Below are 72089 nucleotides of genomic sequence, written 5' to 3' on the forward strand. Positions count from 1 at the left end.
TCTTAAAATAACAACACTGAATATCATCAGCAAACGGTGTGGGGAATTATATGCCCAATACATGGCAGGGTCACAGACCAAGCCTTTGTTCTTTTAGAGCAGGAGAAGGGAAGGATTAACAGTAATGACAGGGTAAAGGCAAACAATTTGCAGGTTTGGTTCAATCCAGATAAGCCTAAAATAGATTTTAAATAGGAATTAAGTAGTACACAGATTTAGTGAAATTCCGCCCATGCCGTGGACTCACAAAAGATACGTACAATAAGTAAGTCCCACTTGATATGGAGCCAAAAAGGGCTATCAAAATGTTTTCTTCATTGTTGTTGAACAATAGGGCTTCATTAAATAATGAAATATTTTGTGTGGGAGAAGATCACCCACATTTTCAATTCTCCTGAATTTATCTAAAAATTCCAAAAAAAAAATTTACCTCCAAAAAAATCAACTTTCTGGTCATTTCTTTCTCTTTTTCCTCTTTCTCTCTGCTATCCTCATCCTTCCTCTTTTTCTTTCAAATTTCCACGTTCTCAGGATTTTACGCCTTCATCTCCTTTTGTTATTTGCTAGGAAAAAAAGAGAAAAATTAAAAACAAAAACAAATATATATTTCTGTTAAAAATCAAAGCAAGTAGGGAGCAAATCATTTCCTGATTTATTTACATTTTTCCCCAGTGAAGAAAGTGAGGAAAATAAAAATGATAAAAGATTATAAAAAGCGAGGAGAAAATCCTTTCTCTGTTCAGGTTTTTTTTTTTTTAATTCCTTCCACCTAAAGAGTATGAAAAGTAAGAACATGAGAAAAAGTATTAATTTATTTCATTTTTCTTCCCTATCTTTGCTCTTTGCCTCTATTTTCCCGGGGGGGGAACAAAGAGAAAATACAAGAGAATTTGGGAGCAGTGGTACATCTTTTCTCACTTTATACTTTTCTCCCTCTCAGCTGAGCACAGACACAAAACAGGAGAGAAGGATAGAAAGTGGATGAAAATCCTTTTTTGGACAGACTCTTTTCTCCCTTTTTTATGCCTTTCCTGACATCTTTTTTTACACAAAAGAGGATAAAGGAAGGGGAAAAGACAAGCTTTTTATCCTCTCACCTTCCTTCCCTCTCACCTAGGCATTTATATCCCATATCCCTGTAGTACCAAAATTATTCTCAACACTCATGTGAGATAGAGAAGTATTTTTATCCCTGTTTTACCTGCCTAGCTGCTGCCTAAGCTGGGGGGGGTCTAAAATCTACAGCAGGGTGGGCGAAATATGGCCTGTAGGCCAGATCCAGCCCATCAAGGGATTTTACCCAGCCCTGCCCAGCCCAAATGTGGGGGGCAGCCCAGGCCGGTCCCGCCAGTAGGACTGGGGCAATGCAGCGGCTGAACTCCAGTTCCCGGCAGCCCCGGTAGGGGCTCCTTCCAGCTGTCACCACTAGTGTCTCTGCCGCTGCCAGACCCAGCCCAGCTGCCTGGGTGACCCCAGCCTATCCACCGCACACCCACCGCTGGGGTACCAGATGCAGCAGGTGGGTGGGGTCATCATGGAGACTGGCTGGGACCCCTGCGGGCAGGGTGCGCTCGGTTGGGAGAATGGGATGGGGCTGGGGGCAGGTCCAGAAGCAGGATGGGCAGGCAGTGCCTGGGCTGGGGTTCAGGCCCCGTCCAGCATGGTAGAGCAGTGACAGTGCAGGGCCAGGGCCCAGGACAGGGACGCACGGGGAGTGGATCATGGCTTTGCCCCACGCCCCAGCTCCATGCTGTCACCGACCTGAGATCCTGGCCCTGGTCCTTGCCCGCCTGTCCTGCTCCCAGACGCTGCTCCCAACCCACCTTCAGCCCCAGCCCACCCACCCAGCCAAGTGCACTCTGCCCCTTAGTTTTTGACTTCAGTTTCCCAGTTGCCTAGAAGTACACCTGCACTCATATCCAGAACTGCCCAGTCTCGGCAGCTCAATGCCAAACTCCTACCTAAGCCCAATTAAGATCCAGAAACTAGGCTTTCCTCTGCCTAAGCCCCCCAAAGGGCTCAGCCTGGAGTGCATACTTACTTACTGCACTGAGCTCTGCACCAAACACAGCAGCAGGCACCAGCAAGTGGTGGTGGTGGGTAAGCCAGCACCCTATTTTTATAGAACAGCCTAGGAGTTAGACACGGGATGGCCCAGAGTCAAGTCTCTCCTCAGCCTAACAGGATTCAAGCATTGCTTCTATATTTTACCAGAGCCCAGGGCACCGTTCACCCAGCTGAGTGCACTGCCCTATTGACACTATATTGTCATTCCCTCTCTCTGGCCCAACCAATCTTGCAATCTTTTCTGCACAATGGCAGACTTTTCAACAGGTGGGCTGAAGGGGAGCATCCCCCAGCATACAGACACTACCAAAGTCTGTAGCCTCCTGCTAAGGCACTCTCTTGGGAAGCTGCATCTGGTGCAATTTGGCATAGGTCCACTGGTTTTCAGGGAGGTTACACCAATTTACACCAAGTGAAGACTGCCTCCCCGCCTGCTTGCTTTAAATTGTTAACTTAATAGAACCAGTCTCAAGGCAGGATTTTCAAAAGCTCCTATTAAATAAGAATTCATAAGGTTGCAACTAGAATTCATTTAACATCTTTATCCCAGTCAATGGTATAATACATACAAGTTTACTCAGAGACGTTCATTCATGAGAATATCTCCCCAAATAAAAACGTCACACACAAATTTCTATCAGCTTGGACACAAGAGACCACACTGGCACCATTTATTGCTAGGGAACTGCCTAAATTGGTCTTTTTTGGCAAGGTACTTCAAGCTCCAAGGCAAACATCTGTGCAATTTTTATTAGAATGAATTAGGCCAACAGAAAACTAGGCAACTAAAATCTGTAGGTTTCTATTGGGCCCAGTGACAAGAGATCCCAGAATATCCTGTAAGGGAAAGAAATTTGAATTTTGTGGGTCAGATTCTCAGCTGGGTACAAATGGCATAGTCCCATTGATAGAAGCAGAACTAGACTGATTTACAATAACGGGGGGATCTGGCTTCTGGCTTGTTCAGTATGTTATTGGTTTAAATGGGCTGAGAGTCACATTTTGTCTCCAGAATATGAGGCATTTGCACTACTTAGAAGAGACACATTTTTTTGATATTTCATAACGTCCTTGGCATGAAAACCTCCTCATGTATTGGTCCAATATTCTCCAGATCTCAACACTTCATGCTGATGCCATTCTTCCCATTGCCTGATACAAATTCCCAATAGTTTCACAGAAGTTTACAAGCTTACAGCTGAATTTCAGAATGGCCCAAGCTTACTTCCACGGCTTTGGAAAGGCAACCCAGAGATGCCAAATTGTTCCATGCTTTGGTGCTATTCTCCATGGTCATAAAATTTGATCAAGTTTCTATCAAGCTATAGAGATACACTGGTCTCTCATCCTGGTCCTGGAGCCTGATGGAAAATGGGGGTGGGCAGAGATTTGGTAATGCTCTCATTAACTCTGGGACTGAGAAAGAAAACCAATTAAAATGGTTAGGGGGTGGAAATAGGTAACTGGATTTCAGATCTCATCTTCTGGGCCTAATGTGATGAGCAGTGGAGAAACTGGCCTCATATGGATTCCGACAGAGCTCAATGGAGTTGGTGAAAAATGAGGCACTAGATCTTATTTACTTCATTTATACTTGTACAACTCCAATGGCCTCTGGATGTACATCAGGAACCTGAAAGCAGACTCCTGCCCTGATTCCAGTGACAGGGTCCTTCCAGACTCACTTTGGACCAATTAAAAACATAGCCTTGATTCTCTTGATTGCAGTAAGTTCCAGTTTACCCCAGGACCACTGGGATCTGTACCCAGCCCTGATCTCCAGTGTCAGGATTCCCATGTCTGACTGTAGCTCTGGGGGGAAAGTGGTGTCTGGTGGACAGAACATGGGGTCTGGGAAACTGGACTTCTAGTTTGTAGCCCCAGCTCATGAGGAAGTGGAATCTAATTAACAGCACTGTAGTCTTTGTATCTGGAGATTAATCACAGCAAAGAAACACAAGCTCATCAAACTTTCCCACAGGCTCTGGGCTTGACACAGTGACCCTCCATGCAGTAGGAGACTCTTTCTTCAGACAGGGGGTCACTCTTTTTGCCTGCCTCTGCTGCTCAGGAGGCGAGAGGCAATCAGTCAGGATCCTGGTATTCTTTTCATGGATGGTTTCTGGTGGTTTATACCTTGGCATCCGTCGCAGAACCTTCTTGCTTTGCTTTTGTGCTCTGAGAAGAGCTGCAGGACAATATAGGGAGGCTCATGTAATGTGAAGGCCAGGGGACTCCAGTTCAGCTGGGTTAAAGCCTTCAACAGCTGGGAGACAGGAAATGAGCTTGTGTGTTCAGCTGGGTTTGTCCTCTTTCGCATGGAACTGACATCAACAGCTGCTGGTGCTGCAGGTCATTTCCTGTCTCTAATGTTAAATCTGGAACTTAAGTGGATTTCCCAGAGTGAATGAGAGTCAGGTCCCCATCACCAATTCATCAGCAGTTTCAGCTCTTGTGATATACTTATGACCGTCCCGTAATTGTCAAGTGGAGTACTTTCCATGTTACGCAAAACTGCTGGGGAAGTTATTTCATGGCATCCAGCTGCAGGTTGGAAACCCCAATGCTAATTGTGTGGAACATTTGCTAGGTGCTGGGTGACAAGTATCAGCAACAAAAAGATGTCACGTACACAGATCAGAAGTTACTAATATGACTCTCAGATATACTGCTTGAGCTCATTTTCCCCCCACTCTCCTGCATGTAATATTTGGGAATTTAGGCTAGGGACAGACATTACACATAAACCAGTTTAAGTGATCAGAAACTGGTTTAAACCTATAACGGAACAGATGTTCAGTGCACATAAACCAGTTTGAAAATGGCTGAAACCGGTTTGAGATAAACCTGGTTGAATGTAGTATCAGACTTAACTGATTTGGTTCAAACCGGTTTATGCAATGTCTACCCCAGACCCCCTGCTGGTTTAAGTTAAATCAGAGTCCCCCAGCATCCCAGCATGCTCTCTGGGCTGGGCAGGGCTCTCTGCTCCACAGCAGGGCTCCGTGCCCTGGCCAGAGCTCCAGCAGAGACTTGCACAGCAGGGTCTGCTGGCTTCCCTGTGCCCCACTCCTACTGCCCCCTCACCACTCGCTGGTTAAGCAGAAATCCCTTCCCTCCTCTCTGCCACAGCACAGACCACAGCCAGCATGTGGTATGCTAGCTAATGCTGTGTAAGGCTAAGGCAGAGACTGCATACAGAGCAGGGTCTGCCTGGCTTCCCCCTGGCACCTCTCTCCACTTGCTGCTCAAGCAGAAAATCCCCCCCCCCCTCCCATCTCCCACAAGATGGACCCCAGCCCCATGCACCCTAGGCATGTGGTGTGTTAGCTAATGCTGAGAGGTGTCTCTGTGTGTGTCTCTCTCCAATTTCACTGGGGCAGGCAGGCAGAACAGTGACTGCTTAGGGCTGTTTGGAGTTAATCAGCTGGTAAGCTGTTTAAGATGTTTGAAGTAATGATGAGAGGCCATTGTTTTGCTAATTGGGTGATGAAGACTGTTATCACTATCAGCCCCCAGCTGGCTTGCTTGCCTGTCAGTTTGCTGCAGACAGTATGATGAAGCAGGGAGGGAGATCGAAAAGCTCTGTATCGTCAACAGGTGCATGCACTGCACACACACCCTTGCCTCAGAGTGCTAGCCCAGGGCTGGGGGCTGGCACCACTCCCGCCCCTTGAGCAGCCAGGGAGGAAAAGCCTGGGACCAGGCAGGCAGACCTCCCTAATGAGAGAGTCCTGCCAGGGCCTGGCCGTGCCCCCAGGCCTCAGCTCCCTGCAGAAGGGAAGGGAAGGCAGCTCTAGTACCCCCCTCCCCCACTCCCCGGCTTCTAACCTGAGCCACTGCAGGCATGTGCCTGCATTTTCTCAGTCCAGAGAGAATGTCCGTCCAGTTTCAAACCAGTTCAGCCTAGTCAGGTTAGACTAACCTGCAAAGATTGAATCAATTCAGGCTCAGGCTTTTTGAATGTCTGTCCCTAGCCTTAATGACAGATATTGGCATTATAGACACGGTTTTCAAACATCTGTTCTTGCCTTACTAGCTTAACTGCCCTTGGATTTCTCTTCCAGAACTGCCAGCTCCAGCACCTGTGTTCATGAATATGAAGGGCCTAATCGAATGCCCATTTCAGTCAGTGGAGTCTTACTGTTAACTTCAATGGGCACTGACTCAAGGGGACTGACTGAATACCTGCTTCTGTCAATTGGAGTAACATAATGGGAAGTGACAGATGAAGGCTTCGGTGGGAACATAGCTTTTGAGCAGGTACTTACAAACAAGCCAAGTACCAGCTACACTTGGACTGTAATTAACACAGCAAATTAAACCAAATGAAATGGTTAAAGTGACCAGCATGTATGTCTCTCAAATTCCTATGATTTACAATTGTCCAGACCAGCTTGGACAGCACTGTCATATTTAAATAGTACCTGCTGTCCTAGAACTGCAAAATGCATAATACATACTAGTTAAGTCACCATCTTTGTGAGATGACTACATAGGGTGTGAATGCTTCAGGTGCCATACTATACCACAGTTGCCCTTAATTTTTGCTCTATAGGTAAGAAGAGAACAAATAAGATCTCCCCCAGGCAAGCTGACTGTGGTAGGCGCTATAACAGTCCTTGGCTAGTAGGTAGCAGGATCCGGTTTGCTCTGAGCAAACAGCTTCCCCATGATGGAAATGACTAGGGGAGCAGAAACATGGCCAGTAAACTGGTTTCATTTAGACTAGTGGATATTTACTTCCCACTTACTGAAGGGTCGCTTTATTTGGGAGTGTGGTGGGTTACACCAGTGCTAGGCTGTACAAAGTGTGACCATTTCACCTTTACCTTGGAGTAAAGTCAAATTACTCTGGAGTAAGCAGTATGGCTGCACCCATAGTATAATGAAAGGTTATTGCATAGGTAGATTACACACTTTATGGAACAGATGCAAAATGTTTAATGCTGTATCATAGACCCTGTACTGCCTGCAATATGGTATGGGGCTCTGATATTGGAATGGGCAGATCAGAGCTTTGTTCCTACCATTACTGAAAAGTCTTTTTTCCAACCATTCACTTCCCATCATATCTTTTCTACTTCCCAGTCATTCTTCCTTCCCCGTCATCTTAGCCTCTCATGCCCTTGGTATCCTTCTACTGTTCTTGCTTCAAGCCTTTTACCTTTTTTCCATTGTGCCTTGTAAACCTTCCTGTCATGTAGGTAAGGAATCCCTGTGCCAGCGTGAACATGGTTTAAAGTGGGGGCTATGTGTTACCCAGGAGTGCTTAATAATCCTGATGGAGGTCTGGACCCCTCTGTGCTAGACATTGTCCAAACATAGAAGGTGAGAGTTTCCTGCCCCGCAGTCTAAACAGACAAGACAAACAAATGGATATTACGTAGGAGCAGAGTGACAGGAGTGATGGTTTGAAAACATCGTGTTAGTTCCATGATTTCATTAAAATTTATGGTTGGTTCCTGTACCTAATGACACTGAAGTCTAGGTAGGTTTCCTGCCTTGGGATAAATATCACCTTCAATGCAAAAAGGTAGCCATTTTGTCTTTATCGCATCCCTTCTGGAGATATAGTTGCTTCAGCCAAGAAAGGAAAACTTATCTAATGATTAATGCCTTACTGTGGGCTTTGGGAGACTTGGGTTTCATTTCCTTGTCTGTGCTTCTTATGTGAGCTCAGGCCAGTGACTCTGGGCATGTCTATACAAGAAGGTAACTGAGCAGCTGACTAATTAGCTGTACAGTAAACACCCATGTCTACATGTGCACTCCTATTAGGCTGGAGTAAATTAATGTACTTCCAACCAGATAGTACTTATAAATACAAGTACTAGCTGCTCCGGGGGGGGGGCAGCCTACCAGCCCGGGGCTGCTCCAATCTGGCTCAGTGTGCTGCGGAGGGACTGGCTGGGGCAGGCAGCCCCACACTGAAGCACCCTTGTGCTCCAGCCAGCTAAGGCAGCATCTACACATGCACTGTTGCAGTTTTTTTTACTCTGTACCTTCTGCCAGCCAGGGCTGATCCAATCCAGTTCAGTGTGCTGCACTCCTGGGTGCATGTGCAGACATGTGCCCAGGAGCAATAAACTGATGCAATAAGCTCTGGAGTTTGTACATGCATGCTAATGGCATGTGTAGACACACCCTCTGTGTCTTAGTTCCACACATGTAAAAAAGGAGAAGTAGCACTACCCTACCACATGGGGCATAATGAAGGTAAGCACATTAAAGACTGTGAGGTGCTTACATATGATGGTAATCCCTAAGGTAGATCCAAAGATAGTTTCTAAACATGCATGATTACTACTATTGCCCCTAGAGCATGCACGCTACAAAAGAAACCGAAAGACTTAGTCTGAAACTGATTGTCTCAGACTGGTTTCCCGTCTTGTCCTCACCCACTGCTTGGTGCATTGGAATTACACTATTTGCCAGTTTAGACTGTCAGCTTCTTGGGCAGCAGTCATGTTTGGTACCATATAAAGCACAGTCAGAGCTTGATAAAAAATGAATAACATTTTACAGATGGTTACAATGAAAAATAAAATGGGGAAACATGGACATTAAGTGGTTTATGCAACATCAACGACAAAAATTGAAATACAGAACCCAGGAGTCCTGCCCCAGTAATCGCACCCTGCCTGAATTACTAGAGCGAGCCGCCCTTTCATATATCTCTGCCATGTGCACGTCAAGACTCTGGATGCAAGCAGCATGATTTTCTCATTATTCCAATTTTGGAAACATGGAAAATTTGCAAGGGAAAAGTACTAGAAAAATCAATGCTGACAGCACACACCAAGAGGGAGCAGGGAGGAGGGCAAGGCTGCAAGGGAGATGTAGCAGTCTACTGATGCCTCCAGATCCTCTGCAATCAATAATTCCACTGATGGCAGTGTTCCCCATTGTTGATAGTACACTTGATCATATGCAGAGCTCCTCCGCTGCCTTACACAGCCTAGAAATCACGTCTGACCTCTGCAGATGTTTCTTTGTGAAGATAAAAGGTTATGGCTAAGTGTTTTTTCTCCTGTTCAAGTACAAATGTGGGTGTGCTGATGTAAATCAGGAGGTAGAAAGCCCAAACCAATTCTTGGAAGCAGATGTCAGAAGTGATAACTAGACTGTGGCATGTGGACTTGGACAATTGTCTTCCAGGTAAGAGAAAATTAATTCTAGGGATGGCTTTTCTCTCTGCAAAGATGCAGCTTCAGGGTATGAACAGACATGCATTTTAAGCACCCTGAATCTTGGAGCACTTCAGATTTGAAGCACTTGAGAGCTGTGCAGACATACCCCCTGTCCCCGTACACATCCCAGAGCACTTCACAATGTCTGCACCCAGGTTTTATGAAAGTGAAAGAAATGGGGGTATAGTTGTACTGGACCTTCAAACTTGGGGGATCCCACATTAGCAGATCACTGTGTCCTGTTTCCAAAATGGAAGATAGGAGTTCCCCCCTAGAAGAATATACCAGACCTCCAGATTTCTCTCACAGGCCCTGGCTGTGAAGGCACACAGAGAAATCAGGTGTTGGCATGGGGTGGGGAGCAGAGCATCAGTACACCCCCCCTACCCACCCCCATGGCCTCCTACACTGCTTTATATTTGAAATGGTCTGTGTTATTTAGGAACAGGTCTATACTGCTTCCATGGTGTTCTTAAGAGCAGCACCCAGAAGCACAAAACCCGCACCAAACTTGGAAATGAAGTGGTGAAGCCCCCATAGACGTGCCCTCAAGCTCTCAGTCTGCAGCCCTAGCCCCAGGTGCCCTCAGGGAGGCATCACTATCTCCGTTCCAGTTCTGGCATGTGTGGAGCAGAAACAGGAGGGCTGGACATGTCTGTCACCAGATGAGAACAGTATGAACATACCTTGCTATCCTTTTACATGCATGCTGCATCCTCTTAACATGCAATGAAAACATTTATACTTCCTTGGCAAGAAATATTATGCCTATACTTCCTTTGAAGTGACAGGGAGTTTTGCTGCTGACTTCAGTAGGATCAAGTGGGCATTTGAATTTAAGAAATCCCACAGAGCCTTTATGGAGAAGACCAGTCAGTAGTGAGCCATAAACTCAGGGAAGTTCTGCTATGGAAGTGTCTCCACTTTAGCTTTATTACTTCTTGGAAGGCATGTGCTCTGGAAATGCCTGTCAGAGCAGGTTACACACAACATGCAGTGACTTCCGCCATTTCCTTCAAAAACATGATGGCTGGTGGCGACCTTCCCTTTTAACCACTAGCTAGTGTTTAAACCATTCACCTAGATTAATGTGGAAAACCTAGGTTCAGCTCCCTCCCCTGTCTGTGGGGATTCTCCTTATCCCTCCCAACTCCCAGGGAAGCATCCTAACCACCAGCCTATAGGTGATTCAGAGGTAAGGCATTTCCAGACTTTCCTATTGAAGTTGTTCCACTATAAATACAAGAAGTATAGGGCACATTTATACAGCACATGGCAGTACCATGCAGAGAGACTCCAGCTAGCTCTGTGTTGGCCAGGTCCAGAACAGGAAGCAGTATAGCTTCATGACAGCAGCACAGCTCCTGGCCCAACTAGCTCTGCTCATTAGCCTAGGGAGAGGTCCATGCTACTTGAAACAATGCTTCCCATTCCAGTGTCCCACCGCTAGCACCTTCAGGCTTGGCTTGAGTATCTCTATGGTGCTGCCTTCCAGCATGTAAGTGGCATACGGCACTCAACTTAGGGCATGGCGGAGTTGAGCCTGTCATACACCACGACTCATCAGAGCAAAGAAAGGGACTCTCAGGGCTGGTGACAGGGTCACTCGCTTGGAAGTGAGGATGTTAGATTCCCATCCTTATGCCCATGACTGATTAACCTAATATTCATAAGCGGTCTTTGAAGTAGGGACCCAGTTCTTCCTCCTCTCAGATGAGTAACTACTTACTAGGCTACAGAGTTGTGTTTGCTGGTTCTGTCTATTTTTTTGATCCCGGCTGTCTTTTTATGACAAGGCAAAACAGGTGCAACATGAAGTCACATGCCTGCCCACCAGCATAGCACATCGTAACCTATGGCCTGGTGGATCACGCTGTCCTCGGCATTTCCTCCTGGCCAGCTTTGGGGGCTCTCTGCTCAGCATGGGAGTTTTTTTTTTTCTAAGGCACCTCACTCTCCCCTTGCACTATGTAAGGAGCCTCAGTGCCTAATTCAAGCCTGTAGCATCCACGATGGTGGTCAGTTGCTAAAAGGCATCTCAGTGCTAAGCAATGCATCACCCAAGCCCCTTTGTGGACTTCAGTATTGTCACTCTTCCTTTAAATAACTAGGGCCTGTTCAGTGTAATCAATGGAAATTGTGCCATTGAGTTCAATAGGAGCTGGCCCACGCTGCTTCAATGAGCTGTCAATCAAGTCACTTCCTCTGGGCTGCAAAGGAGCTCTTCACAGTCAGCAGAGTAGCTGTGTGCACTGTCCTGGGACAGCAGGTATCCAAGCTTTTTTGCTGTATTATAAATATACAGTATTGCCTATCCCAAACATTGAGTTTTGTGCAGCAGTCCCCCAAGGTCATAAGACTAACTAAAAAATAATATTAAGTAAAAAAAAATTTTAAAAAAAGACTATACTTCTTGTGCTCTTGGTTTCCTGCTTTCTGAATGCCCTTTGGAGGCATTCAGGTCATTTTCAAGCTTTTCTCTGCAATCGGGAAGTCTAGAAAGGTTTTCCCTCTCCCCACTCCTCTCTCCCCTTAATGAAAGTTGAGATTCTCACATCAGCACTTGACTCCAGGAATTTGGAAATTAAGCAGCAGACAGAGTGCCATGAGGCTTGTGATAAATTACAAGACATAGCAATGCTAAGTAAGGGCAACTGAACTCTTGCTGCTCTTTGGATAGCAATAGGCTAAGACACAGCTTTGCTGGCTGATGTGCACAGGTGTGAAGGATTTGGCATTTGGGTTCACTGCAGATCCAATCCAATTAATCCAATCCACTTCTTCCACCCCCCAGGTGCCTAAGGCAAAGGTCAGGCTTTCCAGTCAGTCCCATCTTGGGCCAGTTCCTTTAATTTACTCAGGCTGTTAACCTGAAAGGTTGCTGCTTTTCTCCATAATATTCTGCAGAGGGTACCTCTATACTGACCTCCTTTCCTTTTGCCTTAGAGTTGCTGACACGTGGCTTGTTTGGAAAGCCTGTTCTCTGGCACCCTCAGAACGTGGCCTAGGTAAGTCCACCTTCTTGCCTGTCATATTTGCATGACTTAACTGTGGGCAATTGCGTCCACTCCAAGATTTCAATCTTTTTTATTCTGGCCACTTCAGCCAAGTCCCTAAATACTGAGATGGTGTTTTGTAGACTGTTATACAGAGTCCTAGGCAAAAGTGAGAGGGATGTTTTAATTTTCTTGTACTTCCTGTTCTGGTTGGGTTAGAAATGCTGCTATGCATATAGCCAATACTAATAAGTGGGCCAATTCATGGGTAGCATGGCTTCTCCTGCAGTAAGAGTGGGCATTTATTGGAGTTGCCTTTCTTCTAGCCACCCCCATATCACCCTGTCCTTGAGCCAATAGGCTTGCTCCTACACCTCTGAGGGTCCCAGAAGACTAGTAAGAAAGTGCTGCCTTCCATGCAAAAACCCTTTACTTCTACAACCACCATGCCACGGTGGCATTTATATATTGTCTCTTCATATGACCTTCTAATTACTTATAAATGCAACCTCTGCCTCCCCTCCCTATGTCTTTTAACATAGCTTTCCGTTCCTTTGTTCATTCTTTTTTTAAGGTAAAATGTAGGTTGTAGTAGATTGTGAACTAAGTATGGGATACTTAATTATTATGACTCAATGGTCTGAGTTTAGCTTTGTGCTTCAGAAACTAGAATACAGTTCCTAGAGTACCCATCCTTCTGCGATAGCTTGGGCAAGTCACTTAATCTACCCTTTGCCTCATTTTCCTATTGGTAAAAATGGGGAAAGTGTTTCATTTTCTCTGAAGGGTTGAGAGAGTAAATTATTACTGATTGTGAGATCATCAGAAACTGGTGACAGAGGACATTTAAATAGCAATATCATGCTTTTTAATTATGATATTATCATTCACTAACTCTTCTCACACACCTGATTTCATATCATGTTGATATGTACAATTATACTTATCTCTTGCCTGCAAGTCTGTGGAAAAAAATCACCTTTTAAATAGAAAATAGTCTGTTTTGTAATAATGTATTGTCTCTCAGTTACTTCAGAGACCCAAATATGTTTCCCATTATATTAGCCAGGTGCAGTCTATAAATGGGGTGTTTATGGTGGAATCATATATACTTCAATACAGGTTTAGTAGTTTTATGTCAGAAAGAGGTAGTCCTGAAACCAAAACCATATACTTTACCTTCATAGAAATTGTTTTTTGTCTGATGTAAAGTAAAACTCACAAATTGGAACAAAACATATTGGACACTGCACAAATTTTAGAGAGAAACCTAAAGAAATATTGATCATCTAGGTAAGTTGAAGAAAAACTGGAAATACGAGTAGAAATGAAGCAAACAGGCATTCGTTTTTCTGAATGCTTTATAGTCTGCACGTAACTATAGGTGATCCTTTGCTTTTCTCTATTGAAGAGCCACACCGAAACGCGAATTGGGATTGTTCTTAGGTAAGTGGTTAGTTGAAAGTAAACAACCAGAAATGGTACTAGAAAAGTATTTATTTTCAACGCAGACAAATCTTGTGTAGAAGTTTGTCATGGTAGAATCTGTAGTTATCTGCATATCCCCAAATTATGGTATGAGATGACTGTAAAGGCATCACTGGAAAACCTCAGCTTCTAATGGCTTGAGTCTATTAATCTAATGTCTGTGTGTATACAATTCAAACCATTTTACAAATATTTATCATTAAGAGAGGTTGCCAGAACCTATCTGGATACAGTATCTGTAAAGAGTCTCAACACAGAACATTGAATTTAATACAAATGGCTTTAAGTAGGTCTGGACATACTGTTTTGTATGCAATAAGAATCATCCTGCAACCTTATCCCAAATGGAAAGGGAATCTTTACTTGGGGACCTCTAAAGAACAGTTTTAAATTTTTGTGCCTCCTACGAAGCCAATGTACAGAAATGGCCCAAGACAGGCTACTCCTGGGTTATAGGATACGATACTTTCCACCCTCCCACCCTTGTACAAACATTAACTAATGAATCTATTCTATTCAAATTCTTCCTCACCTTAGTATGCTCTTCAGGACAGCATTAAGAAGGGTGGCTAGCATCTATTGCATATAGGATTTGTTCTCCTGCCCTTTCCCCTGATGGAGAAGCATGTGAAATAGTGTCTCGTTTCACTAGGATTCAAAGAGGGATTAAACTTCATATAATGGGAGAGAACTGACAATGAAATTAGATAGCCTCCTGAATCTATTTAAAAAAATCTTTGGTTCCCTTCTAAAGAACGAGCATAAGCCAACCAGAAGCACCTATAAAGGAACTTCCTCTGTAGACAGGTTATTCCATAATTATTTACTGTGGCATTTTTTGCACTTTATTAAAGTCCAACCTCTGCTACTCGATGTGCAACAAAATTGAGTAACATGCTACAGATAACATCTTCCAGTCAATATAAAGAAATCTACCTAGCAAAATGTCTGCCTTGAGAACACTGGAAGGCCTCCTGTGCAATATTACCCATAACCTCTGGGTTGGTGACCACTGCTCTAGGGCACCTGGTACTGACTGCCCCTAATCATACAATACTGGACTAAATAGACCACTGTTCTGGTCCAGCGTGGCTGTTCCTTTGTTCCGTTAACACATCAGCTTAGTTACTTCCACCTGCTGAAATCTGTAAGCATATAGCTGACACTGAAATATTATCTCAGTGTGCTTGGAGTACCTTTTTTCTTTCTGCTTAGCTTTGACACATTGCAAAACTCATGACCGTCATCCAATGTTGATCCCCACTGATATTAAACAAAAGTGAAGGCTCTGAGCACTGCCAGTTGTTGTGTATCTGGAGGAATATTACACAATATTAGCTTTCAACAGCCTTGGGCCAGAATGGCCTTTATATTTATTGTGTGTGCTTTCAGCCTTGAACTGTGACTGTAAATAACCCAGCCATATTGATTTAATGTTCACGTCAGGTGAATCTCTTAACATTTTTTTTCCACTATCAGATGTTAAATGGTTTTCTCAAACTTTATAGTCAAACAAAATGCCTCCCACCATCACAGAAGTAAATAGTAGCATGGTGCATTCACATGGGGGGTCTGTGTGTTTCCACTTGAGCAGAAAACCACACAGAGGCAAGTTTAGCAATATATTGACAGGTACATGACTGTTGGTATGAAAATAGACCTGCTGGCTACATTTTGTTTCTGGGCACATGCACACGTCTTGGCATCCCTGTAGTCTGTCTTACAGATACATTTCTGTATTGTTTAAATCAACAGCACTGTCCCTTGAAAATGGATATGAGCCCATAGAAATAGATCTCAATGCCATCATCTGAATATCCTTGTCCAGATGATGTGCAAATCTAGGCAAAGCTAAAATGGGGCTTTTCAGTATGAAACTAAATGTACTCAAGGGATTGTGATTAGAGCTGAAGGGCAATTTTGAAATTGTTTCTTGCCCATATGTGAAAAGAGAACAAAACCTTTATCTGAAAAGGGAAGAACATACTATATATTGGCCTGTTGGGTTCTCCCTATTCCAGATCAGAGTGTTTCATCCTAGTTCACTCCAATTTAAGTTGAAGGATTTGAACCCAAGACATCACCACCAGAGCTGGTTAGCCTATCAGTATACTGGATTGCAATAGCTTTGCTTATGTTGAATAATATTGTATTTGCCAAAGATTTCTATTGACTGTGGTCAGGAACAGAGAGGGGGAGGGTCTGAATTGTGTGGGTTTCTTCTGCTCATCCTTTGACAGATAATCAGTCCCTTTACTATCAAAATCAATCCTGTTAAAAGCTTCTTGAAGGAAGTTATGAAAGATTTTCTCCCCCTCCCTTTCTTCAAGTATTTGAGGACAAAATGTAATTTTTAGTGCTACACAAACCTGCATGTGAAATTTCAAATGAGGTATTGGAAAATAATTTCTCTTCTGGGTTAAAATGTAGTTCCTGTCAACACGGGATACCTGGGCGATTGTCCTCTCTGCCATGCCAGTTGCCTGGTGCCTGCACTTTATCCTCTGATGTTCCAGAATTGGTTATTGAAATATTTTGACTTTCACTGTAGAAAGGGCCTAATGATTTCAATACCCATTTCAGAAAGCACAAGGCTTTTCTCCTGTAACAGAGTTTAGCTTGCTTTCTTTACCAGCTGTTGCAAAAACTGAGACCAAGGAAGGAGGTGCCTGGCAGGCTAGTCCCAGAACTTAAACCTGTTGTGAACTTTGGAATGACTTTCCTAATGTAGATTGAAATGATGTTGAATGAGGGGAGGGGAGTAGTATTTTTTTTTAAGTACATTTAAATTATTTCTATCTCATGTACTTGACTAAATGTTTTTCCTCTCCATGATTTGAATTATCTGAAGCTATGTATAAACCGTATTTAAAAGCATGTTCTGACACGGGTTGTTAACAAGTGCAACTAGAAGGTGATTCTGGAGCCTTTCCAAACAAGTGGCCTCCAAATTATAACTCCCACCATGCTTGAGCTTCCACAAAAAGCATTTTGACGCTTGTTATCCTGACAATTGCCTTTGTGGTGACAGCATGGCACTGAAAGAGGGAACGCAAGCTTTGAACCCACTTGTGTGGGGAAGGGGGGAACCGTAAGACAAACTCACCAGTCGATTACATACCTCCTCTGCTTGAAACTGGTCCCAAGCATCTGAGGCCCTTCGCAGCTCGTGTCATGGATGAGACCCCACTTATGGCAGCTGCCTTGTAGGCTGACACCAGATGGTGACTTGGGACAATTCAGAGCAGGAAGCTTAAGGTGTTGCAGCTTCAGGTATAGCCACAGGCTTCTGTAGTTGGGGGACTGTTAATATGCATCCTTTGTACCTATCTATACATACTTTCTCACCAGTGGCTTATGCTCTCGTGGACCCAGACTCCCATCAACCTGTGCTGCAGCCTGATGACTAGAGCCCAAAGCCCCAGATGAACTCCTGAGCCTGTCAGGTGTGGCAAGTCTATCTGGAGCAGGCAGTCTTCTTAGTACTGATTATTGCAGCAACTTTCCTATCTGCCCAATTTGTTGGGAATAGATAGTGATTCTCTCTGACCTTTACCTTTTGAGATATCATCAAAAGGAGGTGAGATGTTAGATAACCCTGGGGGTATCTGTCCTCTGTTCTGATGTTGCACACTATGTCCTTGTGGGCAGCATATCTCTTGCGGTTGTGAATGGTATCTCTGGCTAGCGGGTATTTTTTTTTCTAGTCTCAGTCGGTCTGCAAGGTCTAACACCCACAGCCATTCCAATTCTGTCATCTTTTGGATCAAGGCCCAGGTGAGAGCACAGCAAACATCTCTGGGGGGTTCTCCTCCCCCTGCTGTGCAGAGAATTTCTTGCTGTGACATCACTGTTGACACGCATCATTTCAGTGCAGTGCTTGTGTTTCAGTCTGCTAGTGAAACCCTACAATTTACTAGATAATGTAGTTCTCCTTGAGCTTAACCAGTTATCGTGGGACTTGGAGTGTCTTTTATAGCATGTTCATACAACCAATTCCAACCTGCTAACCAGTGTAAAGGATTATGGCTTAATACTGTCACCTGCCTCTAGTGCAATCTGCTTCACTGTTGGTATTCTCCTTGAGTGCTTGAACCTGACTTTTCTCTCTCAGCCATTCTTCACTGTCTTTAATGGCCTTTCTCCCAGTTGATTCCAGCATAACTGCAAAGAGAATTGGGAACCCTGGGTGCGGCTGCACAAGATGCTTTAGTGCAAAGTAGCGTAGTTTACTGCACAATAAGCATGTGCATCTGCACAAGCACATGCTGTCTGCGCTGCAAACATTGCCAATTGTGTGTAAGTTTGCTACCTGCAAATGGAAGTAGCAAAACTACTTTTGATTAGTAATGGCACAGTAGTGCTTGTGTAGATGCCTGACTGGGAGCAAATCTGCTCCCGGTCAGCTGGCCACCAGGGGGTGGGAGATTGTTCTCTGGCCCTGGGAGCTGCCCGCTGCTGGGGCAGGCTCTGCCACCAGAGCCAGGCAAGGACAACGTCCCCCTGCCCTGGCAGCAGGGAACTCCAAGCACCCCCCGCGCCGAGATCACGATTGGGGGCAGAGATCCTTATCTCCCAGTGCTGCTCCATGACATCGAGGCCAGCGCTGGGGGATCCACAGTTGTGGAGCTGAGCAGGGAACAGGCTCTCCAGCCCCCACCTTGCAACTGCAGAGCAGGGGCTGGGAATTGTCCCAGTCAGGGGAAGGTCCCAGCCCTGTGCCCTGATTGGGCAAAGAGCTGCAGGGTGGGACAGGTCCCCGCCCCCTACCCCAATCCATTAGTGGGGCCGGTAGCAGCTCAATATTAGCTGTCCCACCAGCAGTCAGGCCAGGGGGCTGGGACCTGCCCCTCCCCTGCAGCTCTTTCCAAGTGCCCTGCCCCAGGCAGGGAGCCGGGGCTGGGAGCTCCCTGCTGCCGGGGTAGGGAACATTGTCCCTGCCCCAGAAGCAGGCAGCCTTCCAGCAGTAGGGAGCAATGCCCCAGCCCTGGCCAGGAGACAGCTGCCTCCAGGCCCAGTACTCTCTGCCAGCCCCTGGGCTAGCACCCAGGGGGAGCCTAGAGCTCCTCCTGGTAGCAGCAGGGCCCCAGGAAGCAAGAGCAGCAAATCAGCTCTCGCTTCCTTACATGTGTAGACACTTGCCTTGGAGCATTTACTCATGAGTAGTTTACTCACGAGTAAACTTCTTCTGGGTCTAAAACACATGTAGACACACCGAAACTACATAGAGAGAAGTTCCATCATTAGGCCCTTATGGCCCTTTTTTTTTTCCAAGGCCAGGGTCTTTTCCATAAGATATGCAGCTCAGAGATGTTTGCAGGACATGATATATGTTTATCACAGTCATTGCATTACTGGAGTGTTTATGGCTCTTGTTCACCAACAATTAACCACTCTGGGCACAACTACGTGTGCAGTTCATGCGCAGCAATAAACTCTGGTGCATATTGTGCCACAGTTTATTGCTCTCAGGCACAGTATCTTCACGTGCACCCGGGACTGCGGCACAATGAGCAGGGTCAGAGTAGCCCCCACTGGCAGGGAACTCAGGGGGTCAGCCTGCCAGCCCGGGGCTGTTTTGATCCAGCTCAGCGTGTTGTGGAGCAACTGGCTGGGGCAGAAGGTGGCTTCAGTGTGGAGCTAGCCAGAAGGCAGCCTCTGCACTGAAGCACCCCGTGCCCCAGCCAGCCCTCTCAGCATCTACATGTGCATTGCTGCAGAGTAAAAACTCTGCCATAGGATAGTACTTGTGTTGACAAGTACTAACTTGCAGTGGATTTAGTTAATTTACTCTGTCCTAATAGCACTGCATGTGTAGACACTGAGATGTTTGCTGTGGAGCTAATTTGGTAACTCCGCAGTAAGCATCTTATGTAGATCCGCCCTCTGGAATGCTTCAAAATGGGTAACTGTTGTAGCAAAAGAGACTCTTTTTTGCTTCTCAAGGATATCTGCTCTAGATGGTTCCTAGGAACCACCTAGAGCATGCCCTGGAGCAGACGCATGCAGCGCACAGAAGCATAACAGAGCTGGTGGGAAGATGAGTAGCATCTTTCTGGAGGCTTTTCTGGTACAGATTCTGATTCTGTTTCTCATACTAAGTAGCTCCTTGTGAAAAATAGCTGACTCCATGTGAGTTTGCATACTCGAGTATGGTTTTAAATGAGTTCATACCTGAGGCTTGTATGAGAGGAAGGTTAGACTAAGATTCTGTGGGACTTCAAAGGTTTGAGAAAATTATTTTCCCAATAAACTATTTCCTCAAGTCAAAATCGCAGGTTACATCTGACAAAATTGCAGCTGTTGCTTGTTTGTGCTACTTGTATATAAGTTATAAAGCCTCTGCAATTCTTCAGATTGCCAAGTGTTCCTTTGGTCCTGCATAATTAAGGCTGAACTTTGTGAGCTATAGCACTGGTAAGCAATTGTGTAGGTTTTGTTGTTGGAGCAGGGCATGATAGCATAGCCCACAGTCCTGCAGTGACCAGTGAATAAACAGACTTGTACAGCCTTGTGGAGTCCCACTGAAATTCAAGATATCTACCCATGGGGACAGCCTGCAGCATTGGACCAGAGAGGTAAATTGGATAATGGAGATTTGTTATCAGCTGAAAACCTTTCAAAAGAATGACTATTTTCTGTAAGGATAAAGTGCTTAACTGCCATTTTTACCTTTGAGAAAATATGCCACACTATTTTTTACTTTGAGGGAATGTTTTTTTGTTTTAAAAAGATTAATAAGTTATACCTGGCCTTAAAACTGGGGGCTGGATTCTACAGGATTTAAGTTAGCTTTACACACTGCTAGCTTCAGTGGAGCTTTCCTGATCTTGGTTGGTATGAAATCATATTGGGCTCTCTTGATCAGAACAAGGGTACCATCTTATAAGCCAGAAGGAAAAAACCACATGCAGAAACATAACTTTTCAAGCCAATTGATAATTTAAAAAAAAAGAGGTTAATTGTGTTTGAAAGGATCCAGAAGAGATCGGAGTGAACCTTCCATTCAAAATTAAACCATTAGAACAAGAAAAACATCATCATCTTCCAAGTGTTTCCTTGATTTTTCTCTCTGCTCCATTGGAGAGCTTCTGCCCAGACCCACCACCAGTTGACTTCTTCTAATTTTCTCTTGCAGATTTAAAGAAAAGTGTGCACACAATGACCTCCACTGTTCCCTTTATTGTGTACCTTACCTATGAAGCCCAGTAGTGTAGCTTATGGGCTTTGAAAAACAACCCTTCCAGAGACAATCATTCCAAAGACGTGCATCTCTTTAGGTTGACTGGGAATATGTTATGTACGTGTTGCTTGCTTGCTGTTGTCTAGAACTGACATGCCATTCAAAATAACCTGGGATCTTAGTGCTAGTCCACACCAGCTTTTAACTGCGTCGTGTTTCTAGTGTGCTTGACACTAACTCAGGGTTGTCCAGTTGGTAAGCCACGTGTAGCCCATGGGCTCCCAGTCCAAGCACCACTCCCCTCGTCTCTCCTGCTGCTTTTATTTTAATTAATGTGACAAGTGCCTTGTAGCCGAACTTTACTCAAATCCTGTGTGCAGCTGAGAAATGGAATTTCTCTCCAAACTTCAAAAAGCATCTGATTTTTAATGTACCAGATTTTGTTAACTGCCTTTGTTTCCCTTAATTTTACCAGTCATAATAGGCACAGCTTGCCTGAAACTTCAATTTTTTTCACTGATTCTGTCCATTTCCTTGCTCTAAATAATTCAAAACAGTCATAAAACATCTGGTGCAAACTTACTATGGTCTTTTATTATTAATAGTTCATTGTTTTGCAGATGAATATATCATATGCCAAGATGGGCTATTCCTAGAACTGGTGAACTTCTCTCAAATTTTTCCCTTGTAATTAAGTTCTGATATTTTCTGCAGAAACTCAAATACTGAAAAACATTGGCTGAAACATTTCAGTTTTTTGGACTCCAGTTTTTAACCGGGGGGGCGGGGGCGGAGAAGGGGATCTAGCTTCACTTTTTTGGTGGAAAAAAATGTTATTTGGATTAAAATCCAATTTTCTGTCACAATAATTTCAGGAGAAAATTGTTGTTGAGTGCTAGTGACATTATCTTGCTTTCAAACATAGACTGATCATAGTAAATTAAAACAAATTAGATTTGCTCTTCAAACTAGCTAGGTCCCCTCTACACATGCAGGTAAAGGCATGATGGGCTCTAACACTCAATCCACATATGCATGGCAGGAGGCATGATTGTGGGATCCTGCATAAGATCCTATCACACCTGATTTCCAGGACAGTGGGAGCCTGAGATCGCTGTCACTGCCTCTCCCTGCATTGGCAAACAGCAAGCTTCAGCAGCTGCAAGTCCCATAGTGGTTGGGATCCGCAGCCTTGGTTGGGCTTACACATTTCCCAGCAATAATTTTATAGCTGGTTGGCCCTTTTTAAAGTGCCATAGTTAATTTGCACATGTAGCCAGTCCTAAATTAATTGTGCAGTTAACCAGGTAATTGCACAATAGATGTAACATGTAGCCCTAGATTCAGTGTGTGGGACTTTAGGAGGGTCTTTATAAGAGGACAAAGTAAGAGCCTTGCAAATAAGCTTAGGACAGTAAGGAAAAATGATGGGAGATGCCTAACATTTCAATAATGCCCAAATGCAGATGAATGTGCAACCTTCGTAATATAAATGCTAGTTACTACAGAATTATGGAAGTAAGGAAAAACTGATAGTGTCCCTGTACTACAAATGGAGACAGAACTACACAACTATTTCAGTTGTAGGGATATTTGGGTGGATACAATTTCTTCATATTTGCATATCAGCAGGTTGGCAATATCCTTTCTGTGATACCATTGCAAATTGGTTTTAACTGTGGAAGCTAGGTTCGTGTGAATGGAGAAATGGGACTTCATTATTATGAATCAAGACATGCGAAAGCACGTTTATAGGAATAAGCCCTTTTTGGTCTGAAATATAACAGTAAGATTCTCTTCTCGCTGACTTCCATAGGAATTCATCATCTATTTCATTGGAACCGGGATTGGGCACAATTATAATGGCCGCAGTTTCCTGTACTGTTTGTGGGATCTTGAGGGGTGTGTTGTACTTGCAGCTCCTGTAGTTGGTTAATGGGAATTGTAGGTACTTCCCAGCAAGCCAAATCCTAATAAATTCCCTCCACAATTTAGCACGTAAGGTCCATGGGAACCAACCTGAAACTGAATTTGGAGAGGATCTGTCTTGTAAGATACTAAGGAAAGTTGGGAAAAAGGTGAATGCGGAGTTGGCTTGGGCTTTAGCATAGCAGTTTGGGACTGAATTCTCCTCTAGGGAATATTAGGTGTGAAACACTTTTGAAGTCAGTGGGACCTTGCTCATTTACGCCAACGAAAGACTTGTCCTTTGCTTATTGATTTGAATCCAAGTTCTGAAACCTTTGCTTGGCTCTTACTACATTACTGCAGCCAGTGAGAACCTTGCCACACAGGAACAGATTAAAGACTTCTGTATTTGGCCTTTTGTAAATTAATCAAGATTGATAACTTTGTTTTTAGGTTTTCTTGGAAAAGTGTCTGCCATGGTCTTTTCATCTTTAATGAATGTGTGAAAGGTTGCTGGCTGAGTCTATATGTTGAAGTATCACAAGCTGCCTGATATGACTGGTATAAATTAGAATCCAGCTACCTGGCTTTATGCATCATTACTGATGCCCATAAGGATAGATAGAAGGAGAAACTGGAGTAGTTTTAGTCAACAGAGTGCTAGGTTGGGCATGCAGAAGTTTTATAGAATGATTACTATTTGATAATGAATGTAAAATATGTGTTAGTGATGAACAAGCCTCATAATTTAAAAATGTGCGTTTTGTTTGGATCTCAATCGTAAGGTTTTGGAAGCTTATCTGAAGCTTCTAAAACTACTTGCGTTTGCAAAACTGTAGCCAAGTCCTATGGGTTTCTCTTGAGATTTCCATTCTTTCTAGTACTGGCTGGGCCAGTAGCAATCGCCATTTATTAGGAACAATTATGGATCTGTCACCATAATACATTTGCATTGCATTCTCCTGGCAATTTGGCACATTCATTCTGTCCCCATTGGTAACAAGAAAATGAAAAGGCACGGGGGTGGGGATCATCATGTGACATGTTCAAAAGTTCATTTTCAGGATCAGTTCCTGGAAAAGAAAAGAGGGAAAATGCACAAACTGTGTAAGGAAAAGATGTCAGGAATAATCGAATAAGGCCAGGAAGCCGCTTTTTGCAAACTCAGTGGATCACCAGTCCACATTCAAGGGGCATGCTGGTTTTACTGAGGCAACCTTGCCATGCCTAGAATTCTGGTTTTATAAAGCAATCACTTCTGCTAAGTCCCCATTACCCACTCGTTAGTGCTTCACATGTCATGCTCTGTGCCCAGTCTACTGAGCATTTGAGTTTTGCACTGCAAGCTACAGGGCTATGGTCTTTGGTTTAAACTGTCCAGGCTCATGCTTATAACTGTGGAGGGCTCCAGTTCTATTCTGTGCGCCAACCAAGATGGCAGGTATCGGCCCATTATTTCCAAAGAAGGGGTTTCCCTTGTTAGAAATATAGAAGTATTAATGTGGGGTAAAATGGAGGGTCTTCCATCTTCTTTCTTCTACCAAAATACTTTATGAAACTGCTGAAAAATTACAAGGTTTTCTTTCCTTTAGATAGGAAATTGTACCTAGATTATTCTGTATAATAATTTATTTAGTCCTCAACCAAGTCAGGGCCCCATTTAGTGAGGTACTTCACATTTAAGAAATGTAATGCTGGGCACCAGAGTAGCATTCTATGACCCTTTTTTTTTTAAGGTTGGAAAGGATCATTGTGAAATTATAGAAATAATAGAAATTTAAGGGCTGGAAGGGACCTTGAAAGATCATTGAGTCCAACCCCCCTTCTCTGGGCAGGGATAGTGCTGAGCTCAAATGATCCCAACAAGGTGTCTGTCCAGTCTGCTCTTGAAGACCTCCAAAGCTGGGGACTGCACCACCTCCTTGGGAAGTCTATTCCAGATTCTGGTCACCTTTACCGAAAAGAAGTTCTTCCTTACATCCAACCTGAATCCATCCTCTAACAGTTTTTGGCCATTGCTCCTTGTCCTCCCCTGGGGTGCCCTAGTGAACGTTGTTTTGTTTTGTTTTGTTTTTCTTTCTCCCAGCTCCCAATATTCACCCTTTACATACTTACTGATGGCCACCAAGTCCCCCCTCAGTCTTCTCTTCCCCAGGCTGAACAGTCCCAGATCTCTCTCTTTCCTCATAAGGTTTGTTCTCCAGACCCTTAATCATTCTTGTGGTCCTTCTCTGGACCCTCATGAGATTCTCCACATTGTTTTTGAAGTGTGGCGCCCAGAGCTGAACATAGTCCTGCACCTGGGGTCTCACCAGTCCCAAATAGAGAGGAGGTATCACGTCCTTAGCCCTGCTCATGATGCATCAGCTAATGCATCCCAGTATGCTATTAGCTCTGTTGACTACAGTGTTGAACTGGCGGCTCATGTTCATCCTGTGATCACCCATAACCCTGAGGTCCCCTTCAGCCATCATCTGAGAATCTAGTCTTATCTCCTTAGTAACACAGGTTATGAAACATCACCATGAGATTCCTGCAGTAAATTCATACTGTTTGGTTAGACTAGATGGTATCTTTTGGATAACCTTGATTTAAAGACTTCAAGTGATGGGGATAATTTACTGCATTTTGGGTAATTTCTTCCAATGGTTAATTACCCTCACCTCCAAAATGTGGGTTGTTTTTCCAGAGTTCACATCCAGGGAGCAAATGTTTTCACCAGTCTACAAACTCTTTATATAAAAACTGGCTGACAAGTCTTAGACCATGCTGATGGCAATTTCTCTGTTAAAAATAATATTTTCTAGCTAAAGAAAAGCTTTTTTTCCTAACTAGGCAATAAATTGGGATATTTACTATGTCTACTGAATGGAGACAGAATTGAAGATTGAAATAGAGTTTTGTATTTAAAAAAAAAAAAAAAGTTTATATTTACAACACATGCCTTTTGTTTCCCTCTAAACTGGAAACACAGTATATAATTTTCACTAACCACAGTGCCTCTATTTTTTCCGACCACAAATTAACCATAATTCAGTGCAGTGAAATGGAGTAAGACCGATGGAATGCCTCTGCCTAGGGGCTGCCTTACCCCTAGCAGAAATTGTTTTGCTTCCTATTTGTTGTGTTCAATAATACTGCCTCCCTAAATGCTTTTGGTTCAGCACTGACACCAAACTAAGAGGAAAGCCTCCAGAATGCACAAACGTGAAGGATTGTGTTTCGTGTGTCTTTGAACGTTGTCCTAATTCAACCCAGCCACTCATCCTTTGACTTTATGACTCCAGGAGATATACTGGGGGGCGGAATTGTGTAGTCTATTTAAAAAAAGTAGCTGAATGCTAAGTGTCAAATTCTATTTTCAGTTAAACCCATGTAAGATAGCAAAATCAATGGGATCACACTCAGGTAGGAGTGTAATATCGCCCGTGTTACTTTGCAGCAGTAGTTGCATATCCATCCTTCCTGTATATAAAATTGTAATAGCATACGTTACTTGTTTCCTAGCTTTTTGATTGAGTCCTTTGTTAGGTTACACCCGCCACACTTTTTTTTAAAGTGGCAATATTCTTACCTGTTTGTTTCAAAGATTAAATGATATAGTTAGATATAGGAGAAAAAAAATCAACTTATCTATTTTATTTTCCCTCTGTGATGCTAATTTGCACTTCTGTTACATCAAAGATAATGTTGGGTTTTTTTCCCCCCAAATATAACTCCAAAGTCATAACATTAATTGTGAACCAAGTGTAGGTAAGTAGCAGCGTAGTGATTTCACATTTTACAGGTACAGACAATTGTGTCTAGCCCACTATTAGAAACCAGGAGTCCTCACCCCATAAGCACGACTTCCAGCTACTAAACACACTCTTAATTCAAGGCAGAGTGAAGGTATAAATGAGGATTTGATTCTCAGTCCATTAAAGTCTATGACAAAATTTCTTTAGATATCAGCAGTGCCGACTCAATTCACAATTGCATAAGCAAAAAATGTATTGGTATTACCGGGGTGTACTTGGTAGTCGTGTTGGTCTGAGACAAAAAGACATACAAAAAACTAGAACGCTTGGTTCCAAAATGACACCTTTTATTAGACCAACTGGGAAATCGCAAGAAAATTGTCCTTTCTTTCAGGATCAAAGTCCCTTCAGCTTTGATCCCAAAAGCTTGCAGAAAAGGACAGTTTCCTTGCGATTTCCCAGATGGTCTAGTAAAAGGTACCATTTTGGAACCAAGAGTTCTAGTTTTTTGTATGTCCTTTGGTATTACAGGCTAATAACAACACCACTAACTCTCCCAACTAAAGTCAGGTCAAACTGACCATGTTCCAGTCTATATTAGGTTTGGATTAGGGTATGGGATTGATGCAGGAGATAAAAGGATTTGGTGTTGCAAGATTCTATCACAACAAGGTAGACATTCCACACAATTGGCACCACTATCCTGTCTTAAAATCTCCAGGGAACACCTCTGTCTTTGGTTTTTTTAGCTTCATCTGAATTTAAGCTTCTAGTTAAAGATTCCAGGATTCAAAGCCAAAAGTCCATCCTTCCTATTTTGGAATGTATTTGGATTCAAGGCTCTTGTCTTGGCTCTAAGGTTAGCAAAGAGTGCATATTAACTCTGTGTCTAGCCATATAGCTGGGAAAGGAGGAGGGGGGGACAGAAAAATCAAATCCTGCGAAATAAGCTGAAAGTTGATACCCCAAATCAAATACATGGGCACTCTTCTTAGTATGTGTATTGGGTTTTTGGTTAAAGGAAAAACAAATTCTAAGAAATGTTGTTACACGAGTTCAGAGCAAATGCATTCTTAACGATTTGGTGATAATCACAAGGAATGATATACCAAAAACGAAGGTCTACTATATTCCAATTTTGCAACATGATAAAGGAAAAAAAAGAATATAGAGTCTGTTGCATTATTAGTATCCAGTTCCAGCCTCCTCTATCCAGCTACTTAAAATGTGATTGAAACCGGAATAGGAATTTATCTTACAAATCCAGAGATTTGTCTTCCTGCATGAATCTTCAGGAGCAATAACTTGTAGCAATGAACTTTTTTTTTTTGCTCTGTAGAGAGAGAGAGCTTCCCAGGAAATATTTTAACTATCAGTGATATATTGAGAAAAGGGTTAAAATTCAAAGACTCGTAAGCACACATTCCTCTCCGTTAGGTAAATAGTATTGATGCAGTTTAATGTTAGCCACATAAGCAACTGATTTGGGGCCCATTACACAGATACGAGATCATCTCCATCCTGTACAACTTGCATTGCCGTTTGTGGGGGAGTGGGGCAAGGTGAAGGAAAGACCTGCCATTTAGCTCCTAATTAGGGCACTCAAAGAGTGGGAAGTTCAGGGTTTAGGCTTCTCTTACCCAGAGCAAGTGTGAACCTACATTTCCCACTTCCCAGGAAAGTGCCCTAAGTAACAGGTCATGATGGACTAGGCAGGGCTGAGGGCCAGCAGTATGTGTAGAGTGTGAGCCCAGGGTGTGGTGGGTGAGATCCTTCTCCCCTGCCTCCCCCAGTCCCCTTTGCCTGGGGTGCCAAAGGAGCTTGCTACACCTCTGCCAACACCATCTGACACCCTTCCTTTTGAAAGTGGCCCATAGGACAACCAGGAGAGGAAGATTTGTAGGGCCAGATGGAGAAGAAACTAGTGGGAATGTGGCTCAGGAGGACCCAAGATTCCAGTCCCTGTTTTTGCCCCATTGGTGTTCCTGCATTTTGCACTTTATCTGTTGGATAAAATGCATCAACAGCATTGGGAGAACCTCCTGAAGGGTCTCTCTTGTCTACTTGGGTTGCTTTTTTCCCCTCTGTAGTAGACCACAGCAGTGGTTAGGAAAACTTCTAGCCTGAGATTCACTTAGCCCTATGTGAGAGTGGTATATGTTTGGAGTCTTGTCTACCCCAAGCTTGTATTCACAGTCTTATTTCTAACAAAGTTTGTCTCAAACTGTTCCATACAGTCATGAAACTCTTAGAAATGCCTGCTGGCTAAGATATACAAATTAAATGCAAATAAGGCACATTGCCCTATAGCCAAAGGACATGGATTCTAGTAATTCTTTGCGGATGAGTTTTTCATGATGCTTGCCAAGTTGCCCCAGTCGATTCTCCAGCTCCTATGCTGTCACCCTCCCAGCCATCTTCTTGGGTGGATGGAAGGATGGAATTTGTTGCCATCAGCAGCAGGTCCCAGGTGTTTGCTATCCAAGCTAACTCAGCTTCCTGTTACCCTCCCTCTGCAATGTGGATTCCGTGTCTGACTTCTGAGTCTCTTGGGATTTGGGAACAATGCTAGATTCTGCATCTTGAGTTTAGCTGTCCCCCAGACGGTGGTGGGGGAAATAGCCCTCCTTTGCACTGGCCAGAATAGTTTTCCAGACCGTGTTGCAGCCTGTTAAGAGGTGACGGAGGGGCTGTCTACCTGGGAACTCTGTAACCTGTGAGGAGATTCCCCTGGGAGAGTGCTGCTTGGCATCTCTGCATGGTTCTTTTAAACCTCTACATAACCTGTAATCCATTTTCTGCTACTCTGCACTGTAGTTTGGCTTATTTTAATTACTCTGCTGTCTTCCCATATCGCATTACGAGATCCTTTGCCAGGCTGCTGTGTTACACTTCTGCTTGCTTTGGGGGTGGGAAGGGAGGAGAATATCAATCTTTTTTGTTTTTACTGGATGTCTTTTCATTCACCCTCAGCTGCATTTTGTACCAATTCAAAATAACTGACATTTTTTGGGGCGAATCTATCCTCACAAATCTCGAGGAGGTGGAAGCGTTGTAAAGATTCCTGCTTCACTAAAAATCGCATTATTCCAAGGTTAAGCTCTTGTTACAATCCCAGTACTACAGTAACACATTTTTTTCCACTGCTTTTCCAAACCTCAAATGTTGTTATGGCGTCAATGGCAAAGAAATTTAGGCTTGCTTGAATTTCAGTCTCCTGGACTTGGACAGAGGAGAAACATTATTTCTCTACATGGAAGGATGTATATAAACGCTCTTATGTACACGCACGCCTACGTGCACCCCACACACATGAATATGTGCTCCAAGACCCTGATCTTGCACCTGGATCTGTACATGTAGAGCTCTGCTTCCATGTGGAGTCCCAATGAAGTCCAGCCAGACTAGGCTCTTGTAACGTATCAGTCTGGTAAGGCTGTGCACGACACAAATATTGAAGTGCAGCTGAATAGTCAAGAGAAGGTGAAACGGGCAAACCTAGTATCATAGACCTAGAATTTTGACAAGGGAGGTGCAGACAGGTGCAACATCATATATAACACAAAACATTTTTGTACTGTTGAAAATAAATTAGAAGCTTACTAATACCATTGGGGCCTAGTGTTGTATAATCAGTTTAAAATTGAAGTAAAAACAAATATAACTTCTTTGCAGTGAGTTAAAAACAATCTGCAAGACTGTGAAATAGGAGCTTCATTACCAGGAGCAGCTAACAGCAGAATTTCAAAACAAAAGCTAGCTTGACTGGTGGACCATTAAGACCATTAAAAAAGAAGAGGGTCATTAATGCCTGTAGAATGAAGAGTTTAGAAGAGATGGGGTAGATGATGATGATCCATGAAGTTAGTGACTCTCTCAGCACTGCCTGGTGAGAAGTCGTGCTGCCTTGGCCAGGCAATTGGTTTTAAATTGTGGGTGGACCAGAAATCAAAGTGGGGTACAAGTGCACTAGTACACCCCCCTGCATCTGCCCCTGCTTGGTGTAGTTGAAAACCAAGCTTAGGACCAGGTTGCGGACCAGGTTGATACTTGGTCCTCTCTGCTGGGATTCTGCAGGCTCCTGGGTTTTCAGATGTTTTGGCAACTCTCAATCTTTCGGGATCATGGTGTATGTATGACAGTTGACCTAGACCAGGGGTGGGCAAAATGTGGCCCATGGGCCAGAGGAGTCCCACCAGGCCATTCTATCTGGCCTGTGGGGCCCCTAAAAAAATTAGTAAATTAATATTTATCTGCCCCTGGCTGCCTGTCATGTGGTCCTTGATGGCTTGTCAAAACTCAGTAAGTGGCCCTCTGCCCAAAATAATTGCCCTCCCCTGACCTAGACCTTTGATACATATGCCTAGGCAGGATGTAGGTCCATCCCCACTTTTAGGCCATTTAGACAGAATCCAAAAGCCAGACTGATTCCAGGCTTCTGGTGCCTCCATGGCTGTAGTTAGTCATATAAGCATCCAGGAATTGAATGTAGGTCTCTTATATGATGGGCAAGGATTCTGCCACTGAACCACGGGGGACTCCACAAGCTCCTGAGAGAACTTAGAAAGTGCAGGACTCTACATGCCAGGAGATCAGAGAAGCAGGGAGGAATTTTTTAATATATAATCCCCATTGCAGATTCTTATTCCAAGAATTTTCACCTTGGAAGCAGCCTTTTAAGTCACCTTAGGGCCCTAGCATTAAGCCACCAATCATGTTTCCCACAGCCCTAATTGTTTCTGGGCTACGCTTTCAAGGTGCTTAGTACAAAACTGCAGTCATAGTTTGTTAATGTCCTAAGGTAGATAGATATTCAATCCTGAGCCATGTCACCCATCTGAGCACCTTCCAGGTGGTGCCTAGGCTGCAGTCACAGTGGAATAGTACCAGAACTGGCTTTAATTTAAACTCAGTTTGAACAGGACATTGTGGAACAAGAAATTCTGCATAGACTGGATTGTGTTAGGTGTGGTTTATATAGGGACTACAGATTCTTATCCTATTACCTGGATTAACTTTTCGTGATCTCTTGTTTCCTATGGGCTTGCTCTTTGCCTATCCCAGCACTAGACCTCTCCCCCCTCTTCCTGCCTTTTGTATTCAAGTCAGCGTCTCCATTCTGTACACGGCTCTGTGCACATCCTTTCACTCCATCTGACATGAGCTCTAGCTCATGAAAGTTTATGTTGTATATAATTTAGCTAGAATGGAGGTTCCCAAACTTTTTCTTATTGCGTACTCCCTTCCAGATGTACCAGCTGCCTGCGTACCCCTCCCAGTATAGTTTTATATTTTAACCCTTTATATGCCGATTTATTATTATAATGAAAATTAAGTCTGCCATTACACAATTTCTCCTGTATACCTCCTCCCTCCCCTCCCCTGAGATGTCTTGCATACCCCTGAGGAACCACACCACATATCATGGTTTGGGAACCCCTGGTCTAAAAGGTAAAAATCTACCCTGCCATCTGCTTTAATCTATCTCTCTACCACCAGTAGTCTAGACACCAAAGCTTAGAGCAGGCTACCTTACCCAATGTCTTGAGTAGGTTTTGAAGCCACGCTGAGTTCTGCGGTTAAACTATCACCAGTCCCTAACCTATTCAGTTAAAACTAGTCCTACGTCTACAAAGCACTTCAGTCATTCCTGTGCCTATAACAGAACCAAACATATGGTCTTCAATGCAGTTATTCTCACAACAGCCTTGTGAGGTATGGACAATGCTTGTAGAGGTCTTATTGTTATAGCCGTGACAGTTCAGGGATGTGAGAAAAGAAAGATTTGTGAGGTGAGGGTAATATCTTTTATTGGACCAACTCATAGGTTGGGAGAGAGGAGAACAGCTTTCAGGCCACAGGTGTCCTCCTCAGCTGTGGGGAAAGCTGCACTTAGTTACTTTAGTTTAACCTGATTATGTTCACGAATTGGAGCACTAGGGAAGAGGGCAGTTATCACCTATGGAACAAAGAGAAATGAATAGAGGGAGAAGTAAGTTTTAGCGTGCCATAAAACCAATGGCTCTGTTAAGTCGCATGTTTCTGGTGTCTAGGAAAGTTAGGAGCTCTTGTTCCTAGGCTTGTGCTCTGAACACGGTGTTTAGGTTTCCTCAGAGGAACAGAAAGAATAAGGGCCAGATTTTTAAAGGTACTTGGGGGGGCCTAAAGCAACAGATAATGTACTACTGCAATTTTTTTTGTTTTAAATCACACACGTGCTTTTAACTCCCACTGAAAACTAGCCAGCTCCCTGCAACAATGAGCCTCAATTATATGGAGTCGATCATTCGGAAAGCGGGAATCAGGCATCGTAATAGACTCTGCTTATTGACAAGACTGTCAAAATGTCCTATACGTTCCAAGAACAGCTTGTTCTTTACCCATAAAAGTGTTATTCTCGCAAGCAATTTTCAGAGAGTCCATTTCCAACAACATCTGATTTCAAATGCAACAAATAATCTCAATATGTACATCTTAGTTTTTGTTTATCCAGTACCAACTGCCTAGCAATCATTATGGAGAGGCTGACATTTCATTTTTCAACAGTGATACCTCCCATCTTCTTTCTTCATTTTATTCCAATCACTCCTGGCCTGTAGAAATTAGAGACAATAGTTAAAAATCATTATTGTATAAATGAATGGGGATAGACTGCTTCCTGGAACTGGAATCAGTTCCTGTACCAGGCTTGCCAAGAAGCTTCCTACTGATCTGGTCCTAAAGGAAATCTGAAATATTGGAGTCTTAGTATGGCTGAACCTTGGCATTGTTTGGACGCCGCTTGTTTTAAGAAGTGACCAGGCTCATCATAGCTAAGTTGAGACCTATTGAAAACCCTGATTAGTGTAGTCTGGCTTCAGAGTACTGTCCTTCTGCCCATTTAAGTTTGCCCTTGCCAAAATTACCAACTAGATGACTTAATTATTGTGGTAGTTTCTCTGAAGAGGGTATCTGCCTACATAAAACAAGTCTGAAGTCACCAGCTACTTAATGTAGAGATGTCAGGGGGACAACTTTTGATTGTCACCTAACCAAGGGTAAGAACTAACGAACCTCTTGATGGAAAACTTGTAGTCCTATTTAAGACAATGTTCCAGTTTCCCAAAGGCAAATTGGGGTAATTTAGATCTAACACTTTATTTAAGTGAACAAAAATCAGGTTAGGGGAATAAAAGTGTTTGAGCTCCGTCAATCCCTACTCATTGCCAGTTCCCTATGCCACTGTATTTCTCAACAGCATCACTTGAATTTCATGTATAAGTAGTGAGGACACCATAATGAAATGAAAGAAGTTATCTCCTAAATTGGAAGCATTTTATGCTTCCATGCAGAATTTCAAATCTTGGCATTTCTTGTCCAATACCTCAGGTTACATCCTTTAAGAAGTCACCAAGTTACTTAAGAAGTCACCAAAAAACATTTTTTTTAAAGTGTAGCAATACCTGAGATTATTGCTACACTTTTTTTTTTTTAAGAAAATCCTCATCAAACTCAGCAAAATAGCCATTTACTATTGCTAAATAGTATGTACAGGGGGTTTTAATCTGTTTGTTTTTGACATGAAAAATCAGTCTGAACTCACCACTATACTCAACATGTAAATGCCTCTTCTCTTGTCTTTTTCTATATTTTTCTCTAACCTTCAACTAAATATAATGCAACAACTGCTTAACCCAGCCTCTTGACCCGGTTTCCGATAAATGGAAAAAAACCCACAATGAAAGGTAATATCCCCTTTCTCTTAAAAGACAGAGGCTCGTTATCACATCTCTGATTTTATTTTAAAGGTCACCAACAAAAAGATTTGGAAAGAGAGCAGTCTCTGTTAATAAACGTGTTGTTCTAGGTCTAGGAGTTGCCCGGTAACCTGAGAAACTGCTGAAATTTTGACTTTAGAAATTAGTAGCCCAACTGTAACAACTGTTTGAAAAGTATTTTAATAAATGTTATCACCCTTGGTATCCTACCTGCTAAGATTGTTACCTTGTAGGCAGCTGCTCCCTATGCTTGCATTGCTGCAGTTCCATTGGGTGGTCCATCTAAATGCATTTAGCATCTGGCCAATGGGTTCTGCCTAATCTAAGCACGTTGACAAAGTTCTTCATTGTGTTATCTGAAATTTCCTAGGAAGCCATAAACTCTGATTCCTTCCATGGAAAATTCCGGCAAAGATTTTGAGGAAGGGAATCTCCAGGAGCATCAAGGTGTTGTGTTTAGTTGTGAGCTCTTTTTTTTTTTTTTTTTTGCCACCAGTAGATAAATTGTGAGACTCATTTCCAATGTTGGCATAAGTCAGCACCATGTATAAGTAGACCTTGTGGCTCTGTTTTAGTTCTTGAACATAACATGTCTTCAGTGGACCCATTAACAGGTCTTCTCCATAGTTGCAGCATCACCCAACATCCCTATGAACCAGAATTAGGCCCTGTACCTACCAGCCTTTGTCTAAGTTTGTATTTAATCCTTGGGTGCTAGGAAAAATCCACTTTTTTTTTTTCAACTCTAACATGCGTTGTTACAATAGCAACTAGACGTCTCCTTTGGGCCCAAGGTGCTGTTGTGTTACCTATTGTACAGACAGACAAAAAGATATGGTCCGCTTTCAGAAGAGGACATACTTAGAATGAACAAGCGGTGGGAGACAAAATGGGCGTGAAGTGGGTTTTGCTGAGGACCCTCTGGAGAGCTGGGTATGGATGCTGGTCTCCTGAGTCCTAGTCCAGTACCATTGTCTGTGTCTCATTTTTAACAAAGTGCAAAGCCCCGTAGTCAGCAAAGACTCTTTTGCAACTTTGACACTTCAGGACTTTGGCACATCAGTGTGGAAACGAGCCCTTTTGTTTTGGGACATAGGCACATTTGGCAGTTTGGGCTGGTGGGGTTAGTGGGGGAAAAGGAGAGAAATCTCTGGGGCTCTCTTACTTTCTGTACAATCCCTGAGAGCTCGCTGAGAGAGGATGAGTCCAGGCAGGGAACGGGAGGCACTGACCAGCTCTCCAAACAATTCTGGAGAATAAAATAGACTTTGGAGGCTCCAAGAGCAGTGCTGTTGGTAAAATATTAGGCAAATGGGTTGCCAGCAAATGCTGACGGGATGGTCCTTGGTGTTCTCTTAAGCCTGCATCTCTTGACTGCTGTGAAGTGGTGCACTATGTGGGTACTTTAAGTCTTCTTCAGAGGCATTGGGTCTTGGCTGCAGCTGGGCCTGGGGATTTTGACTGGGGTGTGCAAGTGCTTCTGCTGGGACTTTAAACCTGGAGGTTCCTGGCTAGATGGGTCTTCCCTCTGCTGCCCTGGCCCCCTTCCCCTGACTCAGGGTCAGACTGATCACCATATTTGAGGGCAGGAAGGAATTTTACACCATGGTCAGATTGGTAAGGACTGTCAGGGGGTTGCCTTCCCTTGTAGTGGGGGCTGTGGTCCTCTACCAGGGATCTTTTGAGTGTATAGTAGCAACCTTTTACAGAAGCACGACAGAAGTTGGCTGCCGTGGTTCCCCGGCTTTATCTGGCAGGTTAGGGTATTATGTCTTGTGTTCTGTCAGCATTGATGGTAGTTTTACTAAGAGGTTAGTTTAGGATAGTTTGGATGGGGTTAATCTTGCCTCAGACAGGTGGTTGGAGTAGATGACCTATGGAGGTCCCTTCCAGCCCTACTTCTCTGTGATATTTAAATGATGGCACCTAGTGGCTCGAACTCCAGCATTAATCAGCAGCCTCTGAACTGGAAGTCCAACAGCTTGCAGGTTCACCCTCGGGGCAGGGAGGCAACAGTGTGTGAGAGGGCAGGCTGTGTCGCTAAGAAGGCATACAAGACTCAAGCAAAAAGGTTTGGGGCATCGGTGGCATTCAGATCTCTGGTATAAGGTTCTTGGAATGATTTGTATCATCACCTGCAACCGGTTTTAAAATACCCCTGGTAAATAAACTACTGAACTTTCAATAGCAGGCTTTCATCTTTCTAATTTTGTTTTGGTTTTGAGCGATTAGTGCCAGTTCACCCAGCAAATATGAAGCAAGAGCCCACTGCCTTTGGAAGGAACTCAAAGCTGCAGGATTCCTCTGGAGTTATAAAAACAAATGCATGCAAGCTGGAGCTTGACATGCATGAAACTCCAGTTCCCTCATGCAAATGGTGTTTTGCAGCCTATAACATTAAACCAGCTTGCCATGAGATGCAAAGCAACATGGCTTTGTTCCATTCAGTGGGGCTATGCTGCTTTATACATGCCGAGAATCTGGCCCAGGTCATTAAAACCTGGCCGCATACTGCATTATGCAGAGTGCTTCTGCCCATGGCTAAAATGGATTGGCTTAACGCAGATGTGATGCTGCCAGGAAGGGAATGCAGCTTGAGGGGCAGATCCCTGGGGCTGCATCACAGAAGTGGGAATATTTGCATGTCACCTCTGAACAAGAGTTGTTCTATCTGCATTTGTTTCTGAGTGGAGTTCGAGGTATTGGTCAGCAGTTAATAAAGCATAGAAAGGCTGTGGACCCAGTCTGCAAGATAACCGTAGGCACTCTCAGTCCCATTACAGCAGCCGCAATACTTGGGAGTTCTTCTGAATAGTTAGCAGGTCTCTGGGCCTTCGTGGGTATGCTGTGGTCATGGTGTCCCACCTCCCGTGTTTTGAGTTTGCTGCACCTTATAGTCCATCAAAGTCCAAGGCTGGTGGCCAGTAGACAACACTGGAGAGCTTCTACAAATCAGTAAATTAAACCAGATAGGTTAATAGCATGTGAGCATTTTATCAGCACAGTAAAAAACACCATTAACCCTCCCCTTTAGAGGGGAGTGCAGTGTCAGATGAGGTGGCCTCACTGCTACCATGGCAATTTTTTATTAGGGGCAGTATTAAATAAGGCTGAATACATAGTAAGAGTGAATATGGTCATGTCTCAGTAGAGCTGCTTCCCAGATGCTGACAAATCAGACAACTGCTCCTTTGGCTCAGCAAGCCTATCGAAGTAGTAAAACTGCTTCCACATGCTCATTATGTAGTGCTGGGTTACTTGTTGTGGTTAATAATGCATATACTGAGCATAGCAGAGATCCTGGCCTGTTTTAAAACATGAGTCTCCTCTCTAGCTGGAAAGAGGCTGTCTCCAGCAACGTGTTGTCTGATGTGTGGAGAGAGAGAGAGAAAAGACCCAATTCTCTATCCCATGAAATGAATAATAACTCGAGTTCTTAAATCATTTCCAAGCATTTTGTAATCCCTAGATTTAGGGAGTACAATATGCTAGGTTAGCCATAAAAGGTCTGCAAGGTTAAAAGTAATAAATCAGAAGACAGGAAGAAAGGATAAAAAAGTAATATAAGACCTGAAAGAATCAGTTGAAGGCTGGGAAAAGAGAAGGTTCGGTGACAGTTAGATGTAGAGGAGCTTAAATAAGAATGTGCCTGTAAGGCCTCTTGGGGTTTTGTTTGGGTTTTTTTTTTTCCCCCCCTCCTCCAAGTTTTGCAGAAGAAAACAGCTCAGTAACTCAAAAGGACATATTCCTACATGTGCAGTAACTCTCACTATCAGCCTACCACTGAGTGTGCTTACAATAAGACTGACATGCCCAGTCTTTTATGTCCTATGAATCCAAAGCCTAGAACTCTCCGTTTCCATTTATATATATTCATGGCCATACTGTTTCATAGGTTCATTATGCAGTTTACATGAGATGTTTGGAAGAGGAAAAATGCTGTGTATGTGCTCCAGTGTTGTTATGCTGTAATGCAGTGTCAATTAAGAATGCTACTTTCTCTTTCAAATGCCTTTCCTAGAAAGTCTGTCCTTGAATCCTTAGAGAAAGATGCTGAAGGCCTTAGTCATACCGCGTAGGGCTGTGAGAAATTTCACCAGTCGTTTCGTTCCAATGCTGTTTCGACCAATTTTAGGGTCAAAACAGCAAAATCAGAATGAAACAAAGGCCAGCAAAATAGCCTTGAAACAAAACGAGGCTGGTTGAAATGTTTCAAAAGTCGGAACGTTTCAACCATAGGCGGGGGATGGCAAGTCAGGGGCTGACTTCCCATCCCGAGCACAAGATCTGCAAGGGGGCGGGAGGCAGCTCAGCTGGGCTGCTGCCCTGTCCCCTGTGCTAGATCGTACTGGGGGCAGCAGCCCAGCTGGGCTGCCTTCTGTCATAAATAAGTCCCTGACGGGGTTAAATGCTCCTGTCACAATGGGCCGAGCGAGCAGTTTTACCCCCCCCACTGTCTTGGCCACCTAATATGGGCGTACCCTATGTCATGTATCTGGCACCTCTGTGGAAAATTCTAGTATGTTTGAGTCTAGCAGGTAAATGCTAGGTCTTGGTGGAAAAACACTGTATTGCAGGGAAGAGTTCCCGCCCTGTTATGCAGATACGTGCAACATCATTGGCCGGACGTAAATTATGCAAGGTAGATGGTTAGCTATTGGCTCCCTAGCCATATAAAGGGTTAAGCAGTTTCCGCCCAAGGCGGAGTGCCCTGACAACGCCTAGGAGCTCTCTGAGCACGCTCAGGGATCACCTCAGGGGCTCGCTGGGGGACTGATCACCCTCCAACATCTCCCCGTCGCTGTACTTACCCGACGTACCCCGTTCCTGTTGCATGCTCGACTCGTTGCATTACTAGTTACCGGTCATTGGTCACCTGTTGCAGTTGACGTGTTACCTGCTACATTATTGTAACTAACCAAGTGTGCCTCACCTGCGCCTGTATCACCAAAGGCGTAAGTAAAACTTCTTGTTTTGAAACCAATACGCTGTCTCGGCCTCTCCATCCACACACCTGCCCAACCGATCCCGCTTTACTTAACAAAACCCCCGCTTTCTGGCCCGGCTCCCAGGACACTTTCCAGTACCCTGCACTTGATCACGCTGGCGCTGTAGCAATGTAGCACTGCAGATGGGAAGAAATGAAATTTGAAATGAAACACTCTTCCATCGAAACTGAAGGCGAAACAGAACGGTGCCATTTCGCACAGCCCTAAATTACCAAGTGGTCTGTTTCCACAGGTGCTCCCACAGTGCAAAGTATTATTCAACATGCATAAAACCTTCACACTCTAGCTACTGGGAGCTGATATGACATCCATTTGAAATCAAGGACAACCTTCCAATTGATCCAATAACCCCTGATGCCTGGCCCTAAAAGGGTTAGGCTTAAAAAAAAAAAAAAATGAATGAAAGAGCCATATTTTACAGAAGGATAGGTAGCGAGGAAGAGAAACCTGAGGGCTATTCAGCTGGTAGGACTTGTGGGTGAGGGAGTTTTTTTGAGCCAAGATCAGGTATAAAAGTGCTGGAGCCAGATATGGAGACGAAGAGGAAGGGAGTAGGAGACAAGTCCATCATGCCCAGGGGTGGAAAAAAATACAAGGGCTGAACAAACCAGGTATCTGTCATACCAATTATCTTGACAGTGGGATGGCCTTGCTTTCTGGTTTGTGTAAGGGCTGACACCATGCTGCTGTGATCATCCAGTCCAACAGTTTGGGGATCTAAAGGGAGTTGTACACATGTGTAACCCGGGCAGTACTCCAAGAGGTACCTCCTCTCCAATCGAAGGGATCAAAGCAGGTGCACAAGCGCTGTGGGAGGTGTAGGGACTCTCCTCCCCCTATAGAGCAGAGCCAGACCACCACTGGGGACTTAACCATATACCTTTTAATGAGAGAACAATACTGGGAACATAACCAGTATAAACCAGGGGATATAGGGGACACTACAATGCCCTGAGGGGGCCGGATTCAACAAAGGTTAGACGCTTACAATCATTGACAAAAAACAGGGTTAACCAAAGTGTAAAACACAAACAGCAGAACAAACAATGCTGGTTGATGAAATATAAAAGGCACAAAATGACAAGGAATACAGGGCCTAGGTACCTGGAGGGGGAGAAAGCACAATGACCCCTTTCCACTGCAAGAAGAACTTCTCCCTGTTAGCTCACTCCCCCCAAGTCACCACAGCTGGGACTTGAACTGGGATATCCCACATGGTAGGCAGAAGCGCTACCACACAGCCACCAGAGCTTGTATTGGGCCAAGCTGATAGGAGTTTTGACCTTCCAGGAGCCCTGGCCTCATGTCGATCTGCCTGGCCTCTTGCTGGAGGAGCTGGAAGCAGGGCTGGGAACCTCCCAGGTCACTGCTCAGATCCTTGCTGGAGCTGGGGAGCCTCTCCTGCTAGCCACAGCCTTTCATAGGGGATCCTGGAGCCCAGTGGGGAGCCTCTCCTGCCGGGCACATGCCACGCTGCTGAGGGTCCCACTGCTGCCTGCAGGTCCCACTCCTTTAGGCTCTTCTGGGGCAGCTACTCCTGGCCCGCTGGCTCAGCTCTTTGAATCTCCTTCCTTGTGGTCCTCGCTGGTCTCTCTGGAGTCAGCCGCGCTGCCCCTTTTATCCCCCTCCAGGTGACCCAAGGGGCCAATTGGGGGACATGAGAGGTGAGTCTCTGGGGCCTGATTGGTGAGGAAAGGGAATCCCAAGTCCTCCAATCATCTTTTGCCCTTTCAAAACCCCTGGGCTAGGTCACTGCCAGTTAGCCCGTCACACATGCTAATCATGTAGCTCCTGCTCAAGCACAATATATGTATTATCATGCTGAGAAATGATGCACAAAGAGGCTGCAAGAGAACAAGTGTATGACGCACTGCAGCAGCATGTCTGTGTTTTGCTTTGCCTGGGTGGACTGCCAGTATGTTCCCATCCTTGTGTTACAAAGCAGGTTTTTAGATAAGTCTATGTACACTGTCTTGAAGAAAGCAACAGTATAATACAGACAGTCCTCAGATTTACAATACAATTGGTTCCTGAAAACCACAAGTTGAAACATTGTAACTCAGAACTGATTTTTCCCATAGGAAACAATGTTATAAATGGGGAATTGGATCCTGAACCAAGGCCCGATACCCTGTTTTCACCAAAAATAACCCAGAATTTTGTACTCAATCAATTATAGATGAGTAATATAGCTACATTAATGTATTTATACTGTAAAGAGCAATCACATTGATTTAGAAGGACTACTTTGGAGGTGACTTTGCTGGATGTTTTGGAGGGCTCTTGGTTGGACTTTTTGAAGGGCTCTTGGCTGGAGTCTTCTCAGGAGTCTTGCCTGCAGGTTTTTCTGGAGTCTTGTCTGCTTTCTTAAAGAAGGTGTCTAAGAAAGTTTGGACAGACGTTCACCAGGGAGATGGGTGACGCAGCGAACTTTTTTGCTGGCATGGCTTAGCATTAGATCAAGTGTTGTAAGGTCAAAACTGACATCAGAAAGTTGAAACAGGGTGTCAATTTATAAACGTTGTAAGTGCGAAACATAACTCAAAACGCAAGGTAAGGACTGCCTGTACTATATTTAGCCATTATTTTCATTGTCATGTAGAAGGGGCCTTGATCAAGAACTTGATCTACAGCTAAAAGACTTGCATTACATTCAGTGGACTCTAGATCAGACCTTGAAACCAGAATGTAAGCAATTGATAATTAGCTTGGCTAACGGTGACAGAAGAGCTGTGTTCCCAGATGTTTTCTCTGTCTGTTTAGTCAGCAAATTCATTATATCCAGACAAGCATGCCTTTTAATTTCTGGATGTGTAATCATTAATAAATTAAATGTGGATTTACAACCCTGGTGGGCATCTCTTCTGTGAGGACACCTCCAGATAAGATGGGAGTATTTATTTATTTTTTATCACCCTACCTTCAGTGCTTCCCAGGCACTGTTCCAGCAGTGTCTGAACATGCATTCAAACACAAAGCAGAGTCCTGCTGACACACACTATTTTAAAGTGCAGTGCGTCTCTAAACATTTGTCATGTTCCCAGTGTGTCCTTTACTTCACTTACTGGAAACCCACAGCCGGACATCGTGTCCATACACTCCCCGGCAGTATTCCAGTAAGGAGAGCTTGCCATCTCCCTCCGCAAAGGGATGTTATTACGAGACTTTGGCAAATCTTTCTTTGGTGAATATTTTACTTACCAAAAAATTCAGTACAAGTCAACCAGAGCTATTCATAGATTTGGCCAAACTCAGTGAATAATTCATTTTTTAAAAAATTCTTAATATTTGTATTTTTAAAAATAGAACTCCAAACCTTTTCTTTTTTTCCAACTTTTTTATTTTGCTGGGAGGAGGGAAACCCCCAAAGTTTCAGTTTCAGTTTCAATTCAGTTTCGTAAAACAAATTCATTAATTTTGTTCTCTGATACATTTTTGGGGGGGAGAACAGCATTCCATCATCAAGGCAAAAACGTTTTTTCCCCACACAGTCCTGACTAAGAAGCAATCAGAATAATTTGTTGTTACTTAACAATGACTTGAGAGTTATGCACAATGTATTGATTGATGCACTCAGTAGCAGATTAATTCACATTTTCTGAACTTTCTTCCAAGAACGAAATTGCTTCCATAAACCCCTGGAAAACCAATGTTTATAGCTTCTTTGCACTTCTGGCCTACTGGCAATGATATCACATTTCAGGGAAACTCAGTAAGTACTGTACAGTTTAGTGGGAGTTTGGGGTGTGCAATAAATACAGAATATAGTTCTCAAGGTATGTGACTTTATATAGGCCTTGACTTTAATAGAAAGATTTAAGTATTTATGTAACTGTCCCGGTAGGACTACTTACATATGGGAAGATTATGCGCCTACTTAATTTTTTCCGGGACTAGAGCCATAGATATGTTGCCTGTATACATAGGGACTACATCTCTTCTTCAGACCACACATATGATGCTATTGCTATTGACAGTTTAGACTGAGCCTTGAGTGGTTTGCAACCTTCTGTCCTTAAACTCTTTTACTAAAAAAAATTGAAGCCACTGTACAAGCACCCGCACACGGTAGGAAAAAAAAATGAAACTGACTCCCAGGCCTTGGCATCCTTCATACTTTCTCTTATTTCTGTATTTTAAAGATTTCTTTTATTCAATGCAGAGTGATATTTAAAAGAATTTCAGGCCCCTTGGTCCACGTCTGGCCCTGGGTATGCATGGAGAAAGGTAACCAGCTTGCCAACAGGGAGGATCCATGGCCCTCAGTAGGGAGAGGTAGGAAGACCTTTTTCAGCTCATGTTTCCTGGTGAAACTGCTCAATTTTCTTCTATGGTTGCAAAGTTGGGCATTTTGGCACCTAGAAAGAACTTGCTGTTTGCATGTACCTTCCCCAACTCCAACTTGGACTTCAAGGCTCATCACTTTGGATGGCAGGAGTTTTATGCTAGAAGAGTCTGTCAACAAGAGGTGATCCCCGAACACTTAGTTACTGGGACGTGCTTGGCCTGTGCCTAAGGGTGACCCCTTCCCAATGCCACATCAAGGTAAACTCTGTATCTGAAGGTTGCATTGCCCACAGGAATGAAGGGATGCACTCTCTTTTCTGTCTCCCAACCTATAACAAATGTTAGTGGCAGTGACAAGGGACTGCTCTGTGTTTTCCAATGCAAGCGTCTTTGGGCTCCTGATTTATGGATGTTAGTTTGAAATAGCTGGAGCTGCTCAACAGAAATGAAATTAAACTGTTTTGCTTTGCCCCGGCTACATGGATCACTACCCACAGACAGTGAGCAAATCTGACCTGTGGTGCACAAAGTGCTGTCAGAAATACATAGGTTGTACTATACCTGAGCTCCTTTTTCTCTTTTCTAATACAGGCAGTGAAAAGACAGAAGACCCTGACTGCTGTTAAACTGAACCAGTTGTGTACTGCAGAGACTTAAAGACTGAAGAAAGTTGTATAAATATTTTGTATAGTTTCCCAGATCCTAATATAAATACATCCCCCTCCCCCCAATTTATAAATCTAAATAAATATCATTGATAAAAATACTTCTGCCTTTCAAATCATATTTCAGGTTTGTATCATGATTGCTGATTAGCTAAGGAAACATCTTTTTTTGCCTGAGTCACTTAAGCCTGTGGAACTCATTGCCACATGGTATCATTGAAGCCAATACCTTGCCCTGGTTCAAAAAAACCCTATTAAATATTTCCAAAAAGAATTGGCATTTTTGGAAATGACTGTTGGAACGAAACAGAACTGAGAGTTCTGCAAAGGCACCAGAGCTTGATTCCTAATTTTGTGGAAGTTAGGAAGAAACTTTTCCTAAGAAAGATCACCCCCAAATTGCTGACTATATTGTCTTCTGCACTTCTCTTGGAAGCAACTGGTACTGATCCTTGTCAGTGATGAAATAAATGACTAGCCACCTGCTCATCTTTTGGGTTTTTTTTTTTTTAAGTGGGCAATTTTCTTTTATTTGCATTTTTTTGGTGAAAACTGTTAGCCGCATGTCCCTTATTTTGTTTGTTTGTGCTAGAAGTTCTCTACTTAAAAAACAAACACATTTTTTATTGAAGATGTTGGACTTTTTCACTTACAGAAAAACTTGTTTTTTCAGCCGCTGGAAAATGAAGCATGGGCCAAAATGGAGGCACATTTAGTCACTGTTTTTATTGTATCGTTTTCCTGAGCAAAGCAGTTTCCCCTTCATCCTAAGTGTCTGAATTGTTACGGGCTTGAAATAATGATGATGGAATTTCCTGGGAACAAATTAATCCGGAGGCGCTTGGATATTACAGTAATCATGTGGTAAAAGAACTTGCGTGGTGAGAGAATGACTGGAGCGCGTGTTCCCTTCTAGGCATGTGCGTGTTCTCTTATGTATGTTTTGGCAAAAGCCAAATGCCAGTAAGGAGGCACGTATCGCATTGCTATCCACTTCTGCCGGTCTTACACAAACTGGAGGTGAGGGCGTTATACTGCATTAGCTGTTCACAGTTTGGGTTCTGCAGTGTTTTCCCAGGCAGGCAGGACAGACTGGGTTCGGAGGAGGCTATGTGCAAGTTACAGCTCCTGGAGTGGCCCCTCGGAGTGATCAAAATACAGTTTTGTTGGGGTTTTCTTTTTAAAGAACATGATATACCTGTGGATTTGGAGCATGGGGGGCTGGAGGGGAGGAAGAGGAAGGGGTGGACACTGACTGATTTTAAAAATGTCCGGAATAGCAGCTTGTCTGGAATAGCAGCTTTCCCTGCCAAGAATCGTCTCTGCGTTGGGATGTGAAAGCTGGGCTTCTGCAGTTGCTGGAGAGCTGCGTTCTTTCTTTATTAGCAGACAATAAGCTACATTCAAGACATGTTAAAAGGTTGTGAGACAAGCCAGCCAAAGCAATGAAATTCAAAGTGAGGGCTGATGCTTTGGAGCCTGGCATTCACATATGCCTGCAAGGAAGAGTTGCAGTCTGCTTCAGATGTGGTTGCTTTTGCCAGTGCTTTTTCCCATTCATACTAATGGAGACATGGAAGCAGAGCCAATGCCCCTACCTATGTTAAGTTCTCGCTGCCATGGTTTTGCAGCACTGGGACATCTGAGAGATGGAATTTTCCTACAGTGAATAGTACAGTGTTAAAAGTTGTATGCAGAGGAAGTGGGGAAAGGAGGGAGCAACCTTCCTCTTACCTCACACCTCCATGCAAGGGGCAAGTGCAGCCCTAGGCCTTGCACTCCATTGCACGACTAGGAGGAGTGCTCAGAGTGCTGCTTCACACCCGAGTGCCCCTTCCATGCCAGCTGTTGGTCTGAAGCTGGTGCAGAGCTGAGGACATGCTGCATCCTTTTGTCAAGAGCTTGCAACTCGGATCTTAATCCTTTTTTGGCTGGTTCCACTGCACTGGATCAGTGTTTTCAAAAACACTGGGTCCAGTCTGGTGCTGCTACCACACACAAGGCATTAGTCACTTAGGACATGTCTACATGTGCATTAATGAGCTTTTTCTAATATGCACTAAATTTAGTACCTCCAGTGTGAGGTACTAAATAAATGCACATTAGGCATTTGGTATCAAAAGTCCACGTTTTTTAAGTAATGCTTAATGCAAAGTAAATAGGCTACTGCATATTCAAATGCACCCTTAGAATACAGGTTGCAGTTCTGGCACCAGTTTTTAAACTGGAACAAATTTTAAAGAAGGGCCACAAAGATGGTGAAGGCAATAGAAGAGAGATCAGGAAACTTTTCCCAACAGTAGGCCATCACTTCCTCCCCATCAGGCAGTTTCCACTTCAGTTTACCACTGACAGAGGCAAAACTAGGGTTACGGTATTTCCAGTTTCAAAAAGAGGACACCGGGGAGGCGTGGTACAGACCACGTGCAGACCATGCAGCTTCTTGCTGGGGCAAGCCAGGAAGTGCTGGGAAAGCAGAGGCAGAGCAAAATCGTGGACATTTGGTGATATTTTTTTTTTAAAACGCCCAGACAGGGATGGGAGGACTCAAAAAGAGGATATGTCTGGGAAAACCATTTTTGTATGGTAACCCCAGGCATAACTAATAAGCATCATGCACCTCACACCCTTCCCCCACCAGGGGACATGCCTTTTCTTCTGAAAGCTGATTAAAGGAGTTTGTCTTGTTTAGTTTATTAAAATGAAAGTGAAGCAGGTGCTCATATTGGGTAAGAAAAGAATCTCTGGGCTAGAAAACACCGCTATCCCAAGGTCAAATGGATACAAACTGGCTATGGATAAATTCAGATGGACAGAAATGTTCTAACTTCAAGAGGGGTGTAGCAGTAGAACAGCTGCCCAAGCCAAGTAGTTGGGGGCAAAGAACCTGAAACTTTCTACAATTTACTTGCACAGGTGAGTGGAAGGGATGTTATGACAGGACAGAGAGCTCCAGCGTGATAATCTGTTTGTATGATGTAGAGCGATGTTTTCAGTTCCCGGGTGGAGCTAATAATGGAACACGTGTGATGTGGAAGATGTCTGGTAATCCCATACCTTGGAGACTGGTCACCAGTTGGGGGTCACTATCCTCCCCCCACTCCATCCTTCTGGCCTCTAGAGGGTGATCAGTGTTCCCTGCCTTTGAGGCACTGAGAGGTTGGCTTCAGCCATGGCCAGGGGGGTTGACTGAAGCCCAATGATGCTCTTGGTGGTGATTGCAAAACCTGAGGATTCCTGGCTTGACAGTCTTGCTCTTCCATTCCCCAAATTTGGGTTCAGGATGGAATTTTTCCTCCAAGTCCAACTGGCGCAGACCATGGGAGAGTTTTGCCTTCCTCTGGGTCCATGTTAACCAGATACTTATCTGTCACTTCAGTGTCAAGACATTGGCCAAGCCCTCCCCTCACCAGCTTTTGCCTATGGCATGTTTTAGAGTAGAGTTGGTGTTTTGGGTATTGTCCCATGTCACTGAGTGTGAATTTTTGAAGTGATGATGATTATGGGGTTTATTGGGTTAACAATTACCAACGAATGTGATGGATTAGACATAATGGCCCAGGAAGTGCCTTGCAAGCCTATGTCCCTATATATATATATATATATATATATATCCAAGGCCCAGCCTTTCCCTGGTCTTAGGTGGGGTTTTGGATCAGGCTTGAAGACCCTGACAACAAAACACATAAGCCAATCAAGTGACCCTGGCATTAGTTTAAGCTAGGTATGTCCCTAACTGCTTCCCTGAATTGGGGTCTTTACTTATAGGTTATAAAGTCCAAAGAAACCCCTGTAACTTCAATGAGACTCAAGCATATGTTTCAGTGCTTTGCAGAATAGCAGGAATCGGCGGCTAAAAGAGATGCTTTTCAGTAGGAAATGTTTAGACTGTGTATTAATTTTAAAACCTGGCTTGAAAACAATAGGATTATCCAATGCATCGGTTGCTTGTAATGGGATTTTATTAGATTACTGAGGGTGACTTAAAATACACAAGCCCCCAAATCAGGGGAAAGTGACAGAGTCCTATTGAAAAGCTCCATTGAAAATTGGCTTTGCAACCACTTAAAAAAATACAGGAAACTTACAAAAATGTATTTCAGCATGGAGACATTAATTGTCAACATTCAGCCCAGGGGCGCTTTTAGAAATGTAGTTTCAAATGAAGAATGTTGGCACGGCCTTAGCTGCAGCGGTTCTCAGAGAGCAATTAAACAGGAGCCACTTGGAGCCGATGCGGGGAGGAGTTGTACGGCACAAGGCAATACAGTAATTTCACAGGGGGTGTGTCTGTGTGCCTGTCTTTTACTGGTTCTGATGTTTTTTTTCAAATGTGCTGTATTTGTGTATTACTTTCACTTGCCACATAGCTATTCCTACAGCCAGCATTTGAAGTGCATATATTTTTTGTGGAAAGAGGAGTCAAGTTCCCTGCTCTGAGGAATTATTATGTTTTTTGTCCTTCACCCCCACTTTATTTTGTTTTTTGAAGGTGACCCCTGGCCTTGTAGTTTGCAAAGACAGTTTCCCTTTCTAGCTCTATCTGCAGCCTTTCTAGCTCAGCCATCTTAGTTTTAACTCACTAATGCTTTACTGGTCTGATCAGCTTTACAATGTGGCCAGAACATGTAGGGAAGGCCACGGGGGTATCTGTCAGAGGTAACTAAAAACAGGCTGATGTCTAATCCCCTGTTCTTTTGCTGTTCTCTGTTCCTTTTGGCTAAGGCACCAAGTTGTGATCCAGAAGATCTGGCTTCACCTCTGGCTCATGATCCTATAAGTAGTATGAGATGGTCATGGCCCTTTATTTTCCCCGTATTATGCTTGTTTGTACATTATATCACCTTGCGGCTACTGCTGTCTCCTCCTACGCGGGCACGAGTGCAGCATTAGCGCTAAGGGCCCAATTCTCACAAGGTTTTTCAGTGATAAGATAGCTGTGTAAGTTGGAGCCACCCAAAATTAGAAGCATCGTTATTTTCCCTTGGTGTTTCTAGATACAAATTCTGTGTGTGTTATGATTTCTGAAATATCCCCCTCCAACTCCTTCATATTTTGGATTCTGAGGCCAGGAAGGTCTCTCCAGTGTGCAGGATGGAGCGTAGTGCTTTACACTCTTCCAGGACTGGAGTATTTTTCCTTCTTCCGTCCCACCAGCCCCTTTGACTTGAGGAAGTAAGGCCATCTCTACTGATATGAAGCTAGATCGTTTGTTTTTTTAAGTCAAATTAATGTCCTGTGCAAGTTTTCTAATGCAGACTATGCTGAAGAGCCTGGGTTTTAGAAACCTACCTGGGTTGTTCATTAACGAAGAACACTGACTGCAAGAATGTTGTCTTAGCCTTAATGAATAATGCACTAATTGGGCAAGTCTTAGCAATTCCAACTCCCCGACTGGAGAAACATCAGTTGAGGCTGCTTGGAAAAGCCTAAACTGCTGCCTGGTCTATCATACGCTGATCTTGGACTCATGTGTTTCCCTCTCCCCTTTTCCCCCCCAAATGCTTTGCACAGGATGACTTTGATGCAGTAGCATTTTATACCTATACAGTACTCACTTTGTGCAGGTATAAATATTTGTGCAAGGGGGAAACAAAGCAGGCCCCTTAAATAGGAATGACCTTTTTTCTGTGCTTATACAGCCCTAAGCCCATCTGGGAGCTTGTCTGTGACCGAATTTCGAGGAGTGAAATTCATGGCACAGTCTGTGCACTCCTTAGACCTTTGGAACAGGAAATAGCTTACACCAATTCTAGTCCTAGTTAGTATAGTTAATCCAATCCATAGGATTGGAAGGGCCGCTCTGGGTCATGATGTTTCTCAGGCAATTGTTAACCCAGTGAATGGCCATAATCATCATCACTTCAAAACCTCACACTCAACTACATACATGCCTAAGATCTGCCTGCAGCACCTTGCTAGCTAGCCTGAGACCACTGCAGCTTGAATGCAGCTGTCCTGTTTCCGGTTCAAGAGGGAGCCCATGGCTATCTCATGGCCCAGGCAGGGTCTCATGGGGTCCTCTCAGCAGGTGCAGCAGGCAGCTCCCTGGAGCCAAAATGGGATGCAAGTCCAGTTTTGGGGATGCGAGGATACAACCCTGAGATCTGGGACAGTCCTGGAAAAACTGAGGACAGTTGATCACTTTATCTGGAACTGGGCCTCTTAGACACTGTAACAATACAAATAATAATGCTAAGAATGTGGATAAATGAGAGGATTACTTTTTCAAGGGTTGTCTCAGACAATTTCCTTTTACCAATAATGAAATTCAGACACACACAAAGGGGGCGGAGTGGGGGAGGGGGATCAGGTCAATCATACTTCTAAACCTCCCTCTGTTTCTGCTTGTAAAGAAGCAAAACTCAGGAGTCCAGTAACGATGCTGTTTCCCGTCCTTACCAGAGCTGGGCCGCTCCAAAAACTCCGGATGTCTGGATCCAGTTGCAAACTTCACAGACAGGCCCCATGAAAAGCACTGGATGTAAACCACAGATCCAGTTACTCCCTTGGATTTTTGGAGACATTATGATCTTCATCCAGGTTTTGTAGCCTGTGCCAGTTCCTTGTTAACCACGCTGTGATTCTAATCTGAAGGTGAAACGCTGAATATAGGCAACACACAGAGGTATCCTTGCGCTATTTATCCATATGAAACTGTCCTGCAGTTGCTGGAAGATTTGTTTCATCTTTGAGAAATGTCTTCTGCAAATTAGCATTGTGATGTGCTCATCTCTCCTTTCATTCTCCTTCCCAAGGCAGTTACTTGTCTGCTGTAATTTACTCTTTAATGCAGCACTTCCCTATTCTCTGAGACAACAATCATGAAGCATTTAAATTCCAATTGAGTAGCCCTGCAGTGTAGAGAGGCTGCAGCTAGAACAGCGAGGATAATGGGAACCTGGGACAGGGGACACCAGTTCAAGGCCCCCCAGGAAGGGAGGCTACAAGCTTCTCCCTCACATTCCCATCTCCCTAGAGATGTAAATCAAGAAAATGAAGGGAGGGGAAGGGGGGTGTTTATAGAAAGAAAAGGGAAAATGGATTGAGTTGTGCTGAATTCTAAGACAAGGATCAGCTACACAAGAGAACTATTGAATAGCTGTGAAATCTGGAATTGAGCCATCAAAAAGCTGCTGAGCTGCATGTGAATCAGGTTGATTGTCTTTTAGAAGCACCTGATTTTTTTTTTTTTTTTTTTCTCCCTAGGCTGCGTGATTAGCCTTGGAATTTGAACATGACTGCCTATATGCTGAACTGCTTTTCATATAGATATAGATATTTAAAGAAGGGGGGGAGGGGTATCTCTCTTCCAAATGTGAAAGCCATGGAGTCTGGGCCTGGGAGTTTACAGGTCCCTGCTGCTCCGCACAGTTAGAAAGAGGAGTGTGCTGCCGACGGAGGGTGGGAGCTGAATGGGGGAGGTAAAAGGGACATTGCAACCTAGGACCTAATATGATGCCTATCTCTGGTGTCTGAGTCTCTCACACACTGAAGTTGCCCTTCCAATGGGAGGTAGGAAAGCATCATTGCTGTTTAATGAATGTGGGACTGAGGCACAGAAATACTAAAGGCACGTTTTGCCAAAGAGGCTTGTGGGGTTTTTGTGGGGGGTGGGAGGTAGTGGAGAGTAAGGAGGTGGAGCCCCTACCCCTAAAGCAGCAGTTCTCACACTTTTTTGGGTTTTTTTGTACCAGGACCCATTTGTAAACATCGATGGTCAGTCCCGACTCAGACACCTCACTCCCGACCCCTGCCCCCAGTGTGTGGGGTAGGGGGTGACTGGGTATGTGGTGGGGAGCATGGGGGGCCCCAAGCAGCCCCTCGCAGGCTGAAACTCAGCCAGCCTATGAGAGCAAAGCCATGGTTTCCCACATTTTTCTCCTTTAAAGGAGAATACATTTTTAGAGTTTGATCCATTTTTTAAATTTGTTCATGAACCTTTCATATATTCTAACCCACTTTTGGGTCATGACCTGCAGGTTACAACACTGCCCTAAAGCATCTAAAATCAGAGGCCACTTTTGAAGAGCTAGGGCTAAACAGCTTGCCCTAGATTACATAAGCCTTACATGCTGAAATACTCAATCTGGTTTGGCATCTCAGCAACAATCCCATCCTGCTTGTTTCTATTTGACATGGCAAAGAACGCTCTGTGTTAGGATTTATTATTATTATTATGGTTATTGTATATGTGTGTAATTGTACTGAATTAAAAAATCATGTGAATAGTACCATGGTGCTTTACAATTACATAACAATACAGCATCACTGTTGCAAACAGCCAGTTAAACTGTATCCAAATTAGTCTCAAGAGGCCTATATTCCATTATCTTGTGCATAAAACATGTGCATTGTTTTATTATTGCTTTTATTGAGCATTGGTGGTAAATTCTGTGCTGGTTTAACTGAATATACAAGCCATGAGCTCTCACATCAGCTGCATCACGCTTCTACTTTTCTGATCCTAGACTATCTGGAGGCTGAAGTGATGCCCAATTAGCTCTGCAGTAAAGTCTCCATGTCTACACGTGCAGCCCTGTTAAGCCGCAGTAAACTAATAAAGGCTGTCATAGGTTAGTACTCATAAACACAAGTACTATCCTGTAGCAGCATTATTTACTGCTCAGCAATGCATGTGTAGACACTGACAGGGCTGGCTGGGGCACAAGGATACTGCCAACTAGCTCTGCACAGAAGCACCCTCATGCCCCAGCCAGTCCCTCTGCAGTATGTTGAGGTGGGTTGGAGCAGCCACAGGCTTTTAGACTGAGCTCCCACAGGGTCTCCTGCCAGCCAGGGCTGCTCCAACCCGGCTCAACGGGCTGCAGCCCTGGGCTCGTGTGAAGATGTGGCACCTGGGAGCAATAAATTCCACGCTAGTAGCACGTGCAGATGCACCTGGTGTAACTTGCAGCTGCCCAAGTTTCCTATAGGATATGCAGGTGACACTGTTCCCCACTTGACTGCCACTGGACCAGACCCAGAGGGACTGCCTGAATAGTAAGTTAGGCACTGAAGGGCAAGAGCATTGGTGAGATGGGAGTCCAGGAAAGGTGGGCGTTCCTCAAGGGAATGATCCTTCAGGCACAAAAGGGGACCATCCCAGTGCACATAAAGGGAGGCAAAAGAGCCAAAAAATTCTCTTGGCTGAGCAGAGAAATCCAGGAGAGCCTAGAGGGGGAAAGAGAAGCATACAGACTGTGGAAGCAGGGGGTAGCCACCAAGGAGGAGTATACCTGCTGGGCTCGCACTTGCAGGGAGTCAGTTAGGAAGGCCAAAGGAACTCAGGCTGGCAACCAAAATTAAAGACAACAAAAAGTCCTCCTTTTAAGTACATAAGGAGCAAAAAGAAGGCACATGGCAATATAGGACTCCTACAAGACAGACTAGGGCAACTGATAACAGCTAGGAGGGACAAAGCTGAGCTCCTAAATGAGTACTTTGCATCTGTATTCCTGAACACGGATAAAGACACATCTCCCAAAGGGGCTACAGACAGGCAAAAGAGGGACTCCACCCCACCTACAGTTAGCGCTGACCTAGTGAAGGGGTATTTGGAGGGGCTGGACATGTTTAAGTCAGCAGGCCTGGATGATCTACATCCAAGGGTGCTGAAGGAATTGGCCAGTGTCATAGCAGAACCACTGGCACAGTTGTTTGAGTACTCGTGGTGCTCACAACGGGTCCCAGTAGACTGGAAAAGGGCCAATGTGGTCCCTATTTTCAAAAAAGGGAGAAAGGATGATCCGGGTAACTATAGGCTGGTTAGCCTCACCTCTATTCTTGGGAAAACCTTTGAAAAAAAAATATTAAGGATCACATTTGTGGGAGTGCAGCAGGAAAAATAGTGCTGAAGGGCAACCAGAATGGTTTCATATCAAGTAGATCCTTCCTGACTAACCTTGTTTCTTTTTATGACTAGGTCACAAAATGCTTAGATGCAGAAGTTGAGGTAGATGTCATCTACTTGGATTTTAAAAAGCCCTTTTATACAGTGTCACATTCCATTCTTATAAATAAATTAAGTGGTTGTGATGTAGATTATTACACGGTCAGCTGCGTGGAGAATAGATTTATGGGACGCACCCAGAGGGTGGTGATGGATGGATCGTTTTTGACCTGGAAAATGTGGGCAGTGGAGTCCCCCAAGGTTCGGTCCTTGGACCGGTACTATTCAATATCTTCATCAGTGACTTGGATGAGAGTGTGGAAAGCACCCTTTCCAAGTTTCATAGATTTCATAGACATCAGGGCTGGAAGGGACCTCGGAAGATCGAGTCCAACCCCCTGCCCAAAGGGCAGGAAGTCAGCTGGAGTCATAGGATCCCAGCAAGATAAGCATCCAGTTTGCTCTTGAAGGTAGATAAGCATCCAGTTTGCTCTTGAAGGTATGAAGTTCGCGGATGACATCAAATTATGGGGCAAAGTTAACACACTGGAGGGCAGGGAGTAGATTCAGGCAGTTTTGGACAGATTGGAAAAGTGGGCAGAACAGAATAGGATGCAGTTTAACAAAGATAAGTGCAAAGTGCTGCATCTGTGGAGAAAGATTCACAACACACTTACAGACTGGGAGTTGACTTCCTAAGCAGCGCAGCAGCAGAAAGGGATTTCAGAGTCATAGTCGACTCCAAAATGAACATGAGTCGTCAATGTACAAAGTGATCAGTAAAGCCAGCCGCGCTCTATCATGCATTAGAAGGTGCATCACGAACAGGTCTAAGGAAGTGATACTTCCCCTCTATGCGGTACTGGTCAGGCCGTAGCCAGAGCACTGCACCGCACTTCAGGAGGGATGTGGATTACCTTGAGAGGGTCCAGAGGAGGGCTACTCAAATCGTTAAGGGCCTGTAGGTAAGATCCTATGAGGAGAGATTGAGGGACCTGAATCTCTTCAGCCTCTGCGAGAGAGAGCTGAGAGGTCTCAGCTTTGTGGCCGTCTACAAATTCATCGGGTGAGGGGGGGCAGCAAAGAATAGGGGATACTCTGTTTACCAGGACGCCCCTTGGGGTTACTAGGAACAACAGCCATAAACTGACGGAGAGAAGATTTAGATTAGACATTAGGAAAAATTTCTTTACAGTGAGGGTTGCCAAAATCTGGAATGGGCTTCCAAGGGAAGTGGTGCTCTCCCCTACCTTGGAGGTCTTTAAGAGGAGACTGGACAAGCACCTAGCTGTCTTTCCTGCCCAGGGACAGGAGGTCGGGCTCGATCTACTGAGGTCCCTTTGGACCCTAAAAATCTATGAAAAAAAATAATCCATGAAATCCTCAATAGACTCCTGAGTGGAGGTTGAGGAAGAAATTAGCTTAGACCCTGCTAGCTATGCCCAGACAGTTCAATTTTAGGTAAAATTCTGGTAGCTATTTGCTACAAGCATCACCTGTCCCATGGTAACCGCCTGTGTGCACACTCTTACACTGTGGCAAATCACTCTCTTTGTGACAAGCACTTAACAATTGTGGTTTAGCTTCCACTTATTGCAGTGTAAGAGCATGTATAAGAGCAGTTACCTTGAAGCAGTCTCCTTTCCCCTTTTACCCTGCAGTAAATTCAGTAGCATAACTAAGGAGGGGAGAGGGATGTATCGGGGCAAGAGCCGCAGGTGCCTGCTTATGATGGGGGGAAGAGGGTAGGACAAAAATAACAGTTGTCCTATGCATCACCATTACCCTGTAGTACCTCAGGGTAAACTTTGTATTTCCATACCCCCAGAGGAAGAAGCCCCAGCCTTAACAAGTTTCAGTATAATTCACACATGGTCGATAAGCTATTTAGTCCAGCAGCTTAAATTCAAACACAGTGATTTAAGTGAAAATCCCTTTCACTTAATACAGGAGCATCAAACACACTCTGGACCCCAGGCCACATCCACTCCTCCCCAGGGATCTTTGGGGCCAGCAGCTGTGGCAAGTATGAGGGCCGTGGTGGGGCCAGGCTGAGACAGGCTGGGTGGCCACAGGGTGCGAGGGACTGTGGCAGCACAGCTCTTGCTTGCCCTCCTGCTGTCAATGCCCATGTTCAGGGGCCCTGGATTGTGCGGCGGGCTTTGAAGCAGAATGGCATCTGCTCTGACTGCTAGAGCTGTGAGCAAAACTTTTTCGTGGCTGGACCAAGTCCGCTCTGGGGAACCCGCAGCCGCAGGATTCGCTGGATGTCTGGCACAGGTCTTTCCCTCTAGTGTCATGGAAGAAGCAATCTGGCTCAAAAAGCACCATCTCTAGGGGGCATAAGGCCCCTGGACAGCTCCCATGAGGCAAATCCTTTCTCACAAAGAGCTACAGTTTTTAATCTTGACTTGCATTCAATCCAGCAACTATTCAGTTGAGGTCAAACTGACAAGGAATTAATTCCTTTTGGTTTTCCCAGTGGGAAAAATATTGACTTTGCAAAAACACCATTTTCTATTTTCTGTCGAAATTATTTATTTATTTTTTTTAATTTCCAGATAACCCCTACTCCACATACTGCCTCTGATGTGAACATCCCAGACACATTACAGGCCATTTATTAAAATTCCTGTAAGGTATCTATCCCTGTTTCACATGTAGCTAAAGTGAAGAAAAATGACTTGTGCAGTCATGGGCCAATTGAAGGCAGAGAGAGAGTGCAGTGGGTCTTCCTTATCAATAACTAAAGCCTACTGCTGTCTACCCCTTGCAAACCTTATGCATCCTAAACGCCCTTCAGACTGACTCTTCTTTCATTTATACCAGTGTTATACTGGTGTGCCTCCCTCGGAGTCAGCATAATTAAGAACAGAATCTGGTCCTTTCCCTGGCAGACACATCACTGGAGAAATCAGCTGATTTTTAATTTATTTTGCTTTATAAGCAGCATCTTGTAACGCAGCTATGTGTAGAGCTACCTCCCTTTAACCAAAGCCGGTTGCCCGGCGGTCTGATCAGACACGGTGAGCAAAGTGATCTGGTGATCTCTCGTTCTGACAAGCTGACATCTTAATAATTGCTGAGATGGGGTTGGTACTCCAGCTCAGCTCACCTCACAACTGTAAGGTCTCTTTAAGTGAAGCTTTGAAGGATGAAGCATTCATTATGCTGAGCATATGACAGTGCTGTTGAGTTCATCAAGGGGTTGCATGTGCAGCATTCCCCGGCTCTTTGTACCCTTTCTCTTAGCTTCTATCCGTGCATTTGATCTTTGCCTTTGATTTCCATTGAAGGAGGGAGCTTCCTTTTCAAATGTTTGGAATGTACTTCACACCTAATGGATAGTTTCACATGTTTAAATACATATACATATCTGTAGATAGATATAGATATCGCTAGCTGATTACTTCATTATTATTTATTAATAATCTTGAAGTGCTTCTCTTAGACAGAGTTCCTGAAAGCCACTCAGCCCAGACATGAGGTCATGAGTAGGGCAGTGGGAGGACATGCATTGTGCATGCTCCACCAATGTCCACTGGAAAACTTCTGCTATTTGGCTATTCAGACATCCCTTATTGACTTCAATGGGCTTTTGGATCAAGCCCATGGTGTGTAAAAAGGAAAAAAAAATCACCCCATCTCCTCTGTAACCAAGCGGCATAACAAATTCCAACAGCATTCATAGCTATCCAGTGTATCCAAGTGTCCCAGATATGCACAGATGGCACCTTCCTACTACATTTTGTTAAAGCACCACAGAGTTTGATGACCACATTTTATTTTTTTTCTAAAGGAAAAAAAAAAATTAACCTTCACCTCGGGCTCCAATTCCTATAACCACAGGTCAAATTCTACTAATAATGTGCTTGCTCTAGTGACTCATGATAAACATTGCAAGTTTACTTTTGCTTTGAGAGCAGCTGATCTTTGGAACAAACTGCCCACATAAATGGTTGTGTTGCCACTGGGTTGCTTTAACTCTGTGTGTGCTCACATTTGTCTGTTCCCACCTCAATGCATGCGCACAAGAATGTGTTTGTGGCACCCAAGCTTTGAGAATTAAATGTGAAAATGCCCCCGCTGTATCCAGAGAGAAGCTGATCTCTCATTGCCTGACTTCAGACTGGGAATCCTGAATTAAGTGAGCAGTTCCCCAGGCTTGATCAAAGGCCTCTCCATCGTGTCCATTCTCTACACAGTATGTAACCATTCCATTCCTACAGACCTTTCTTTTTGCTGTGAGGAAGTGTTTCTGATCATAATATTTCTGAAGACATTTTTACCCACAACTTGCACATGAACAGTCCACCTTAATACATTCATCTGTCACTGAACAATATTGCACTAAATCACTGTGCAAATACTAGACTATAGATAGCAGAGCAAATGCCTTCACTAAGCACCCCCCTTTTTTTTGCTTTAACGTGTATGTAATTATCTATCTACATGTCGCATGTTCTACCACACCTAAAACCTTTGTACCTAGATGTGTATATTTTAGACACATGTTTGCTCAGACTGTACATACCTGTGACTCCCCCTGTCAAACACAAATGACACGTACAAAACTAAATCCAAGGTAAGTTTGCTCCTCTACTGAGAAATGAAGGAATGAACGTAGGCTAGGGGATGAATTAACCTGGCTAACACTCAAGGTAGCTGGGCTGAGTGGCAGCTGAACTAGGAATTGGCTCTGAGCAATCTCAGGGTGCCTATACACGTACTCTGAGGTGGCAGGAGGGGTGTTTCAATTAGAGCTCTTGGGAGCTGCTCTAATTAAAATGCCACACTCTCTTGTGTATTCAGCGTCCCAGATGGCACTAATTAAAATGCAGGCTCCCACTGCATTTTGAAACATGGGACGCTGAATACACGAGACCCTGCAGTACGCTGGAGCTTTAGCTGAGTCTTCTTTGATGCGTTTGGATCAGAACACGCTGGATCATGTGGATGGGCACCCTAAATGCTCATCTCTGCCAAGCATAAAGTGTAGAGGAAGGCTTATATGATTCCAGGTGGAAATTGTATGGGACCTGTTAGCTTTGGTTGGTTTCAGTCTGACAACTGGCCAGACTGGCATTTTAGCTTGTTTTTCAATTGTTTTCACTTTGACTTTCTTCACACTCAACTACAAACAAAACCCTGATGGTGCTGAATCATCATGGTGCTCCATGACTAGTGGTGTCCCCCAAGGCTCTGTCCCTGAACCTGTTCTCTTTAACATCTTTATTAACAATGTCGACATTGGTCAGTCCGCTTCTGATACCAATGTCACGGATGATACCAAACTTAGGGGTAAAGCGTCCATACCTGAGGATAGGCTAGTGGTCCAGGCAGACCTTGACAGGCTTAGAAAGTAGGTGAATAAAAACCTGATGACATTCAATACGGAAAAATGCAAGGTACTCTGCCTCGGGTGGGGGAAAAACCCACGTCACGCTAATAGGCTCGACAGTGCTATGCTCACTAGCACCATGGCCAAAAGGGACTTGAGGGTCATGATTGACCACAAGATGAACATGAGCCACCAATGCAATATTGCAGCTGGTAAAGTGAACAAAACTCTGGCTTGCATCCATAGATGCTTCTCAAACAAATCCCAGGATGTCATCCTCCCGTTATACTCGGCCTTGATGAGGCCGCAGCTGGAGTACTGCATCTAATTCTGGGCTCCACAATTTAAAAAGGATGTGGAAAAGCTTGAGAGAGTCCAGAGGAGAGCCACGCGCATGATCAGAGGACAGGAGAACAGGCCCTATGAGAAAAGGCTGAGAGCCATGGGACTCTTCAGCCTGAAAAAGTGCAGGCTCAGGGGGAACCTGGTGGCTACCTATATGTACATAAGGGGTGTGCATCGGGATCTGGGGGAACGCCTATTCACCAAAGTGCCCCAAGGGATGACAAGGTCAAATGGTCACAAATTCCTCCAAGGCTGTTTTAAGCTGGACACAAGGCAAATCTTCTTTACTGTCCGAGCCCCCAAGGCCTAGAATAGGCTCCCCACAGAGGTGGTACAGGCACCTACTCTGGACTCTTTTCATAAATGTTTGGACACCTATCTTGCTGGGATCATTTGACCCTAGCTGACTTCCTGCCCCTGGGCAGAGGGCTGGACTTGATGAACTTCTGAGGTCCCTTCCAGCCCTAATGTCTATGAAATCTATGTCAAGGGGAACCTCTAGGGCCGGCTCAACCTGTATGTGAACATAAACCACATGGCTGTGGTCTTGATTCTGCAGTTTTAGCCAAGCGGGCAGACCCCTGAAGGGTTGCTTCAGCTGTGTAGCACAAGTCCAATTCTGAAGAAGTCACAAAAAGAAATATAGTCACCATGCTGAATACTGAGTCCATGAGGAGCCTGCTTCTGTACATCAGTTGCAGGATCAGAGTCCATGATTTTGAGTATGTAATTGTGTGTGTAAATAATGATACCCTGCAATTCAACAGTTCTCATCATAGGCATAAAAAAATCCATCCGAGACTAATAATCTTTCAGGTTAATGTCGTTAGGGCATTGCAATTTCTATAGCCAACAGCATACCAGAGTGGGGCCAACATCAGCCCACCTCTGACCAGGTACTTGGTAGCAGCTGTGCCAACCAGGGGCAGCTTTTACTACAGGTTCTGAGCTAGGCCTGTTGAACTCAGATCTTTGATGCTGTGGCAGGATACCTTAGTTGAAATGCTGGCATGTGGGGGCCTCAAAGCTCCCTGCAAAATGTAATGAGGTAAATCTCCCTGCAGTGGAGGGAACTCTTCTTGTTGTCCCATTGGAAAACAATAGGAAAAACAGACTAAGACAATCTAAGGGAATTGCGCAAGATCACACAAGAAGTCTGTTAGGGCATGAGGCTAGTGCTATCTCAATCTAGGTGTTGAGCCACAAAGACATTCTTCCTTCCTTTTCCTCACACCTTTGCATCTGTATCGTTTTTGTTCCTGGACAGATGTTGCTGGACAAGTTCAGCTTGATTTGAGGAATCTTCAAGTCAGTCGCTTGCTGAGGGCTGGTTTTCTGTTGGCACACTGGCCAGAACAGTTTTTTGAAGAGTTTTATTTTTTCCTGTCTATAGTTATGACTTTAGTCAAGCAAAAACCTGCATGACTGTATTTCTCCACTTTGACGACTAAATGTCTTGTTTTAAAAAGATTATTTCTGTCTTCGTTGTGGGCACGGCTGGTAAATAACATTGAGATTTTACAGCATTAACTCTCATATCTTTACAAGGCCTCCTCTGCTTGACTGGTGGTGGTTTGCAAGTGTTATTACTCACTTTTCAAATTATAACAAGACCTATAAATCTTCCTTGTGTAAAGCCTTCTCATGCCAAGGCAGCAGAGTCTTAGTATTTACACTGAGTCTCCATTTCGGCCAGTTTAGAACCTAGATTGGTAAAATCACCACCTTGGTAAGAGTAAGAAGTGTTAGTCACCGCAGCTGGCGTGTGCTGTACTGTGGTCCCTTACTCAGCACATAGTGTCAGGCATGGTAGGGCTGCCTACATTTCAGTTGCCAACCCAAACCACAGCAATGAGGTTTGGCATACAAGCCTTGCCTGTATTCTGGTCTCCAATTCAAAGTGCAGTGAAGATTAGCGCTAGACCATAAGCCAGCATAGAAGAATAGAGTCTATACTTCACTCCCCAAGCAAGCATACTGTGACAATTAGTGCTGCGTGACTGACTGGCACGGTTTATAGTTATTGATCTTGGAGGCCTCAAAACAGTGAAGACTGGTGCTTGTCCAGTGCTCAACAATGAAGGGTCACTTGAGCTCTGTAGAACAAGTCCAATTTTAAATAAGTCACAAGAAGAAATCTAGTCATTGTGCTAAATACTTTGTCCATTTAGAAGTTCAGGGCACTAACAAGACTACATTTCATGTATCTTAGACCACTGGGACATAGGAGGATCTCCATTAGCTGTTGGCAGCAAGAGGAGTATGACCCACGACAAGCTGTTCTCCCTCAATACAACAGAGGGCAGCTGTAGACCTATACTCTAACCAATTCATTATGGCAGAAATGAAAGTATTAAAACATGAGCCAACCTCACCCCTAACCCCACCCAGCCCCTGAGTTGCCAAGAGCTAAGAATCTGCACTGCATTCAAGGTTAGCAGTTTCTGAACTGGATATTGATCCACACATGAAGCCAGTGACTCACAAGGAAATATTTTTTACTCTCTCTACATATTTATTCAGCATACTTTATCTTCTCCCATCAGTCTCAGTTCATTAACATACCGTATCTTATTCAAACACATGGAATCCCTCTTTCCGGGTACAACCATTTTCAATTATTCATTAAACAGAGGCAGTTGAAATGTAGTAAACTCTGTATTGGCCAAAAAATGTTTCTTCTTATCTTTATCCATCCATAAAAGACAGCTATGATGGTTTACGATGATTAAAGGATATCTATAGTATTGGCAGTTATAGAAAAGCTTGAAAGCCAGTTCACTTAATACTAATGCTGACCCTTCATCTGACACCAGTGTCCCACTCTGGTAGTAGTTTTGCTTCTCTGACAAACAGTGGTAGATATGCAAAGTTTTGCCTATTAACTTCTTGTTGGAGAAGAAAATCAGCTGTGATCTTGGTATATTCTAGGTACAGCAAAAGCTGTGTTAACCAGCACTTTATTAGCTGGAAAACTCTACTAACTGGCATCCGAGGGATGCGGCAAAAGCAAAACCAGAAGTACCACTTCTGGGGGACTTTTGGTTTCACCGCCGCAAGCCAAGTTTTTCTTTGCCACTTCTTCGGCCCATGGCCCAGGGCAAAGCAGCTTGCGCGGGGCACCCCTCCCTGTCCCCCAGCACACTGACGCCGGGGAGTGCACCAGACAGTGCACATTTGATTAACTAGCATATATGATTAACCCCCCATTCCCAGGGGAAGCTGGATAACAGAGCTTTTACTGTATAACTTTTTTTTATTCAACTTGCACACACATACATCCATAAATAAGTGGGTCAAACAACATGCAGGACATTTTTTTTCTTTCAGAAACCACAACCTGACACTACTTCTCTGTTTCCAGAGGGCAAGTATACCTAAAAATACAATCTAATTAAAGCCAAAGGCAGAAAGCAAATTCTTCTGCTGTTAATATGGTTACTTTTCTCTCAGCACCCCACCCCCCAGGTTTATGTAACCCTTGCATAGGCCAAAGCCAACGAATCTGGATGTCTTCCCAAGTGTCAAAACTTGCTTACATGCGGAGAACTTGGAAGACCGTGCCACGTGTCAAGGCCTGCCATAACAGTCTGTAGTATTTATCCTCACGATGCTATACAACGTTAATTGTTTAATATTTACAACACTTTTGAGATGTATAAACACTTCAAAGGAAGTAAAGATGTAGAAAAGTTAACAACATCTACCTTTAGAAACTTATCTTGAATATTTTGCCTCCTGACTCTATGAGAATAAGTTTTTATTTTTATTTTTTTTTTTGTGAGAAGAGTCTGAACTTGTCTAAGATATGTGTTAATAAGGAAACATTAGTATTACAGCAGAATGTGTATAAAGTCATCAAAACCTGAGGAGGCAATGAGAAGTGTGGACCAAACTGTCGGATGTAATAAATCAGCATTACTCCATTGACTGAGGAAGAAGGAATAGTCTGATGAGAGATGCTGTATGCATCCATCATCATAAGATTATATTCATTTATACATTTAAAAGGGAGTGTCATAATTGGATAATCTATGGGGATAGTATAATGAATTTCCACTACTCTTGTGAAACACAAAATGTTATCACTGGAAAATCATACTCCTTAAGCTGAGCATTGTGTGTCTTTTTCTCTATTAATTTTTTAATCACCCAAGGCTCAGGTAAATGTACTTAAGATGGATACCAACTCATCTAAACATTATAAGGTTTAAATACAGTAATATACCTGGAGCCAAATCTTTGCCCTGGGTCCACTGAAGTCAAAGGGAGAGAGGTTGCTTAGGGATTGAGTAGAATCAGGAGGGGTTTTACATGAGTACAATGAGATACATGAGAGTTCATTAACTAAAGGGGAAAATAAACTTTTTTTTTGCATAAATATTTTTAGTCTAAAAAATCCCTTATGTGTGAATTTCCTAAGAATAAAACAAGAACCCAATCTGTTGCGTCTTCACTAAAGCTTGTTTTTAGAAACCCTGTTTGCAAAGATAGCAGCCTAGAATCACAAACCCGAGACTCCCCAAATATGCTCCATTCAGAATATTGTGCCATTGACAATTAATTACATTCCAGCTCAAGGGAACATCAGCACATCGCCGAACTCAGGGCCAGCATTAGCAACAGTGATGCCCTAGGCAAAGACTCCACCTTCTGTGGCCTCTGCTTCTAGTGCCACAAGGCTGAAAGGGAAAAATCATAAATCACAGCCTTGTGAGACACCCCGAAACTCTGACTAGAATGCAAATGAATATATAAAATAAGGACCCACCATACTCGTCTGAACATTGGAGTTGTGCTGCTTCTTGCCTTCTCATTGGCTTGTCATCCCCATCCCTTTCTTCCTCCCCTTCCATTTCACACGTTCTTCTCTCCTCTTTCTCATTCTTTCTCCTTTCTTTCAGATTTTACCACGCTCTTTGCTCCATATCCTGTTTCAAAGTTCTCCATTGCCTTTCCCCTTGTTGATTCCCTTATCTCTTTTCTTCTTCTTTAGTATTGTTCACCTGTTTCAAATTCCCAGAAATGTCCTACAAATTCTTTCATTTCATTTTTCTACATGGCTTTCAGAGGGGAGGTTCTCAGCTCTTTCTGAAAACCTGGCCACTTTAAAGTATCTCAGTTCGGGGACCCAAAAATGGAGGACATTTCCCAAATGACACTCTCTCTCAAATTTTGTTCAATTTATAAGGCAGCTTTTTATAGTATAAAAAAAGCTGTTCCATTACGGTACACTCTATATGCTCACTTGCCCTATGCATATTATTTATCACAAGCCCTGTAGAAGAGGGATGCAACGTGACAAGTTATTTAAAATTTCTGCCACCCAAATGGTGGGCCGCTTGAACTATTTCAGGACAGCTTGATGTGATACAATCCTCCTAGCTCAGCAGTTGTGTCAGTGTAAGCATGTTTACACCAGTTTTCAAATTTGAAGATGCAGCAGCTATTCTGGTATTGGGCAACCCTGTTCATACAGTTGTGTCTACCCTAGGGCTCGTTACCAGCATAACCAGTATTGGGGGGGGCAACACTCCTAACCAAATTAGTTCTACTCGGTCAGAACTGGTACATAGACCAGGTCTAAAATCTGACCAGGAAATAAGGAGTAAAATATGACTTTGCTTTGAAGCAAAGGCTGCTGTGCTGATTTACTATCGTCATGTGACCAGCCATTGCCATCTGGAGCATTGTATCTCCATTATCCAGTTGATTATAAAACCCTTCAAAGGGAGAGATTGCACTTGCTCCACATTCCCCACTACCACCCTCCCTTCTCTGTGTCCCTCTTACATTGTTCTGAACTTGTTTTATAAACAGCAATGAGCCATAGTTGAAAATCAAGGAGCAATTACTGTCAGGTGTTTGTGCCAAACCACATGTCAGAAAAGCCAGGGGAGGAAGAAGTGCTCAGCTCTGATTCTGGCTTCTTGCATGAAACATCCTGGAGGGGTAACCCAGGGAGAGGCCTGGGTCTTAGAGAGCATTGCTTTTATTTTAGCACATGCGCACGCCCTGAGCTGACCCCATATTGGTACGTAAGTCATCTCCAACCATGGTTGAAAAGTGCCACAAAGTTGAAATGACAACAGGCACCTGCTCGGCAGCCTTCACCTGATACCCTTGCAGCACTTTACAGTGAATTCTACAGCTGGTGAAGCCGCGTACAGAATGCTGTTGGGGGGGGGGGGGTTTGCACCAAGAATGCTGGTGGGGGGGGGGGGGCTTGCACACAGAAATTAAGCCAGAGACCTGGTACAGAAAGCCGTCAGCACTGAGTGTAGAACCCAGGTTGCCAGACTTCCCATCATCTGCTCTAACCATTGCACAGGTTGTCATTGTATTCAGAGAAGCAGGTGCAGTGATTCTGCCTGCATTGCCTCCCTGCCAAGCCTAGAGCTGCCACTGAGAAAATGAGTCCTGGCCGCTCATGCACACTTTGCATGTGCCTACGCCTGGCAATCAAGCAGCATATGTGACTCAGAGCAGCCCTTAGTGTGCACCCCATCATCTCTGGCAGAGCCTGAAAGCAGCAGTGGGGCAACCCTTCAGGATTGCTTTAAGCCGGGGGTGACCAACCTGTGGCATGCTTGCCACAAGTTGCATGGGCAGCCTCTGTTGGTGGCATGTGGCAGATTGGGGACAGAGCAGGGAGATCACGGGGGTAACTAGGGCAGAAAACAGAGTGACAGATTGGGCAGGGGAAGGGGATCAAAGGGACACTCGGGGTGCAGGGCTTCTCTGTGGCACACCTGCCAAAAGGGCTGGCCCTCATGGCTCTAAAGCATTGGTGCTACCCAGTTGCTGGACAATAACAGCACTGTGTGTTTCTCCATTGTCCCTTTTCAGGCTCTAACCCTCCAGCCCCAGTGCCAGTTCCAGGAGCTTAACCTCGCAAGTCCCAAGCAGAGCTCTAAAAACAGAGGAGTAACCCCGTGAGGTCCACCAGGTCTTTTGCTATTGCCCAGTAATGGCTCTGAGGAGCACTTGAACCCTGCTTAGCATAACAGTATCCTCATTCTTGATTGGGGCTCGAGGCGCTCTGATAACACATGTAATAAATAATAGCAATGCCATAATGGTAGACATTAGTACACAAACCCAAGATGGGCCATAGCTACATTTTAGAGCCTCGAAGATTTATAATTGTAGCTTAGGGGTGCATTTCCACAGTAGTCATTTCCTGGGGTGTATTTACAGTGCTCGGTGGGGGGAAGGAGGGCACTTTAATTAGAGTGGCTCCGAGAGAGCTTTAATTAGAGCAACTCTAATTAAAGCACTCAAAGGTCTCATGTCTCAGTGCCCCTGTGCTTCAAAATGGTGGTGGGGGCGTTGTGACTAAAGCTTGTTGAACAAGCTTTAGTTAAAGCGCCCCTGTTGCCCTTTTGAAACACGGGGGTGCTGATACATAAGACACAGAGGCTGGCTGGAGCATGGTCGTTAGCACGGTCCGGCAGACTTGATTAATCTCCAATTAATCAAAGCAGCCTCCAACCCAACAGAGCAGCCTCCCTGCACATGTAGAGGCACCCCTAGCTTCTAAACTTGCCTGAATGATTTTCCAAGCAAATGACAAATGCAAGCATGAAGGCTGATTTTGCAAACACAGCCCTTTTATTTATTCCCCAGTAAACTTTTAGCCTGTTCCTCCCTACGCTCCTATGTCCTATCACTGTACAGTTTTGGGGCGTCCGCTGTGAGAAGTAATTGTGGCAAGTTCTGTTTAAATATGTAGGAAGACGTATCTTGGCAGGACTGTTTTTGGCCGTGGGGAGGCGGGTTGATAATCTGCCATTAAGGGCCTCTGGAAGGGAATCATTCTTGGGTGCAAAGGTGTTGCTGACAGATTGTATGCACGCAAGCAAACAAAGTAATTCCTTGTGCCAACAGGCTGCAAATGTCGGTGGGTCATTGCTATTGCTCACTATTAAGCAGAGCATGTGTCTGCCATTTCGGCCACAGTATCAGTTCTTTAAATGGATAATGGCCAAATCCTGTAATAGTTTGGGATCCAGAAAATTGCCAACATCAGGCTTTCAAAAATCATGGCAGGGCCCCAAAATTCGTAAGATTTGGCTTAACAATCATGAGATTTTATTTGAAAATGGGAGCTTCTTTTTCTTAGTTTTCTGCTGGTTATCCCTGCAGGCTTGTTGAGCGGTCGGGTGCAGTTCAGTCACGTTTCTCGGTCTTTTCTCCACAGGCTGAGGGCTAGAAACCTGGGCTTTTAGGAAAGCAAATGTCACAGGACTCATGCTAAAATACCAAGAGACAGCAACACTGAACCACCAGGAATGCAAAGTAATGTGAAAGAAGCAAAGGGGCTTCAGTAATATCTTGAATTGGACCAACAGCTGGGTAAGGTTGAAATGTATATGAACCTCCCAGTGTGATCAGCTAACATTGTATTTCAGTTAAACCAAACACTATGAAATTGTGCTTTGGTTTACCAAAAATGAGATGAAAATAAGTGATAAGCCTGTTTATATTAATACCAGGTATCCTGTCCTTATTTTCTCTTCTTTCCGTGTAAAGCAGAAATAGCTTTGAACAAGATACCCTGCCCAATATGTCAGGCTCAAGCAGGTTTTGTAGCATACTTCAGTAGCTTACCTTCACGTGGGTTTTATGGGATGGCTTGCAGAAGGATTCCCTTGCTACTGATAGTGCTCTCTTCCTAGTGTTTGCTTTTCATTTATCACCTGGCTTAAAATGACAGGGCAATTGTAGGCTCAGGCTTAATTGACTGTAAAATGTTTCTCAGCTTGGCACACATGGACTCTGTAATGCGTCACTTTTGTCCCAGGGGGGAAAAGAAAAAGCATGATCCCTGAAATGCATCTCAACATTGAGGGATGGGCATTGCCCAGGACCAGTGTGTACGAGCAGTTTTCTTCCTTTTGATAATTATTCGAGTTGTAATAGAGCACCTTGTAAAATGGCTGCTGACCCAGTAGCCAGGTAATTGCTGCAGTGAGATCTATTGTCATGTATTTATGTGCTACTCTAAAGATTATTTTTTTCTCTGCATTACTTCCTCCTCCTACCACACCTAGTCCCATGCTAAGAGCTGAGGTCACCTATACACGTGACAGAGCTCTGCTCTGACCTATGCTAATTAGCACGCATTAGAGCAGACTCAATTAATTGAGTTTGCTGGAGTGTGCTAGTTAGCTCACTCCAGCGGCCTCCAGTGTCACTTGTATTCAGTGTCCCCACATTTCAAAATGGCAGCAGGGGTGCTTTAACTGAAGCTCATTCGACGAGCTTCAGTTAAAGCACCCCTGCCACCATTTTGAAGCACAGGACGCTGAATACACGTGATGCTGTCGGTGCTTTAATTAGAGCGGCTCTCAGCTACTCTAATTAAAGTGCCCACCACCACCACCACCCTGAAGCATGTGTAGACACCCCACCATGAGACTAGAAGGAGTTGCCTTTCTTGCCCAAGGTTTTCTAGCTGATATCTGGGGAGGGAGAGCAGGGGAGAGAGACTATCTAGTCATTAATATAGGGGTGTGATTCTGTCTCAGTCCTGTTTTCTCCCTGGCTTTAGGCAAGGTAGTTAACCTCTCAGTAGCCCTGTATAAAACTGGGAGTCAATACTGATAGTTATCTACTTTTAGAGGATGTTCAAAGGTGAATCCATTAGTCCCTGAGCCAACACAACACTTGACCATTTAGCCCTTTGCTGAATCAGGAACTAATTTATCTAGAGTCTGATCCTGTTTCCACTGAAGTCATTGATGCAGGAGGATGATCTGACTTAGGGCATGTGTAGACGAAACAGGGGCCCTAAATTGAACTGGTGGGTTTTTAAAAACACCGCTTCAATTTAGGGCCAAGTAAACCACCATGTCATGTACACCCGTGCACATACCTTCCTCTCCGATGGTGGGGAGGGGAGGGCGAGCTGCTGGTGGACAGAGTGGTCCGTGGGCCGGGGGGAGAGGCTGGTGCTTCCCTCCACGGCAGTGGTGCCCCCGCCCAGGTGGCACCCACCTCAGGCGGTCCCAGGGGGCATTGCAGCTGCGGAGGGAAGCACTGGGCCCCCGCGCAGCTCAGACAGGCAGGCAAGCTCCAGGAGGGGTAAAAAAAAAAGATCAGGCTCGCCACTTTTCTTGAGCAAAGCCTGCATTCCTGGGCTGCTGCCACGCTGCAGCTCAGGTGGTCCTGGGGGGCACTGCAGCCATGGAGGGAAGCACTGGGCCCCCACACAGCTCAGGCAGGCAGGCAGGCTTGGGGGGGAATCAGGCTCACTGCTTTTTTTTTTCTGTTGTTCTTGGATGGAGCCTGCTTTCCCGGGCTGCTGCCAGGCTGCCTTCATGGGCTGCCTGCAGAGGCCCTGAGCCTCGCGGAGCCTGGTGCTTCACTCCCTGGCTGTAGGGCAGCAAACTAAAACTCCTCGGCTGGGTTGGTTTCTGCCAGGAAGAATTTAAATACAATAAAACCTACCATCTCATTACTAGGGATTTTGGACTGGGTGACCTGGAAAGTCCTTTCCCCACACTATATTTTTTGTTACTTTCTGAATCCTGCAGCGATTGGCCACCCAGATCCTTTGTTAGAAATATGTACAAAGAAAACAGTCGCATGAAAGGGAGTAGAAAGTCACCGAATTAGCCGGCAGAGTAATTTTGTTATGGCCCTCACATATGGGAATAATAAACGCCACTGATAAAGCCTGAGTAAAGAGTTTTCATTTCTATTATATTAGACCCCAAAATAAATATTTTTATTAGTAGATGCTAAGAGTGAAAGCAAATAGAGTTAATATTGAAAAATATACGTTTTGTTTCATTACCTATAAAAACACATAATGGAATCAACATGGGCTTTAAAAACAAGATTGACTTGGTGGAGGAAAAAAATTCTTATTCCTAACTCGTGAGGGTTTACTTCCATGAGCTGTCCTCCTGTGGTTAAAAGGTACTTAGCTGGAACCTAATAAAAGGCAAACTTTATTGTCTATATTATGAGGGGTTGTTCTTTGCTCTAGAAAAAAAAACCAACAAGCAATGAAGACAACCTGAATCTATAAATAGTTTCTTTATGGCTGAAAAAGTCTATAAGGTGCTTAGCCCTGGAATGCTTGAGGGGTTGAGAGAGAGGCATATGGAAGAGAAGGTAAATAATAAAATTGTGCTCTCCGGCATTTAGGGCACGTTTGCACAACACAAAGCAGCACCTAGCAGAGGTGCTCTTTCAGTGTGCTAGCTCCAGAACTGGAAGCAATGCAGCTATGTGGGTGCAATGCTATGCCTGGGGCAGGGTATGCTAGAATTGCAGTTAGTGAGACGGCTCTGTAACCTGGACTGAAAGGCGAATTCTTTGTAATAAATATATTGCTTTGTGGAAAATTAACCTCTATAATGTATGCTAAGGGGCAATGTCTAAGAGAACTTCCCTTGCTCCAGGGTACAAGCAAGCTATGTCAGACCCCTTCCTGGAATACCTTACTTCTCAGCTTCCCTGGCTAGCAATTCACAGAGGATGGCAATGAGGATCTGGTGATCACTTGTATGGGAAGGGAATAATAGCCAAACAGCAACTGGCCTTCCTAGAGCGTGGCTAACCTGTGCAGAGGAGTGAAAGGAAACCTTGCGTCCAGAAAATCAGGGCCGCATTCCAACCTGCTGTGTGCACATAACCCCATTGGCTCCATGAGTCTCCTTGACTTCTCAAGAGTGCCTTTGCAAAATCTCTTCTATCAAATCATTTCTCATCCACAGCCAAAATTATGGGGACAAGACTATGTTGGCCCCAAAATTAACTTCTGAAGAAGCTTCCTATATCTGTGAGGGGATGAGGCCTTGGCATCTAATAGTTGGACAAGCAAGGGCTTCTGTTGAGCGTTAGTGTTGTAGTTTTCTGTCATGCGCTGTATAAAATTTGCCATTAATCAAAACGAGGGCTCTTCTGGCTCCACCATAAGTCTTTCAGGCAGTCCACAGGGCATGGCACACCACAGAAATGTGAGTGTTGGCAAACGGATCTCCTTAGTAGCCAGTCATGAATTCATATCATCAGGCTACCCCAAGGTCATGAGTTCATATCATGTCTTTAGCATCGCAGTTCTGCAACTCTTTCTCACAGTTACTTTCATTCAGATTAGTCTGCCCTAGTGATGGGGTTTACCTTTCTAGGGGTCCACAGACAAAGGTTGGGTTTGGAGTCCCCACCCATTAAGACATTCTGGACGAAAACAGAATTATAAT

At 44.2% G+C, this 72089-nt stretch overlaps 1 long non-coding RNA gene across 2 annotated transcripts; it reads left to right on the forward strand.

The window, feature by feature from the left end:
• Positions 1-11450: 11450 nt before the first annotated feature.
• LOC112550329 lies at positions 11451-44353 on the forward strand. 2 transcript variants are annotated; one of them, XR_003094114.1, is made up of 3 exons: positions 11451-11529; positions 12207-12268; positions 44220-44353. It is a non-coding gene; the product is annotated as an uncharacterized LOC112550329 (long non-coding RNA). The 2 variants fall into 2 exon arrangements; XR_003094115.1 differs by lacking the exon at positions 11451-11529 and adding an exon at positions 12052-12069.
• Positions 44354-72089: the final 27736 nt, after the last annotated feature.

This window comes from Alligator sinensis, unplaced genomic scaffold, assembly GCF_000455745.1.
Source record: "Alligator sinensis unplaced genomic scaffold, ASM45574v1 scaffold445_2, whole genome shotgun sequence".
NCBI lineage: Eukaryota > Metazoa > Chordata > Crocodylia > Alligatoridae > Alligator > Alligator sinensis.